The sequence below is a fragment of the Medicago truncatula genome, chromosome 7, assembly GCF_003473485.1.
Source record: "Medicago truncatula cultivar Jemalong A17 chromosome 7, MtrunA17r5.0-ANR, whole genome shotgun sequence".
In the NCBI taxonomy this organism is placed as follows: Eukaryota; Viridiplantae; Streptophyta; class Magnoliopsida; order Fabales; family Fabaceae; genus Medicago; species Medicago truncatula.
Genome location: NC_053048.1, coordinates 33,543,792 through 33,615,880, shown reverse-complemented (window position 1 = coordinate 33,615,880; position 72,089 = coordinate 33,543,792). Strand labels below are relative to the sequence as shown.

The window sequence follows — 72,089 nt, the reverse complement described above, 5'->3', positions numbered from 1 at the left end:
AATGATTCAAGAACATTAAACCCTTCAAGATCAGTGAGAGAAGGAAACACACAAGTCGTCGACCAATTTGAACCAGGCGTTTATGTTACACTAATAGTAAGGCCTGATGGTAAAAGACTATTCAAAAGTGTTAAATTCAGGTATTACAGTCACTTCTTGTTGATCCAACAAATTCGATATTTTCAATATTTGATGTTTTTATGATGCTTTATTTTTTAATGCAGTAAACGAAAGTTTCGTGAACATCAAGCAGAAGAATGGTGGACCTTAAACAAAGATAGGGTGCATGCGAGATATAGTCCACAAGCGACAAATCCTGAAAATGTAGCGTCATCTAGCAGAACGCCACCACCTGCAAATCAAGAAGATGTTGCATCATCTAGCAGTAACCCACCACCTGCAAATCAAGAAGATGTAGCATCATCTAGCAGTAACCCGCCGCCAGCTGAAGAAAACAATGAGGCCACACCTCCCTAAACTTAAATCCCAGTCTTCATAGGCATCATGTAGTTAATTTCATGAAATGATAAGGTATAGAAGCGTCGTTTAATTTACATAGTGTAGTGAAAATTGTATGATCAAGTCAGATCAATTCCATAGTTTTGCAGCATTCTACAATCTATCCAGTGAGGATAGAAATAGTAGTACGAGCGACGTAATACTAGATATAGGAAAATTTGTGTACTTTTTTTTTTTAATCAAAACGATTTGTTGTTTATAACAATGTTGTTCATACACACACATCATTGGTGACTGTATAATAAGCTGTTTAAAAATACATGTAAATGATTATTCGATTGCATGGCTACAATTATCGAATTTTTATTAAAAAAAATATGAATTTGATCTACATATCAAATTTTCTTATCATTGTGGTTATATAGCTATCAACATTATGGTTAGGTCTTTCGCTTAGCAATTAGCAGACACACACAGCCACTGAATGCATAACCAGCAGACTATGTACGACTTTGTTTCTTTATGAAATTGAATTGATACCTATATCGGTTCTACTGGTTCAATGTCTTATCCGATTTTTCAAACGTTAGTTGTAACAAGTGTTCTGTGTAATAACATCGACATATATGTGAAAAATCTCCTTCTACTTAACTTGTCAGTAAATAATCACATTCGTAAACAACCATTTCATAAGCCACTTAGTGTTCCCAGTCCCACAATACCAGAGAAAACTCTGTTGATGTCTTTAACTCATCATCCCACTGCCACCATACCCCCACTTTTGGAACAGTAGCACACTGTCGTAGTGACAACATACTTGCACATGTTGCAAGAAGAAGGTTAACTCCAAAAATCGGTCTTTCTTGCTTGATAGGTTCTTTGACATTGTCATCTGCGTAGTTATAACATGGTATTTTCATCGGTTGGAATGCAACAAATGATAACTATAATGTCGTAGTGACACAAATCTTAATCTCCTATACACTAGTCATTTAAATCTTAAATCATAATTCCTTACCTTTAACAAGTCTTTCAACTTCAAATTTGCTACGATCTTCCATGTTGCAATTAATTGTTGTTAACAATAACAATGATAAAGTGATTCATTTTACCATTTACAAATCCTTTCAATAGGCATAGATATACATTTCTTCATGTAATAGTTTCTTTTAATTTCTCAGGTTTAAGAAAACAGGTGTTATGCGTTTAAAAACTACTTTCTAAATTGTGTATTAGCATTATCTTGGAACTTTTAATTCTTTGTGATTTTTTATATGATTACTTTTCCGGTTTTCAAATGTAATAAAAAATATGTTCAATGTAGTAGAAAAATCATTCAAATAAACCAAACAACCTGCAAGGCATAAATATATGTGTTTGGTAAAATTTTAACTTAGGAAATAGAATTTAACATCCTTCTCATAGTATTTGTCAAAAACAACATTGTTCTCGCATATTTCCTTTGATAACTAGTCATAAAAAAAATATTGATTGGATTAGGTGACAGGAGTGCTAACGACACATTTTTTAACATCACTTTTAAACATGATGCGTAGACTTGCAAGTATGCATGAGAACCACATAACCTCTAACAACATTCAAATTCCTGCGTTAAAAAATAAATAAGAAACACTGTCATCATTCAAATATAGAAATACAAAACAAATCCCTCAACAAAAAAAATACAAAACAAAATTAATATTCTGTGACAAGAAAACATGATTTGTGTGCGCTAGAACTCATCATAAAAAGAATACTATTTCCTATAAAATCATATCTCCACCACCTTCTCTACTTCATATTCATTTCTAAGTTACTCACTTTCTTCCATTATTATTATTGTTTACCCTTTCTTCTTCATTTAGCTTATGATTTTATTTATACCAGCAGAATACCCGTGTATACGCACAAGTGAGCGCATTGTGCTCTTTTTCTTGTGAAAGAAAGTTGCAATTGTGTATAAATTAAAAAATACATATGTATAAATTATAAAATATAAAATAGATCTTCGTAATAGTATATGAGTAAAAATATAGACATGTATTAAAAAACAAAAAAAAAAAAAAGCTCCCTAATTAATATATAAACAGGTTCCCGTATTGATATATTAAAAATATAGACACATCCATATATTACAAAAAAAAAAAAAAAATAGATCCCCTTGCTTATACACTTTCATCATTAATTGTCATTGTTTATACACTTTCATCATTAATAGTCATTGATTGAAAACTAACTACAAAATCTAAATATGAATATGTTTGTGCATTACTATTTTCCAATGGAATTGATAATTGAGAATATGAGTCTCACACTTATAAAATGTATATAAGATGTTATTTATGAATGAATACACATATAATGTTCACGTGGATCAATTGGATATTTTATGAATCAAAACACACACGGATGATTTAAATCTATAAAAGAGTGAGTTGAATCTAAAAGTATAATATTTGAACCAAGAAATAGTACAAACCTTTTTGAAGCACAGAGAATGTGGACAATAATCTTGATCAATCAATGACAATGGGGTATTGCACATTATCCATCACAATATCTTTATATATAAAATTAAAAGCAACCAAAGTTTACTTCAACTGAGACTCCCATGATTTGATTCTAACATCAATACTTGTACCACTAAGGGTGCAATTTTTAACAACTATGTCATCAAGATCTTATTCACTTTCATACTTGCCTAGACTTCCGACATTAATTTCATGACCAAAACCACAAAAACATTTAAAATTCGAACATTCCTAGTACCTGAGAGCATAGTAATGCAATGATCACCAATTTCAATGTTCACATTTGTTATATTTATTCCCATAATCATGATGTGGTGTTACTAATAACTTTTTTAAGCTAAAATATATCGAAAAGAACAAGGATTAAGTTTGTTTTGCTTTTTTCCTTTTTTAGTACAAAGTTTGTTTTGCTTCTAATACTAATAATTTGATTTTAAGGAATTGGTTGTAATATTACTCCAATAATTGGTTGTACATTTTTTCTATTAAAGAGCGTGTGTGCTTGCAAGTGTAAAGGTGCGTGCATGCATGACTTATACTACGAATGGTTAAATCACTTAGAAGAATCTAGATAATTTTCATCACAATGAATCATAATTTGTTAGTTGTTAGAGTGTATAGAATATGTCAATTTCTATTAGGCTAAACTTATATAAATATAATTAGTGAATGAAAAAATTCCTTAAAAAATATTAAGGAAATATTTTTTTGAGAAATTAAAATTGAGGACTAATTGATGCACAACCGCCAACTGTTGTCCCATTCGACTGAAGAGAAGAAAAATTGTTACATCCAAAAGCTAGAAATTTATTCAAATCATGGGAATATATGAAAGGACTGTCTCTAAGATTTATCGTGAGATGTTTATTATTCTTGTTGTTCTTACTTCTTCTTTTTTTACATTTGGAACAGTGAACTAGGTTCATAATCTCAATCATGCCCAAGTAATCATTAAAATGCTTTACCTCAAGATTTAAAGACTTTAAATAAGGTTTAGGAATATTAGAAGATTTTTTGTCAAATTTACACTCTATTTCGAACCACATGCCTGCATAACAATGTGGTTCTTCCATTCCAAATGGAAAAGGAATTGATATGACTCCACAATTTGACTTGCAGCCGTATTGTGCTATGATTTTATGTTCTTGTGCATATGGTAGTGGAAGAGTCATGAGGGATGTTAAGATTAAAATGATGATATGAAACATTGTGAATTGTTGGATTATAGATTTGAACTAATTTAATTGTGGATCTTAGTGTGGTATGGTTTTGGTGCTTAGTGTAGGTTTTGCTTTTAATTTTTTTGATCAAGCCCTTCTATATAATTTTTGAAAAATTGAGCTTTCATTTTCAAATGATATGAAACCTTGCTTATACGCTTTCATCATTAATAGTCATTGATTGAAAGCTAACTAAAAAATCTAAATATGAAAATGTTTGTGTATTACTATTTCTCAATGGAATTGATAATTGAGAATATGAGTCTCTCACACTTATAGAATGTATATAAGATTTTATTTATGAATGAATACACATAATGATCATGTGGATCAAATGGATATTTTATGAATCAAAACACATATAGAGGATTTAAATCTATAAAAGAGTTAGTTGAATCTAAAAGTATAATATTTGAACCAAGAAAGAGTACAAACCTTTTTGGAGCACAGAGAATTAGGACAATAATCTTGATCAATCAATGACAATGGGATATTGCACATTATCCACCACAATATCTTTATATACAAAATTAAAAGCAACCAAAGTTTACTTCAATTGAGACTTCCATGATTTGATTCTAACATCAATACTTGTACCACTAAAGGTACAATTTGTAACAATTATGTCATCAAGATCTTGTTCACTTTCATACTTACCAAGACTTCCGACACTAATTTCATGACAAAAACCACAAAAAACATTTGAAATTCGAACATTCGTAGTACTTGAGAGCATAGTAATGCCCGGTTTCAATACTCACATTTGTTATATTTATTCTCACTGATATGAAACCCTTATATATAATTTTTGAAAAATTGAGCTTTCATTTTCAAATGATATGAAACCTTGCTTATACGCTTTCATCATTAATAGTCATTGATTGAAAGCTAACTAAAAAATCTAAATATGAATATGTTTGTGTATTACTATTTCCCAATGGAATTGATAATTGAGAATATGAGTCTCTCACACTTATAGAATGTATATAAGATTTTATTTATGAATGAATACACATAATGATCACGTGGATCAAATGGATATTTTATGAATCAAAACGCATATAGAGGATTTAAATCTATAAAAGAGTTAGTTGAATCTAAAAGTATAATATTTGAACCAAGAAAGAGTACAAACCTTTTTGGAGCACAGGGAATTAGGACAATAATCTTGATCAATCAATGACAATGGGATATTGCACATTATCCACCACAATATCTTTATATACAAAATTAAAAGCAACCAAAGTTTACTTCAATTGAGACTTTCATGATTTGATTCTAACATCAATACTTGTACCACTAAAGGTACAATTTGTAACAATTATGTCATCAAGATCTTGTTCACTTTCATACTTACCAAGACTTCCGACACTAATTTCATGACCAAAACCACAAAAAATATTTGAAATTCGAACATTCGTAGTACTTGAGAGCATAGTAATGCCCGGTTTCAATACTCACATTTGTTATATTTATTCTCACTGAACCCCCTCCCCATTTTGATACCATCTATGTTGGGGCTATCACTAGGGGATATTATTTTTCGTCTTCTAAGTGTTGTATTTTCGCATATAAACAACACAATATATGACTTTGTTTGTTATTGATAGAATGAATGTGATGGACGTAATCATTGGTGATGAAGTCAAATTTCATTGTTTGTCCAAACATGTCCACAAAATATAAAATGTTAATTAAAACATGTGAAACAAATATTCTCTTGCTAAAAAAATGTAACATATTTTTTTTAATTATAGTAATTTATAAGAATAAAAAAGATAGAATTTTAAAAAAAAAAATGCAACATTAAGTATATTGGAATAGAGTTATTAATAAAAACTTTACCTTTTTATTCCTTAACAAAATAATGGTCTTAAAAAAACCATAATCATGATGTGGTGTTACTAATAACTTTTTTAAGATAAAATATATCAAAAAGAACAAGCATTAAGTTTGTTTTGCTTTTTTCTTTTTTTAGTACAAAGTTTGTTTTGCTTGTAATACTAATGATTTGATTTTAAGGAATTTATTGCTTGTAATATTATTCCAATAATTGGTTCTACATTTTTTCTATTAAAGAGCGTGCGTGCGTGTGCGAGTGTAAAAGTGCGTGCATGCATGACTTATATTACAAATAAGTAGTTCACTTATAAGAGTCTAGATAATTTTCATCATGATGAATCATAATTTGTTAGTAGTTAGAGTGTATAGAATATGTCAATTTCTATTAGGCTAAACTTATATAAATATAATTAGTGAATGAAATAATACATAAAAAATATTAAGGAAGTATTTTTTTGAGAAATGAAAATTGAGGACTAACTGATGCATAACCGCCAACTGTTGTCCCATTTGACTGAAGAGAAGAAAAATTGTTACATCCAACAATTAGAAATTTATTGAAATCATGGGAATATATGAAAGGACTGTCTCTAAGATTTATCATGAGATGTTTATTATTCTTGTTGTTCTTACTTTTTTTTTTTTTTTTACATTTGGAACAGGTGAATTGGGTTCAAAATCTCAATCATGCCTAAGTAATCGTTAAAATGTTTTACCTCAAGATTTAAAGACTTCAAATAAGGTTTAAAAATATCAAAAGTTTTTTTTGTCAAATTTACACTCTATTTACGCTCTAATAATTGGATTGGGAATTCATAATCGAACTTTTTTTTTTAAAAAACTATTTCATCCATCATTCAATAATATTATATGTGCGTATATTAATGTTTTGAAAAACAGAATATCAATAGTTAAATTACATATCTTTATTAAAAAAAAAAAAAAAAAAAGTTAGATTACATATCTAGAAGTTTTGACTATATATGAGACTTTGTGTTCCTTAAAAAAAAATGAAACTTTGTGTGTTTGGTCAATAATATATTATAAGAGGACTGCTAATCATCACGAAGCGCTTGCAAAATGGTAGTCAACCGATCAAAATCCTCTCCGACCACAAATCACGGGAGCTATGAAGATGGATGGGCCCAACTACAGTACTAGTTATGCTATCGTGATACTTTCGGGACAACGGGTTCGATACATGCAGCATTTTTCATATTATAACAAGGCTGATGTTAACAGGTGTTTAAAGGAGATGCATGTACAGTGTAAACCATGTTTATGTTTAAATAGTTGTCCAATCAAAATCTATATTTTGCCATTTCATATTAAATTTACACACCAGACCGCTTGACCACAGAAGTTCACTAATCTCCCTTCTCTGTTGATTGCTTCTTCTCTGTGAGTTTTCTTTCAACGCAATCTATTTATGTGTAAGAAACCATTGATGCAACCTTTTTGAATGTATGAACTTGCTGCTTTGAATATATTTAATTTGTATACACTGACGATGTAAATATTGTTGCGCATGCATTCAATCAAATCACGTCATATATATATTTTTTGAGATATTTTACAAGCTAACATAACAAATTGGCACAATCGTGTAACGTGATTGGATGCATGTGTAAAAAAGTTTTCTAGATTTAACAATAACCCAGTTACTTGTTTAAGCTTTCTAGAACCATGGCAATGCACAAGACAAGAGCCTTATACTACCATGCCCGATGGTGGTGGAAACATGTATGAGGTCTCTTGCATCTTTGGCATTACATAGAAATTTCAATGTAAAAAGTAAATTATTGTTGAAAGAACTCTAATATTACACTTGTTTGGATACTCAAGGAATTTGGATTTGATCTCCCATGGAACTAATGCTTATATAGTTTTGATTTTGCAATTTATAACGTTGTGTAGAATGTACGGGATGAGTTCTTGCATCTTGATTAGTTTTACAATTTATAACCTAACGTTGTGTTCTTCTCTTGTTCCGTAATTCCCGCCTCGTTGCTTCCTCGATTAGAACATAAACTCCTATTAAAACAACCTCCTCGACCAAAAGGAGACCGGCTTTCACCATTTCTCTAAGTATCATGGCCTTGGGAACAACTTCATTTTGGTGAGTCCACATTCCTCTCTGATTCCTCCCATAAAATAACACTCCCTTTTAAGTTTTTATGATATTTTCTCTTATGAATAGATCGATAATAGAGACTCTTCTGAGCCAAAGATTAGTTCCGAGAAAGTTGTGCAACTCTGTGATCGTAACTTCAGTGTTGGTGCAGATGAAGTTATATTTGTCTTGCCTGGTATCAATGGCACTGACTATACAATGAGGATTTTCAACTCTGATGGTAGTGAGCCTGAGGTGATTAATTCTTCTTAAAATTGTATGTGTTCAGGTACGTATCGTGATTTGTTCTTGGTCTTCATTAACTGACAAGTTTGCTTTGTTTCTTACATTCATGCATGTGGCAATGGAGTGCGATGCTTTGCTAAATTTGTTTCTCAGCTTGAGAGTTTATAGGGGAGGCATAGGTATGTTCATTTCCATAAACTCTTACCATCTTAATTTTCATGTCTTGTTGCTTGCGGTGTTGTGTTTTTAGGGCAAGTTTTTTCCGAAGCATTTAATTTTCACTGATAAAAGTTTTGTATTTTGATGATAACAGTAATGCAGTCATTATAGATACTCTTGAAATTTCGTCTTACATTGTATTTTCATACTTTGTAGTTTCACCATCAGCATGGTGTTTCCTTTGTGCCTTTTTATCTGTTGTAAAGTCCTGAAGTGGTTTAATGTCGAGAAGAAATAATTTGTTCTACTTCTTTAGCTTGATGGATGATAATACAAATTGATTCAGATAAATTATCTCCAAATAAGGATCATGCCGCTGTTAAATCAGAGATAGATGTTGATGGAGTTATCTGGAATGTGACTTGTGTTAGCATGGGAAATCCACACTGTATAACCTTCAACAGAAAAGAAAGCCAGGTCATTATTCTAGTCATACAGTAACTATTTCACAGTTTACGGTTCCCTTGTACATATTATACAATTTACGCTGGGTTTATTTAAAGGAATGAACCGCTGTGTAGGAGCAGGAAGAAAAGACACTGAGCGATAAGATGATACTACACACATGCATTGTCACGCACATTTGAAACCGCCTTTGAAATTTTGTTATTTATTGTTTTACTGGTATATTTTAAATCACATTCAAATGTCAAGTTTTATCTTCGTACTTACTAGATCTTTGCGTTTTTTCTGCTTTTGCTACATGTCATATTTGTTTTGATCTTTATTGCCACAGAATTTGCTTGTTGATGAATTAAAGCTAGCAGAAATTGGCCCAAAATTTGAACATTATGAGATGTTCCCAGCACGGACTAACAGTCAGATTAGTCAATTTTTTATGATCGCAATATGGCTATCAACTTTATTATGATATTTATCCCATATACCTACTTCCTCAAATTTTCATTTCACCTACAAGGGTTTTTAATTTATTTTTTTGCTTCTTTGATCTTCTGAGAAATATGTTATTTCCGCGCATTCTGTCAAGATAGTAATTATAATCCTTTTGGGACTAGGTCAGACGGTATGTTCAGAGCTTTGGTAGGGGTGCTTATGTCTTTCCCTTGTTCAGAAGCATACAATTTCAATCAATTTTTCCTCTAGGTTTGATGTGTTATTCATTCCCCCTGGATACTGTCTACCAGATTTACAACCCCTACTATTCTAATTCCTTGAACTAGAGCCAAATGGCCTAACTGATATGTGCGCGGATCATCACTGTGATCCTGTTAAAATTCCTCACTCTTATTGTGTCTTGTGATTTAATGTGCAGAGTTTGTGCAAGTTCTTTCTAATTCTCACCTGAAGATGCGTGTTTGGGAGCATGGAGCAGGTTAGAACATCAATTTTTCGGGCTGTGTCTGATTGGTATTGTTAGCGTGGTTAGGGAAAGTATTAAGGTGTCGCAGAACTATTGTATTATGGATCTTTGCCCCTTTGAAATACTGTCTCTAAACTAGAGAGCAACTTTACTCGGCTCCACATTTCTTAAAAACCACACGTGTTTTCGGAAGTGCACTTCTAGGCGGATAAAAAAAACCATGTTTTTTTTGTCTGGAAGGACATATGTAGACGACATAAAAACTCAGTTCTTTTCGGACATGTAACTCTGAGATGATTATTGAATGTCATAAAGATTTGATACCATGATTATTGTGGACTTGTTTCATGTTGAGGGAAACTTGTCTATGGAGTAACAAAGTAGTACCTTGTTGATGGTCACCTTGAGTGATTAATGTTGCATAATCATGCAGTGAAAGTGAATGGTTCAAATTGTATTTATATTGTGTATGCATTCAGACACCCTCTAAGAGTTTGCTCTCAAGAGTGTCCCACACTTCTGAGATTTTGGAGTTTTTGGTAGTGTGTCCTTTAGATCCAATACACCAATTAGGGTGGCCTATTTTCCCTTTAGGACGTGGACATTGAACGTTCTCAAGAATGGCGAAGATAACGTATTATATTCTTTCATTTTGAGTTAGATATGAATTCACATAATAAAGTAGTTGATTATGCCATTACATTTGTAATATTTTTGTGATGGTGAAATTGTGTCACCTATAGGCTATAGCATCATAGTTAAAACACGTTAGGTAAAAAACAAACGTATAACTTGTTGGTAATAATGAAATTATGTCACCTAAGACATCAAAATTTACAAATACGCTTGTTGATTTCAAAACAAATAAAATCAATTCGCTTATCATGTTTATCTAAAAAAGACATATGGTTACTAACAATTATAAGATTAGTGGAGTTATTCCTTTCTTGGTAAGATGTATTTTCAAGAGCTTCTTCAACGAGATTGATATATTCAAGTTATTCACACTTGACGTGAAGGCAACGGATTGAGGACCGACTATCAAACTTTAGCCTCTCCTTGGATTCAAGGAATTTGCTAGTTTTGGGAACTATTAATTTAGAGACTCGTATTCTATGATATTTTTAGAGCTTGTATGTCTAAGAATATACGTTTAACTTCTCCGTTTTTTCTTTGTTTTCCTTTTTTGGGCCTATGGCCCTCTTTTGTATAATAAAAAATAAAAATAGTTTCAAAAGTCAAAATTATTTATAGGCTAAAATATGGTTTTGGTCCCTGCAAATATGCCTCGTTTTGGTTTTAGTCCCTGCAAAAAAAATTTGTTGTTTTTGGTCCCTGCAAAATATTTTGTTTTTGGAAATAGTCCCTGCAAAATATTTTGCAGGGACTATTTCCAAAAACAAAATATTTTGCAGGGACCTTTTTCAAAATCAAAAGATTTTGCAGGGACTATTTCTCTAATAAATGGTTAAGTCATCATGTGACACGTGTGCAAATTATCACAAAAGTGGAGCCAGGGACCAAAACCAAAATGAGACATATTTGCAGGGACCAAAAACAACAAAATTTTTTTGCAGGGACTAAAACCAAAACGAGACATATTTGCAGAGATCAAAACCATATTTTAGCCTTATTTATATGTTATATGAAAGTCTATGCCCAGCAATTTTCAAAAATAACTAGAATTAGTTTTTTTTTTTTAATAAGCTAAATTAGTACCACTCTTAGACCACAACAAGTCATGAAAGTGTGTCACCTAAAGCATCAAAATTTACATAGGAACTTGTTAATTCTAAAATAAAATATTTGTCAAAGAAAAAATTCCAAAATAAAGTAATTCACGTATACTAGTAGTATAAAACAAGTATATATGAAACTCTAAGATGATTTGGAGAAACTCCCTGGCTAACGGTTAAAACATGTCAACAAAACATTGTGCATTGCTTTTTGCAAATTAAATGCTTAATCATTAACAACTTTTGTCTTTGCTATATGCAAAAGTGATTAAGACCCTTTGTGTGGTGTAGTCATCATTCATCATCAAGCATATGTCATTGCCCCATATACATGCTCTCTCATTGGTTTGCCTGCTATTTCGTTTAATTTAGTGCTTCAAATTCCAGAATTATTCTCATCACACTTGGACAATAACGATTAGATAAGTAGCATTTCACTTTCATCTTAGAATCAAATTTATTAATCATGTTCCAACCAATTGGGACTTCTTTTCAAACACGTTTATGCTAAGTTTTTTTTTATTAAAGTGTTCTAATCTTGTTATTTTATGTGTGTCCTTTCTAAAAGCATGATAGTCTTGTTTACTAAATTGAATCATGAGAGTAATTTTCCTATTTTCATTTCTTAACATAAAATGAGTGTTTTTTTTTCCTTCAAGAAAAATATAGTAATTAAGATATATGTATTTTTGTTAAGATAATAAGTTGAGTTAATAGTGTTTTACCCCTGTAATATAGATCATTTTCGAATTTGTCCCTGTAAATATTTTTTTTGGATTCGGTCCTTGTAAAAAAAAAAAATTGTTTCAAATTACCCCTTAGGCCATCTGACTGTACAAAATCGATGATATGGCAGGGAGTGGACCAAAATTTGCTCAAATTATCAGGGGTAGACCAAAATTTGCTTAAATTACAGGGGGTAAATTGAAATTTTCTCAAATTATAAGGGGCAAAATTTATCATGAAGGTCCAAAACAAAAATATTTACAAGGACGAAAACCAAAAAAAATATAATTTACAGGATGGAAAACCGACAATTGACTATATTACATGGGTAAACACTATTACCCCTAATAAGTATGATTCGGAGGAATTTACACATTAATTTACCAAAGTCTAGTCTACATGTTTTTTCCAATATAATATCATATGATTAATGTCCTATGAAATGTATCAATCTATGTGTGAAACAATATGTTTGGACATGTAAAAGATTATCCACAAAATTTAATTGCTAAGAGTAGTGGAAGGAAAGATTCAATAAAGCATAATTGGTTTGTAAGATTCCACCAAAAAGTGCTTTCATCACCATGCCATGCTCAAGTCAACAATTGCTTTTAGTCTTCTACCACACTAAGAACTTAGTGTTTAAATTGCAAATGCTGCTTGTAGAAAGTGTGTTGGAAAGGCATGGTCTAATGTAAAAATAATAATATGATATCAAAATTTGAACTAAGTGAGTGGATTGCTTTTTAAGAGTGCAAGAAATGAACCATTTGTGGATATTGTAATTGGAACAAAATATTTTTTTAGAAATCAACCCACAAAAAGTTTCTTTCTAAGAAAATGCTTAGTGTTTGTGTGCGTCACATAAGATATATTTATAGGATTTCATAGAAACTGTACAAATGACATTTTGCAAAACTCCATAGAAACTTCCTCATATTAACAAAAAAAATTGTCAATTATATGGCATTGTTCAAAAGACACTTTGCAAAGCTACATAGAAACTTCTATAATAATTTAAACAATTTTTTTGGTTGTCTCCATGTTGCTTTTCAATTCAATTTTTATTACAATTATAATGTACTTTCTCTATCAAACAAAGTTTCCTTCAATAAATAGTAAATGTTTTGTTTGAATTAGATAGTTGTACACATGATTTAAACATGTGTTACAATGCATGTGTGTCATTGCCAAAGTGGCACTAATTTCCTTAAACATAACTATGTTGTTGGGGGTCCAAACTCAACTATGCAGACATAAATAGCTAAGGATGCTAGCTGTAATCCTCAACATAAGATAAAGAAAGCATGCATGATAGCATAGCTGCTGTCAAGAATGGAACTAGAAATACTTTGCATTATCTTTAGTGGATTTATTCTTCCATAAATGTCTATTATTTGATACCTTTTAATTTGGACAAGTGAAGAGCCAAAAAACTTCGTTGTAAAGATCACATAAATTCAATTTAATTTTTTATTATATAAATACTGAATTTTGCAACAAAAAAATACATGCAATATGAACGAATATACATGCATGATTTTATAACAAAATGTCAATATATTTTTAAAATTTATAAACTCAAATTCTCACACTTCCAAAAAATTACACCAATATCGGAGATGAGCTAATAACTAATAAGTGAGGAAGAAGTTGATAGTTTTTTTTTTTAAAATAAGCAAGAACTTGAAAGTTACAAGCTTGTTATATATACTTTTTGACAACATCATTTCGTGTTTTAGGAGAATCTCGTGTTCTGAAACTTCTATGGAGAACCACAAGGACGGGGTAGAGTCAATGTAAAGGTGTGCACCCATTGTGAAAAGATAAGGCTTGCAATGGAAACTTGTTACAAAATGCACGAATATCATCCTAACTGAAGATGTGAACGAGGAGATTCCTATGTCATTTACACATGTTGAATCAGAAAATCAACTAATCCGCTTACACGTGAACAAAGTGAAGGGAATCACATTCAAAAATCATATTAAACATAGTGGACAAATAATTGAAATGTTTTCTTTCAATGAATCCTTATGAATGGTCATGATCAGGGATCGAACGATTACCTCTTGAAGCGCATAACCTTTGTAGTCGAACTCATTGAGCGATCACGAGAACTACATGATCGACAACACATCTACTCAATCCCCACAAACAAAACATTGTGTCTATAGTGCTAGCCGCTAAACGATCCAAAATTGAGTTTTGAAAATTTGATCATTGGACAAATTGAGATCCCAAATTTTCCGACAAATTTCTACCAAATTGAATAATGTAAGTCAAAATGATCCCTCTGTTTAGTAGCTATATTAGAGGTATTACGATTTCACGTTGAATGACATACTAGCTTGTATAGGTATGGCAGCAAAACCCGTATCCACGGTTACCTGCATGAACCCATCTCGATTTGACGGGGTTTGAGGTATGAGTTTTGGTTTTCTCTAATTTCAAAACACGGGTACGGTACAGGTAACAATGATATAGGTATTTATCCTGAATGTAGAAAACTACTTTATTACTCATTGATATTTTCAATTTATAAAAAGTGTCATTGATATTTAAAGGAGCAAGCAAATCATTTGGTCAAGGAAATGTTAAAGCGAACATATTACTGGATAATGCATTACAACATTGCCCTCAGTGATGGAAAAAACTTTTTTTTTAATTAAAAAAATTGATTCACTACGAGGATGGGAATGTGGCAGGGATACCCAAACCCGTCGACTGGGATGAGTATGTTAACGTATAAGTATATCATCAGTGGCGGAGCCAGAAAAAAATGTCAGGGTGGGCCACTAAAATTAACTATTGAAAAGTTGTTTAAAGTCTCGCAAATTAGACCTTTAATTGAATTATTTAAATTTTTCGGGTGGACCACTACACCAATTTGCGGGAATTTGGATCAATCGAAATCTAAAACTGACATAAAATTGTATAAAACCTCGCAAATTAGACCTATAATTGAATTATTTAAATTTTCGGGTGGGCCACTACACCACTTTGCAGGAATTTGGATCAACCAAAACATAAAACCGACACAAAATTGTATAAAATCTCGCAAAATAGACCTATAATCATTGATTTTTTAATTTTTCCGGGTGGGCCGTGGCCCACCCCAGCCCATGAAGGGCTCCGCCACTGTATATCATAGTCGATGATGAGAACATGGAAGATAAAATCCGTCCCCACCTCGCCCCATTGCTATCCGTAAACTTCTACACGTTGATAACATGTCATATGGAGCAAAGTTTGCATGCATATTATAAATTTCTGGGAGCATTTTGTCTTTGAGTTAGAAATTTTCTAGAGCATTTAACTTTAAATAATTTAAATCAAGGGGTATTTTATCTCTCTTTATTTATCTTCTTTTCTAAATTCCTAAATCCGAAAAACCCACAGATCTAAAAATTGTGTGATACCTAAATATATTCTTTCCTTCGATCTATCCTTGTTTAAGAAGCATTAGTGACAATGAGGGTCAAAGCAGGAACTATTATTTGCTCGATCGTTACTGCGGAGGAAGATATCCCAACAGGAACAGTTATTATGGAAGGCGATGAAAAATTTGCTCTATATTGTATCATCTTGCTTTCAATTTGAGGGAAAAATATACTATTAAATTTAGGATCCCAATTTCAAGACTCATTCTCATAATTTACTTGTTAGAGAATAATTATTTTAAATTAAGGATTTAATCTGAATGTTGTTCTTAGCTCAGTTGATATAGACAATGCATAATATATACAAGAATCGGGATTCAAATCCCGACAAAAAAAAAAAAAGTTTTGATGACAAGGTAAAAAGAAATTTGATAAGGATTAGAATCTCAATTGAATGTATAATATATTTGAAGATTTACCTTTGAATTGAATTGCTATAAAAACTTTGATTTCAATTTGACGTGTTAGGATTTATTTTTTCGGTGTCTTGTTAACGAGTGCTCCGACACTTTTTAAGCATTCTAAATCAAGTAATTATTATTTATAAATATCAAAAGTTTCAATTTCCAATGCATTTTATTATACAAACTTTCACAAAAAATTATTATTTAAAGTCTTTAACCAATACCCCAGACACTAATTAACATTTTTTTTTTTTTTTATTACAAAAACCAAAGTATAGAGTCCATTAAAATCACATACGCAATGAAACAATTTTTTTAAGATTTTGGCTTAATTCCACTTTTGGACCCTTATCTTTTCAAAAGTTGCGGTTATGACCCTCTAACTAATTTAAATACAAAACAGTCCCCTATGTTTTGATTCTTTGGCAATTTTGGACCCAGTCCAATAGTGAGGTGCCACGTGGCCCCCTAAATAATACACGTGGCACCTCACTAATGGACTGGGGGTTCAAAACTGCCAAAAAATCAAAACATAGGGGGCTGTTTTGTATTTAAATTAGTTAGGGGGCTGTAACCGCAACTTTTGGAAATATAGGGGTTCAAAAGTGCAATTAATCCTAAGATTTTCAACACAACCATATATAACATTCAAACTCAAAACCTCTCTAACTTAAAATAGACACTTCCAATTCCTATCTTCTTGAGCTTATCTTAACCGGTGGAGACAATGAATACTTTATGTAAGGTCTGAAGTTCAAACTCCAACCACCACAAAAAAGAGACACTTCTAATTTCTATCAAATCACTCTTTAGATATGACATTTGAATCAAATAATACACTACTAATAAAAAAATTAAAGTATATACATGAAACTTGTTTCTTTGTTTTTGAAATAATCACATGCTTAAATCAATAAAAATACTTTTAATCAAATCAAAATCAAATCAACACTTTCTTTTTTGTTTATTCAAGAATCAACACTTTCTTCTAAAACATTGAAGTGAATGAATATTTTATAAAATTCTTTAAAATACATATTATCATTTAAAGAAAAAGTTACATTATTTTTATTATTATTATTTGTTGGGAAATGTTAACTAATGTTCTTGGGGTACTGGTTAAGGACCTTAAATAGTAATTTTTTATAAAAGTTTGTGTAATCAGTATAATGAAAATTCAAAACTTTTAAATTTTAAAAGAATAATTACTTTATTTAGCATGCTTAAATAGTGCTCCGGGACACTCGTTAACAATACCTTTATTTTTTAGTCCGAGTTCTATTATTTGTAGACATTTTGCCGTGGTGTATGTTATTAACTCGGGTAACGTGATTTTGTTCACAAATTCATCTCTACGTTTTACCGATCTTGATATATTCTATCAATTTGAATGAGTGAATATCATTTTGTTTATGTAAAAAAAACATTAGTCGGAGTTTGAATTCAGTTCTAGATATACACAATGTTAAATTTCTTGACAAAGAGTTTTGTTTTGTAATCGTATTTGATTGATAAATCAGTGTCTGCAGTTGCGTGAGAGATACTCGATACCAAAAATTTAATAAACATTATTGTTGTTTATATTTTCCTTTTATAATAATTATTCGGTTCTACAAAATCGCATTTTCGTGACACTGCTTTTCCGTTTCCCATTCACAAGAGAGAAAAAAAAAACACTCTCTGGCGCCGCCACCGTAACCGTCACCACCACCATCACCACCACCGTAGCCGTAATCACTATCACCGTTATCACCATCCTATTTCGATATTCACCTCAAAACACCACCTAGGGTTTCGAAAAACCATCACCAATCTCATGATTGATTCCTAAGGGTTTCCGATTTGAATGGCATTGGGAGATTTAATGGCATCGCGATTTTCCCAATCAACTGTTCTTATAGTTCCTAATCATCACCGCGACGATTCCACCTCCACAACCGCTTTTTCCGCCTCCGCATCTTCAGCTTCCGCCGCCGCCTTAAATGATGATGGCTCCGATTTCAATAGTTCTGTTCCGAACCGGCGTGATTCGGAATTCGGAGCTGCGAGTAGTAGTAGCGCAGGTGTTTATGGTAATGCTGCTACTACGATGGTGTATTTGCCGCAGACGAGTTTCTTCAATGAGCTTCGTCATGATGCGTTTGAGCTTGAGCTGCCTACTGGTCCATCGGATAGTGGTTTGGTCTCGAAATGGAGGCCGAAGGATAGGGTATGCTTTTCTCTTGAGTTTGATTTTGAATTTTGTGTTTGTGAAAATGCGGCAATGGGTTTGTTTTATGTGGTGAATTTGTGATTCTAGATTTGATTGTTGTGTGAGTAGAAATTTGTGTTAGGAAATTTGAATTTTGTAGGAAAAAAAGGATTTTTAGGGTTATTGTTTGCCTTTGTGGAATAGAAATAGTGTTAAGCTTGAAGTTTCTATCAAACAAGGGTTTGGTTATATGACATTGACACGTAGACACTGATAATTATTTGAAAAATTGACTTAATTGAATGTAATCATGTGTCATAGTGTTGTGTCGGTGTCGGACATGTGACAAGCTTTTGATCACAAGTGTTAGTGCTACATAGGTTTCGATCCGTTAATTGAAAAGGAATAAAGTGCCGGGTGGTAATGATTAATGAGAAAATTAAGAGAGCGAGTTTTGTGGTAGACATGATTTTGAACTTTTGCTGGATGAATTTTATTTGATAAAGGAGGACTTTTACGAATTGTTATCAACTTTTCACTTTACTGATCTCTAGAGGGCGCTTTACATTTTTGACGAACGATATTTCTATCAGTCCAAGAAATAATAATGTTAATGACACTATGACAATAACACTAAACATGATAATTGATACGTGCATTGGTGCATGGTGGTTAAAATCCTGATTTGAATCCTATTTTTGTGGAATTCGATGGAATCCCGATTTGAATCGTAAAATCTTATGATTTTGCGATTATGATTTCACTCGGCGATTAAGAGTACATAAATCTTGTGATTTAGCGACTATGCTTGCATCCTTTTCAACAAAAATCTTGTGATTTAAGGTTTTCTTTCTTACTTATGCAATTTTACATGCATATTTATGAATTTATATGCATATATTTGAGTTATGTGAATTTTGTATAGTCTTACGATTACACGATTTATGATTTTACTTTCCCTTTCCGATTGTGCATAAAAGCCCGGTTTTAACTACCTGGCACCACTTCTATTTAAGTTTGGTATCTTTATATATTGGCTAAAAACTGAGCTGAAAATGGGTAAACTATGCTTGAATTGCTTTACTGAAGTAGTGATTTCTGAAACGAGGCAGGGAAAATGTTCTTTACATTTGCTTCTTTAGAATGCTAGTGCTTTTATAAATCTCAGTAAGTAGCTTCCCCTAGGAGGTAGTATGTCACATGAATGGGAAGGTGCCAGTTTCTTACGTTGGCAATAGGGTAAGTTGCTTACAATGGGAGGGAAAAGTAGATGACTGCAGGAAAAATGTCTATGTTTTTTGCAAGTTGCTTTACTTTAAGATTCTATTAATATTAACTACGGTAAAAAATTGAAATATGCAAGCCACCTTCCACCAAATCTGATTGGTTTATTATCTCTTCTGTTCTTCAATATTTACCAATTTTACTCGAGTTTTTTGCAAAAATAAATTGAGGCTTCTTCAACATAAATATCTGATCAAGTCCAACATGTGCTTGGTCCGAGTGGTAAGAGATTCAGACACATTAAGTGTGCAGAGCTTAGAACCCAGACTTTTGTGTATGCAGAAAACCTGGTTAGGAGCTATGTTGTTAATCTCGGATAGCGGATCACCAGACCCGAAAACCGCTATAGCTGTATAGAAGCTACTTTAAAGACTACAAACCAGTATACACACTAAATAACTATAGATTCTGCAATCCTTGTTATGTTCTTACGTATTACGATGTTGCTACCCCAATTCAATCCTAGGTAATTATTTTGGTAGGATCTTAAGGTTCCTATTACAATCTTACGTATTACGATCTTGCTACCCGTTCTCGATTGTAGGCAAGATCTCGATCTTGACAACATTTGGTACATTGGCAAATTCACACTCACACTGATATTTTCTGTTTTCTGAAATGTATTCCTGATTATCCTTATGAAGACTTGTGAAGAAAGAGAAACTTTATTTTGGATAAAATGTGCCAATTTCTTGCTATATTCATGATAACATAACAAATCTGTATTGTGTCAAAACACTAGTGGTTTTTATAGTGACAGTGTCTTGCATGCTTTTTTTCTGTCCTATAGAAAAAGGTAGCATAAACGGCTTATTTTACGGTTACCTATTTTGGGGGCAGGGGAGCTCAAATCACATAAATTCTCTCTATTATAATTTATTTAATATTCTGCTGTGGCGAGGGAATTTTTTGAAGTCTAGCTTTATTTTATGAAGACATACCAGCCTTTTATTGCAGCTTCTAAAATGTTATAATCAATGTTTCTGATAGAATCATATATGTTTTAGACGCATTCTTTGATTAACCCATAATTTTGTTGTGCAGATGAAGACAGGATGTGTAGCTCTAGTATTATGTTTAAATATTAATGTCGATCCACCAGATGTAATAAAGATATCTCCTTGTGCCAGAATGGAGTGCTGGATAGGTCTCTTGTTACCTTTCCGATCTCGTTTGTTTTTGATTTTTTTTTCCATGGTTTGTACTATAAGTTCATATTTTTGGCATTTCTTCATGTTCAGTTAATGTTTGGATTTTGGAATTAGCTTTTGATTCCTAATAATAGTGTATTCATATTTTTGTGCATAAATAACTACTTGAATTTACATGTTCCAAATGCTGATAAATCCAAATCAATTGTAAATGAATTTTCTGGCAGTAAAGGCATATAACTGCACACTGTTTTACCTTTACTTCTGATACTCTGATTTAAGCTTTTACATATCTTTATCTAATTTTATTCACTCTGCTTGTTGACTCCAAAACTTAACTGTTTTGAATAGGTGCAGCTTTTTATTGAGAAATGTAAATAAAATGAAGTCAACACAAACAACATTTTGATGCCTTGCTTTTCTAATGCTGCAGATCCTTTTTCTATGGCACCACAGAAGGCATTAGAGTTGATTGGGAAATCTTTGACCAGTCAGTATGAAAGATGGCAACCAAAGGTCAGAATGTTTAGCTTGCTAACCTCATCTGAATATAAGCTTATTAAATTGTTTTTAGCTGACCTTGTTGCAATGTTTACAGGCACGCTATAAGTGTCAACTTGATCCAACACTGGATGAGGTGAAAAAGCTTTGTACTACATGTCGTAGATATGCAAAGTCGGAAAGAGTTTTGTTCCATTACAATGGGCATGGTGTGCCAAAGCCAACTCATAATGGGGAACTTTGGGTCTTCAATAAGGTCAATTTTCTTCCTTATCTCTCAAACCAACTAGTTATCCAATAAATAAATTGTCACCCTTGTTCTTGGTGAAAATGTTTGACCAGTGGACTGGGGTATTCATATTGGAGCTTCTTATTTATTACATATACAGAGTTCCCATTGTCTCCAAAATAAATTAGTGATATAAAATATGAAACTGGGAGGATTGAAAAAATGAATTAGTGATATAAAAGATGAAAATGAGAGGATTGAAAAAATGATGTTCAATCTTTGGAAAGAAGAAAATTAGAGTGACAAGTATGGGATGGAAACGGGCGAGAAAGCAATTTTGTCCATGAAAAAAATGAATATATTTTGTTTTAATTAGTGTACTTGTTATGCCTTTTATTTTTCTAAGATATTCCGTCACTAAGCATAATCGAGGTAGATAATCAGGAAAAGGAGGACTGGGAATAACTGGAAATTATAACTACTTCAATAAAGCTAAACTTCATCTGAATATCTATTTATCAGAGAATCCGGAATAATTTAACTCTAACTACTGAACCATTGATTTCAAATCCGTAAAATGCCCAGTTACTATATCATAATAATGAAAAGAACTTTGTCATATTCTTATTGAGTTGAGTTATTTTGAAACTCAAGTTTGATATCAAGTTTCGAAACCAATTTGGATGGTTAACGTAGTTCAAATATTTGGTTAATTACAGTCAGTAAATGATTAATGAATACACAAGGTGTTGCTACCTGTGTTGTCAATTCTGAGTAACTGAAAATAACGGTTTTCTCAAATTCCGCTACGCAATAGTGATATAGTGCTGCTATAGCTGCTATTTAACGACACAGGTCACAACTCATTAACCATCTTGTGAACACAATTAACCCTGATTTTGAACATCATTAACCATAATTTTTCAGTTTATACATGAACACAAATTGTGGTTAATGAATATCATGTATATTTGAACACCTGAAAATAATTTATTTTTGAACACAATTTAGATGGTTAATAGGATATATGTATATGTTATATTTGTACTCTTAAAAATTATGGTTATAAATTATAATGGCGTTCAAAATTGTGGTTAATTTTGTGCAGCGGATGGTTAATAAGTTGTGACGCCTTAAAATGTTCATTAACCATCCGCTGAACGTTATTAACCACATTTGCACGGCGTTGACCATCCAATTTGATGTTGAAATTCAATTTCAAATCTGTGTGTCAAAGCACGGCGTTGACCATTCAATTTCAAATCTGTGTGTCAAAATATCATCTCTCATTCTCATTTTTCTTGATATTATGCTCAGAGCTATACACAGTATATCCCCTTACCACTCAATGATCTTGATTCCTGGCTTAAGACCCCATCAATTTATGTTTTTGATTGCTCTGCGGCTGGTAAAGTTGTGAATGCCTTCATTCAGGTATTCATTCAAAATCATTTTTATTGAATGCTATATAAGAAAACTTCAAATATATCGGTTCTGATTTTTTAATTTTTTTTTTCTTATTTGGACTGCGAATTTTTGTTGCTGGACTTGTTATTGATAAGCTTCATGAATGGAATGCTTCTAACTCCGATGGGTCACCAAGGGATTGCATTATGCTTGCAGCATGTGAAGCGCACGAGACTTTGCCCCAGAGTGTAGAATTCCCAGCTGATGTATTTACAGCTTGTCTTACAACACCTATAAAGATGGCATTGCGATGGTGAATATTCTCCCATTAATTCTTGCCTAGTATCACCTATAGAATGTTTCACATAATAAACTTTCAGGAAGGTTTAGTTAGTTTATCTTTCTTTTTTGGGGGGTAAAATGATGCTTCATGCATGGAATTTCAAATACGGCATGCTTTTCTAATGTTAGTGGTATTAGTTTACCCAAACTATGGTCTTTGTTTTTGCCCATAGTGATTCCTTACTAACCTCTGACTGCTTTTATCTAGTGGCATTTCATGATGACGGATTGTATACATAATTATTGTTTTAGGGTATATTTTATTATGTAATTTGTTCATTGAGGGTATTTTTGTTGTCCTGATCTATTATTTTTTGCGTTAACTTATTTTAGCTGGATTTATGTTAGTGATGATAGAAAATGCTACTGTGATAATGATAATTTTAAAAGTAGGATTTATGTTTGAATATGCTTTTTTTCGTTACTAACCTTGGTATGGAAGTTATGCATCAACATAATGTCACAATTTCTCTCTAGACTTGGCTAATAATTGACATTTTCTAAATCATGAACTTTTGAATAGTGTAAGTGTTTATTTCATTAGTAAATGTTCAATGAGTTTTATGTATTTTGTCTCTAGGTTTTCTACTCGTTCGTTACTTCGCGACTCGTTTGATTATTTACTTATAGACAAGATCCCTGGTCGTCCAAATGACCGAAAGACTCTTCTTGGTGAATTGAATTGGATCTTTACAGCAGTAACTGATACAATTGCATGGAATGTTCTTCCTCATGGTAGGTCTCAACTCTCCCCATTCTTCCTAATGACTTCCTAAATTTCCATGGTTTATTTTCAACCCAGGTATTTTGCAACAACCAATTTTAGTTGGTCTCTTTTAGCGTATATTGACATTGACTGTCCTGCAGATCTTTTTCAGAGACTGTTCAGACAGGATTTGCTTGTTGCAAGTTTGTTTCGAAATTTTCTACTTGCGGAGCGAATTATGCGATCGGCAAATTGTACTCCCGTTTCTCACCCTATGCTACCACCAACCCATCAGCATCATATGTGGTATTGTTGGTGATTACTGTTATGATATTGCTATGCGCCAATAAACTTTATCATCAGAATATGTTTTCAATCCATGCTGCAGGGATGCGTGGGATATGGCTGCCGAGCTCTGCCTTTCTCAACTTCCTTCATTAGTTGAGGATCCTAATGCAGAATTTCAGGTAATTTGATGTTTCTTTTATACCTCTGATGTAAAGTTTCCTTGGCTCTGGTATTCTGCTTTTACTAGGAACAGTAGCATACGTATATATTGTTTATAAGTTTTGATCTTACCTGATGAAGTATATGGCTGTTCTCTTTCAGCCTAGTACATTTTTTACTGAGCAGTTAACAGCATTTGAAGTTTGGCTCGACCATGGTTCTGAGCATAAGAAACCACCCGAACAGTTGCCTATAGTTCTTCAGGTACATCACGTCTTAGTCTTGGTTACCTTTGGAACCATTGTGTTGGTTTCTAATACCATTGTTATGTTGGTTACTGTTCCTTAATTAAGTTTTTGCTATTTGAATTATGCTCTTGTTAGTGAAAAATTTTCAATTTGGCTGATCATTATCATCCTTCTGAAAGAAATTTGAAAAAAATGTGTATTTATTGCAAGCATCATCTCTTAGCCATATGTCTAGATTCCGAAGTAGTAATGCCGAGGGGTAATTTCTGGGTTCTTTATTCAGCCAATGGAGATGTTATTGGGAATTTTTGAAGCCAAGGTTCTGCCTCTCAAATTGTTTTGCAATCATTTGTCTCAATTATTTTATTACTGGGGTTTTGTTGCAAGTTTTTGACCCAGGAATTATTTCGCTATTCTGTTTTAGCTTCCATAGTTATACTTGTATGATGACTGAAGCTTCCGTAGTTATACTAATACTTGTATGATGACTGATTGTGTTGCTTTTTCTACAAATTTTCTTTCTGAAGCAAAATCTTTTTTTTATCCTGACTCAATCTTTTTGGTTTATCATACTAACTTTGTTTTTCCCTTTTCGCAATATTTACATTTTGAAGCCATGGGGAAATTGTTTGGCATTTTATACATATCTTTGTATACATTCAGAAGTAGTTCTGTTCCTATTTCAGGTTTTACTTAGTCAATGCCATCGATTTCGTGCCTTGGTACTCCTAGGAAGATTTCTTGATATGGGCCCATGGGCTGTGGATCTGGTAATTTCTATCACAATTCGTCAAATTTTTGTGCAGTTTTTATCTATTTTCAGTAAGACTGTTGTATTATATGATAATTGGATACGAGTTTCTTGTATGTAGGCATTATCTGTTGGAATCTTCCCTTATGTTCTGAAGCTGTTGCAAACAACCACACCAGAACTAAGACAGATTCTTGTATTCATATGGACAAAGATCCTTGCACTTGACAAGGTACTTTTGGAGAATAATTTCTCTTAAATAGAATGTCAATTCTCAATTCCTTAATTTGTTGCAGAACATGTGCTTGCTGTGCATGTATACACATGATTCAGTGCTTAGCTGACATTTCAGCAGACATGAGTTTTATTTAATACATAAGCCATGTTGAAATTTCTGCTTTGATTGATAATGCTTTTTGTACTGTAGTCATTATTAAAGTACATGAACATGTTATTTTTCCCGTCGGATTTGGTTCAGGACAAGGTGAGAAAAGTAAAAGATAGGGAATATAAAAAGAGGGAAATAAACATCACTGGACAATATGAAGTTGCTCAATTGTTCATTTCCCTATTAAAAAATCTGTTTAGGCAGACTGGATATTCCTTTTCTTTTATGAGAAACTATTACTTGGCAGCTGATCATTTTATTGATTGAATGCCTGAAGAGGAATGCTAGCAACACACATTTTAATACACACTTTTCATCAAACTCTCTTTAATTGGTTAAAATTCACATGGGTCCCACCAAATCATGTGGGTCCTATATAAATATGGTGAATCCCATGTGAATTTTAACCAATCAAGGAGAGTGTGTTAAAATGTGTGTTGATAACATTTCTCATGCCTGAAAGTACAATGGAGTCCAAATGAAAAAAATCATCATAAGTGCCTGATATACAATAGTGTCAATGAAGGAATAGAGTGTATTAGAAAACTTATATTTTGTCTACTGTATCATGCATTGATGATTTTCCATTGCTGGGTTGCAGTCATGTCAGGTTGATCTAGTGAAGGACGGAGGTCATATCTATTTTATGAAGTTTCTTGATAGCTCGGAAGCGTACCCAGAGCAACGTGCAATGGCTGCTTTTGTTTTGGCTGTGATTGTGGATGGTCATAGAAGAGGCCAAGAAGCTTGTATTGAAGCTGGTTTGAGCCATGTCTGCTTAAAGCACCTTGAGAGTTCATCTCCTAATGATTCACAAACGGAGCCCCTTTTCCTTCAATGGCTTTGCCTGTGTCTGGGGAAATTGTGGGAAGAGTTTCCAGAGGGGAAAATAATCGGTTTGCAGGGACATGCAACTTCTATACTTGCTCCTCTACTGTCTGAACCCCAGCCAGAGGTTTACTACCCTAATATTGGCTATGTTTATATTTTCTAGATGATTAATGTTTTGGTATATTAAATAAATAGCTAAGCCGTGTAATTTTTTATTCTCAGGTCAGAGCATCTGCTGTTTTTGCACTGGGTACCCTTGTTGATGTGGGATTTGATTCGTGTAGAAGTGTTGGAGATGAAGAATGTGATGATGATGACAAGTTTAGGGCTGAAGTTAGTATAGTTAGGAGTCTGTTGAGTGTTGCTTCAGATGGGAGTCCATTGGTGAGGGCGGAGGTAGCAGTGGGTAGGTGATGAAACATCGCAGTGTTTATTTATTATTTATTTATTTTCAATGTTTTATGTGAAGATTTCATGTTCTTATGATTAGAGGGAAAATACTGATGCTGTTTGTTTATTGGTTGTTTATTTTAGTAGAATGATCCTGAGAAATTCTTAATTATCTGCAAATAGTTCCTAATAGCTAGTTATATCAGAACTTAGAAAAAGGATTGAACTACTTCAAATAAATTAATTTTTGTAAATGAATTAGCAAAAATTCCATTTCAATGAGGAAAAATGGTTTTATGTGTGTGTGTGTTATTGTTTTCTCTAAAAAAAATTGCACACTAATAGATTCAACAAAAAAAGACAGCCAGTTTTTTTGTTTGGTGGTTGGCATGTACTTCTTTCTAGATAACTTAATTTTGTCTTTATAGTATTAAGTGTGGGCTGGATCTTTAAGATATTTTACTGAAATGGATTTCTTTCTTCTGTCAGCGCTAGCACGCTTTGCTTTTGGCCACAACAAGCACCTGAAATCTATTGCTGCTGCATATTGGAAACCTCAGACTAATTCTTTGATAAATTCCTTACCATCATTGACTAATATTAAAGATACGGGTGGTGGATATTCTAAACAGAACCAACATATGGCTCATGGGAGTATTGTTTCACCTCAAATTGGTCCTCTAAGGGTTGGGAGTGACAATTCTAAAGTAATTCGTGATGGGCGGGTCTCTTCAAGCAGTCCTCTCGCTAGTTCTGGAATAATGCACGGGTCCCCATTGTCTGACAATTCCTCTCATCATTCTGATTCAGGAATACTGAATGATGGTTTCAGCAATGGAGTGGTTAACAGCTTTGGGCCAAAGCCTTTGGACAATGCATTATATTCACAATGTGTACTTGCTATGTGTACTTTGGCAAAAGATCCATCTCCGCGAGTTGGGAACCTTGGTCGTCGGGTACTGTCCATAATAGGCATTGAACAAGTGGTTGCAAAACCATTGAAGCCTTCTGGTGTTCGGACTAGTAGTGTAGTTCCCGTTTCTGCTAGTCTTGCTCGCTCGTCTTCTTGGTTTGATATGAATGGTGGTAAGTCTCACTTTTATTTGATTTAATTGTTAACCTTTCCAATGCTGTTTGGTGACATTTATCACTCTGCATCATTTTTTTATGGCATGAATTCCTGCTGCTATTGTCTTTATGTTTATAATTGCATGCTGCTCTGGTAGGACACTTGCCTCTAACCTTCAGAACTCCTCCAGTCAGTCCTCCTCGTCCAAGTTACATAGCTGGAATGCGGAGAGTATGTTCATTGGAGTTTAGGCCTCACCTGATGACTTCTCCAGACACTGGACTAGCTGACCCACTTTTAGGATCGGGGACTTTCGATCGCAGTTTACTTCCTCAATCAAGTATATATAATTGGAGTTGTGGGCACTTCTCCAAATCACTTTTAACTGCTGCAGATGATAGCGAAGAAGTTTTAGCTAGAAGGGAGGAGAGGGAAAAATTTGCATTGGAGCACATAGTGAAATGCCAGCACTCTGGTTTGTATTTCACCTTTTTTTTTTTTAATTCAATTAAGCAAACAAATTCCTTACAGTTGTCCAGCTGAGAATTTTGTCATTTTATTCTGTCAGCTGTTAGTAGGTTAACAAATCCAATTGCTAAATGGGACATAAAGGGCACACAAACATTGTTGCTACAACCTTTCTCTCCTATAGTGGTTGCTGCTGACGAGAATGAACGTATCAGGTATGCAAAGTTTGTCAATACCATTGTTATTTTAGTGGATACTGTTAAGTAAGGAACATAAGGAAGTTTGTTCTAAAATGTTAAAAGAATAAACTTGAAGGGCTATAAATTTCCAATATTTGTTCAATTTTAGTGTTAGTAGAACACATGAAGATTCTCAGATATAGAGGCCTAGGAAACTAAACTGCTAGCATTCTTAATTTTATAGAGGCTTAGGAAACCAAACAACTGGAATTATTAATTTTATAGGCAGTAGGAATCATGTGTTTGGACTAGGTTAGAATACTTTTCTGGTTTTGATGAATTATTACTGTTAGTCTTTGTATTGCATCATATTTGATTCTGCTGTTGACTATGTACTTTGGTGTTTTGCACAGGGTATGGAACCACGAAGAGGCAACACTACTTAATAGTTTTGATAATCACGATTTTCCTGACAAAGGAATTTCTAAGCTCTGCCTGGTGAATGAGCTTGATGATAGCTTGCTTCTTGCTGCTTCATGTAATCTCATCTACTGTTTATATTATTGTATTCTTCCATGTTAAAATTGTCAGAATATTAAATTTTGGGGAATCTTATGCAGCTGATGGAAACGTTCGGGTTTGGAAAGACTATTCCCTGAGGGGGAAACAGAAGCTTGTCACTGCATTCTCTTCAATTCATGGGCATAAACCTGGTGTGAGGAGTCCGAATGCAGTTGTTGATTGGCAGCAGCAATGCGGCTATCTGGTATATGGCTCTTCTTTGAATATGTTTGGAATAGGGGATGTTTCCCTTTTCCCTACCGATGTTCTAAAATAGAACTCTGATTCTTCCCTCATGCTTTGATGTTAATGATATTTTATGGTGTTGTTTCATGTTACTCCAATGCATTTACCAGTATGCGTCGGGGGAGACGTCATTAATAATGATGTGGGATCTTGATAAAGAGCAGCTTGTTAATACTATACCTTCATCATCAGAGTGCAGTGTCTCTGCGTTGGTAAGCCTGCTCTATGCTCAAATTATTATCGTATTTTAGCTTAGCAGAGTTCATTCTTAACAGACAAATACGAAGCTGTATTCTGATCACATTTCAGCAGCTTAGCTACATATTTTCTTAGAGCTCTTAACGGGCAAATCTATTGTTTCTTGTTACCGTTAAGTTTCATGATAATAATACCAAAATTATGTACATGTACTGTCACTTGGAGACCTCCTTCTCCCCCTCTCATTTACTACGGCTTCTTGGAATTAGTGTTTGCACTTGAACTAGAAGCCTTAAAAGTTACGGCTTTGTTGATCTACTGTTCACCTTCTCTAAAGTTTAATTCTTTGGCTATCCCTAATGTCATACTTTGCCCTTGCGGTTTTTGGTTCTTGTGAGTGAAAGTTACCCAACTGACCCTCAATTCATATTATAGTAAGCCTTTAAGATTGGGGATTTGGCGTTATGGTTTATGATTTTCTTCAAAGAAGAAACTCATTTGCTAGTTGAATACCCAGAAAACTTTGGGTTGATCGCTTGTGCTCTAGCACTTGTTACAACATATTTGATTGGATTTTCTTTCAGTATCATTTAATTTAATAGTGACCCGAGCCTTTCGATTTATGTATTGTATTGTCTTTGTATTTTAGGCTGCTTCTCAAGTTCACGGGGGACAGTTCGCAGCTGGTTTTGTAGATGGTTCTGTAAGACTCTACGATGCCAGAACACCTGAAATGTAAGCACCTCGGTTGAAATTCTTCTATCATGATGAAAACTCATGGTTACGTTCTCCTTAATTAATGAGATTGATTTGAGCAACATTGTTATTCATTAGCTCGGACATGTTCATGTTCTTATGCATCTGACATGGTTTCCTGCACATCTCCAAGTCTAAGTTCAAACTTGAACCATATTGATCAATTTAGTATCTTAAGTGTTATCTAAAGTCTTGAACTTTTTAATATTCAGTTTTAAATTTTCCATGCTTCTTAACGTGTCACTGTAATGACTAATGATTATCGACAATGATGTTTCTTAGGCTTGTATGTGGATTACGGCCACACACACAGAGAGTAGAAAAAGTTATGGGAATTGGCTTTCAACCTGGGTTAGACCCTGGAAAGGTAAAGAAAGTGTCTCGCTAGATTTGTAATATTTTTATATCTGTGGACCATAGCAGAAATTCAGTGAGTAATGAATTTTATTTGACGTGGATGATAATTTTATGCATTTTCCTTCAGTTGGTTAGTGCTTCTCAGGCCGGGGATATCCAATTCCTTGATATAAGAAATCATAGCAGCGCCTATCTCACTATTGAAGCTCACCGGGGCTCACTCACAGCTTTAGCAGTACATAGACATGCTCCAATTATTGCCAGTGGTTCTGCCAAACAACTCATTAAGGTTTTCAGCCTTGAGGGTGATCAACTGGGCACCATTCGTTACTATCCTACTCTAATGGCCCAGAAAATTGGTTCCGTGAGCTGCTTAAGTTTCCACCCATATCAATTACTACTTGCTGCTGGTGCTGCAGATGCATGTGTGTGCATCTATGCCGATGACAACACTCAAGCAAAATGAATCCACATTTTTTCCCTTGAAGATTTCATCGATGTTCTCCAGCTGAGAAGAGTGCATAAAACATCTCAAGAGTGCCATACATATTTATCGCAGTTGTATAATTCTGTGATGATGCTTTAGTTCCTCTCTGCTGTGAATACATCTGAAAATATTGGTAGGGGTAAATTTTCTGGAAATGTTTGCAAGATATTCATTAGCCTCCATGTCTGAGGGTTGCAATTGACTGGAAGAAAGAAGCATAGTGGAGGCTCCGACAAATAAGGTCATCTTCGTATATGTGTGTAAATATCAATTTATCCATAATTATTTTTCATTACTGTTTGTGTGCTATTTACCCTTTCTTTATTTGTAAATTATTTGTCTGAACATAATCTAGTTTGCTGACAGATATTGATGATTGACTCCTGTAAACGGGGATCTTTCATTTATGATGTAGTTTCTGTTGACTTTGGGTACCTTTGCTTTGACCAACATGTAATTAAATTAAAGTTTGTTCAAGTGTGCAATTTCTTCTCAGATTTAAAAAAAAAAAAAATCCAAAAATTATACCAAGCAGTTAAAGGCTGTAGTGGATCTCAGCCATAGATTTGAGATCTGATGGTTCAGATTTAAACACAGTTTTACAGTCTAAAGTAATCTCAGCCACCCATTTAAAATCGGACGGCCCAGATCAGTTGCAGCACCCTGCTGTAACTGGGAAATCCAATTCCAATAATCAATAGGGTATTACTATTTGTTACGTTATGATTAATTAATTCACTAAAATCTGCGGGAATAAATACGTCGCCATACGCCTCTTACTTCAAACCATAAAAGACAATGAGTTTCTATGTAGATCTTTCAAAAGCCTTCTCAGTGACTTACAAAGCTCTGCTGAGTAAGGACAATATGAAATCCAATTAAAATTATCATATAATCGTTTTTGTTCAATATGAGATCTCAAGGAAATGTCATGATTGATGATTACTCAGGGACACTAAAATCCCTGTGATATAACACACCCATTCACTTTTATTAAGTCTTGATCCCTTGTTTTAAAACTGATTTGTTTTTTCTTCCCGAAATTTAACTGCTCGTGTTCTGGTTTCAATTTTGGGTGCATGGTCGTATTCCTTTATTGCTTGACCTTAGTTATATTTGTGAAGAATCAGTTATGCATCACCTTTAAGAAAAATTTGAACGTCTTGTAATTTTTAAGTACATCCATCTTTGCAACTCAAACCATTCCAACATTAACATATTTGGAATCACATCTTTACATAACCTATAATATATGGTGACATTTAGTACACACAAGATACAAATTTGTGCACCATACACAAATTACAATAGTAAGGACAGCTGTCGGTTCTAGACCTGCTGTTTAAAAAAAAATTATAAAGCTGTGAAATTTTTTATTGGCAAATAATAGATGGTCTTTTATCCTAACTCACCTCCCATATCTGATGAAAGAGAAATACAAACCAGCTTTCTTCTTTGAAAAAAATTACAATTGTAAATCTGGAAAACAACATCCCAACCTCAAACTAATTAACTATCATGCTCAAACCCACATAAAATTACTTCATTGTTTAACTAATTTTTAAAAAAGAATCTGGAAAAGAACAATGAAGTAATTTGAGGTTAGCATAAAAAGAAAAGACATTATTGTTGGTATTTTACAGTCCAAACACAATCATTCATTATTGCCGTTTTACTCTCTTCTCCATAATTATACACCTTTTTGTACTAGATTCCGTCGTTTGTTTGATTTAGCATCTAATAAATTGAGCACTGTGGCTAATATGGTTGTCTTTGGTGGGGAGGGTGACGGAGAGATGTGGGGCTGGAGGCGTCCGTTGAGGGCGTGGGAGGAGGAGCTGTTAGAGGAGTGTAGGCTTTTAATTAATGGTGTCATTTTGCAGCATAATATCTCCGACAGGTGGCAATGGGACTCGGATTATGGTGGCGGTTATAGTGTGGGAGGCGCCTATCATCATCTTACAACTCAAGCTGAACCTCCAGACGTTCCTTTGGGAGACCTTATATGGCATAAGCAGGTGCCGCTCAAGGTTTCCATTTTTGCTTGGCGATTATTGCGTGATAGGTTGCCGACTAAGAATCATCTTTTTAGGCGTGGCATAATCAACAGCGAGGCTTGTATGTGTGTCACAGGGTGCGGTATGGAAGAGACTACATCTCATCTTTTTATTCATTGCACCACTTTTGGTTCTTTGTGGCATCTTATCAGGTCTTTGATCGGAATGTCAGGTGCTGACCCTTTTAATATTAATGACCATTTCATTCAGTTTATTCACTCTACAGGTCACTCAAAGGCTCGTCAGTCATTTCTTCAACTTATTTGGTTACTTTGTGTTTGGGTGGTTTGGAACGAACGTAATAATAGGCTTTTTAATAATATCCAAACCACAGTTGACAATCTAGCAGATAAAGTTCGATTTCATTCTTTATGGTGGCTTCAAGCTAACAACGCAAATTTCATGTATGGTACCCAACGATGGTGGTCGGACCCTTTATTTTGTTTGGGTTTAGATCGACCATTGTTTTGACTCTATTTTGTATGTTTGACTGTTTTTAGGGGTGACACTTTTAGTACATCTTGTACTTAGGTGTTCACTGCCGCTGTTAATATATTCCATTTTTATGTCTTCAAAAAAAAATGATGTTCAGGTCTGGGTTACTCACCATTTTTGTTGCTGATGTTCATTTGTTTTAGTTAAATGATGACTAGTGTCGGCCATCAAAAAGCTCATTAACTAGTTTAATTATAAACAATTCATAGGTGGGGTCACTGTTTTTGTTGTAAATGAATTAACAAAAAGTTGATAACAGGTAATCGGTAATTGATCTTAACCGTCCAAATATAATAATAATATATCTATGGCTAGTATTAATTTAGAAAGCAAGTTGTGCATGATGCACAAATTTATAATTTGTGCATTGTAAATGCCACCATAATATATAACAATGTTTTGGTTAAAAGTGTTTTTCCCTTCGCCTGATGGACGAATTCTGGTTTTAGCCTAAATACTACTTTTTTGTGGGTAGCCTCTCTAATATTTATTTTTGTGATTCCACCATTGTAACATAAAATTATGTTCTTTTAATCTCTCTTGACATCTAACTATGCATAACAGATGGTATGGTACGTTGAGTTGTTACTTTCATTTCTCTTGGATTAATTTTTGTTTCCACTTGGCTTTTCTTTTAACTAAAAACTAATTTAAAATAAAAAAAAAATCATTAAAAACTCAAGCTACAAAGGTTTAATATATTAAAACTCATAACTTTTAACTAAAACTCAGATTAAAAAGAACAAATAAAAAATTGTGTTCTTCATTTCATCACGAGAGGAATCTATATTACAAGAATGAAATCTCCACAAACAAAAAAAAATAAAAATACAGGGGCTACCATGACTCTCTCATATGATAAGGGGCAAAAACATCTTTAACCCCCAATATTCATAAGTTAATTCTACAGGAATTTTTTCAGCACAGCTTGTGTCTCTATCCTTCCTTGTGGAGGTTGCTTTCAGTTTCCACCCTCATCGGGTTTATTTCTTTCTTCCCTCAATCTCTACTCTTTACCTCACACTTGTAATCATACCCAATAATTTCACTATCATGTTGCCCTCACTTATGTATTAAGAGCAATACATAAGTGAGTTAGACACCACACCTTCAACCAAAAGTTTAATGCATTGGATTTATGTGTCTTCTCATTTATATGTTGTTCAACCTTAACTCTTCTATTGAATGTGGCACTTTAACCCACATTTGACACATCACAACACATCTCTCTCAATTGTGAGACTCTGCGTCCATGATACAATACCAGAAATCTCTCTCACTTTCTCAAAAGTCAACCTGAACTTCGATACCACTATTGAGGCACGAGGGGGAGCTTCACTAGGTTAGATAACACATTGGGTTAAGAGCAACCACACAAATAAGTTGGAGACCACATTCCATTCAAAACCTTAAGTTATTAGGTTTATGAGTCCTCTCACTTATATGTTGTCCAACCTCAACTCTTCCATCCAAAGGGGAACTTTAACTCACATTTGACATATCACAACATAACATTTTAGAATTGTTGTTTCATGACATTAGGTTGTTTTGAGTCTATTATTAATAATGTGCTTGCTGGAAAGCCTAAATTTACTTGGCTGTTTGAAGTTGCAGTTGCATGGCAATGCTAATGTGGGACGCCGCCAACGTTAACCTCCTCTTAACCTTCAAAATAGCTTCCAAAGTATGTGATGGAATTGGTCACTTTTGAGATTACTTATAGTCAATCTGAGTCACTACAAGTTAAAGAAATTATCCGTAACTAGACTGCAAATTCTCATTTCTCTTTGGTCACTGACCATACGTGAAAGAAATTGATTTGATTGATAAGAATGAGGTTTTGGCTTGGTAAAACATATTGGCTTATATCAAGGTCAAGTTCTTGTATAACTTACTCAGTTGTATCTTTAAGTTTTTTTAGGCGTATTTGCTTGTTGTAGATGAGGAATGACCCAATACAGATTGTCTAATCTGTCTTTATCAACCATCACATCTTGATGAAGTTTGGTCGTGTGCATAAGTGAGACGAGTCTTTTATCATGCACAAGTTAGTTTTTATTATTAGATTAATAAATCTTACCATTAAACTAAATGATATAAGATGTTACTTATTAATCCAACGGTGAAAAAGACATTTTTTCATGATGCAAGACCATTTTACTTGTGCATGTTAAACAAAATCAAATTTATTTACCATAAAAAAGTCGTATTTTGAATACATCAAGTACCAAAGAAAAGTCTTCCTGAAATCAAAACTAAAATTGATTGTTTTAAATGCGATAACATTTTATTTTGGAAAATCAACTCAAAAATAACAATCCAACATGCGTTGATTAAGAAAATACGAAAATCCAAATCAGATTCACGTGCAATCAAATGAAACACTGTTTATCTTATCTCAGTAAACCATGATGATCAAACACATTGATATCACCAAAACAAAAAATTATACATATGAAAAAATTCAACTTCACGTGTCTGTGCATAGAATTGCCTAATATTAAAAGGCAAATGTTAACTGTGCCTTTAAATGCACATCCCTCAACGGCACATGTTAAGGAGCTTTATGCATTCAGCTTTTAAAGTCAAAATATGTTTTCCGAACGCAAAGTTGCTCATTTTTAGTTCCTTAACATGTGTCCTTAGGACACAAGTTAGCAAAACCCATATTAAAAATATGTTACGTTTATCATATCAAATCTACAAAAGACATGCAAATGCAACACAACACTCTAAACTACAAACTGAAGAAATCAATGACAGAAAAAGCTGCAAACAAGAACCATTGCCAAAAAATAAAATCTTATATCAAAGAATGTTCCATGTCTGTCATATCTGAGGTTAGGTAGCACTCAAAACTAATGGACTTCCATCAATCTAAAAAACTTAACATAATCTGCAAATGCGGAGAAGCTAACGATACTGATGATATACAGCACATCACCTTTTTTTTTTTACATAGATGAATAGGAAATTAAAATTTCACTTGCGCCCTCCACCGACCATACCAGGTCCCATTGTCCCTGACACGTTGGATGACGTGCCACTTACCCTTCCATCAGTGTTTCCAAATACATTCAAATCTTCAAATAACTTGTAAGATGGAACAAAGGGTCTTTGGCCAGAATTTCCTCCCCTAGGATCAACTCCTGGTGAAGAGAATGACTGATTATGTTGCGAGGGTCTAACCCCTAGTGCAGGAGGATAAGATGCTGTTGCTGTGTTGCCTTGAGAAGTCGAAATCGCATTCTGGGAATGGCTCTGATAGTTGGCATATCCGGGTGTAGCAGCCCATGGCGGGGGAGGATATCTAGCAGGGTATTGAACATGTTGGTTCTGCAATTGTGGCTGCTGTTGATATTGCTGAGACTGCAATTGCATCGGTCGTTGAGGTTGAGGTTGATGCTGACGCGGATTCTGAGACTGTGTTTGCAACTGTGGTTGTGGCTGTAAATGGGGATGATGTTGAGGCTGAGACTGTAAGTGTGGCTGGGGCTGATATTGTTCATTATGTGGGTGCACTTGATGAGGGCTGTATGGAAGGTGTTGATTCTGCGACTGCAGTAGTTCTGATTGGGCCTGTTGATGACGCAGCGCTTGTTCAGATTCATGATGTGCATGCAATTGTTGAGGTGAGGGAGGGGTGGTAGGTTGGGGTTGATACATGTGTTGTTGAGGTGAAGGAGGGGTGGTAGGTTGGGGTTGATACATGTGTTGTTGAGGCTGCTGGGTTTGAAACTCTGACTTAGATTGAGGTTGAGCCCAAGGGGCTACATAACTGTTGTATGGCGAATTTCCAGGATATGCTTGGGGAGCATAAGAATAACTTTCTGTGCTGGATGGAGTAGGTATCTGATGATGCATGCCGCCTTGGCTAGAGGCTGATGATGGTGCATATGTTGTTGTTGGTGGAGAAGATGGTGTCAGTGACAAAGTGATACTCAGTAAGTCAATGATGTCCTGATCTTTTGAAGTAGTACTAATAGGTGCTGGTGGGTCAGGAAGCGCTAATGCATTGGATGCGGATGGGACAGCAGTTGAGGGCTCTGGCACATATGGAGTTGTGCTGCTAGTGTTCATTGAGCCTGAATTTTCAGTGGATCCAATGGTAGCATCTTTTGAAGTCACTGATTGTGTCTTAGTATGCCTGCATTAGTGAAGAATTCAAACAAATTAATTGATTATTACAACATGTTGCATATACCAATTTACAGAAAAAATTTGATGATAAAAAAAAAATATAAAGGCTTATAATATAGAGCTGTGCTTAACAGGATAGAATGAAATGGAATGTAGTGTAAAATTAAAAAACAAAAGAAACACATCATGCAATGATTCTTATTTCAGCTGACCGAAACCCGAACATAATTCACCTGACCATATAGATCCACACATGAACATACCAACATGCACGTTGGGGAAGTAAGAGCGATGTCAGATAGTGCTTCGACATGGCGGAGTTTGAAGAAATTGCTATAGTTCAACAATACGCTATTTAGTACAAAGTGTAGTCAAATAGCGGCTATAGTGGCGGGCTCTATAACACAGTACAGTAGCAAAATTGAACAGGCTACTATTTTCCGCAATTGACGGTGGGAACACATACTAAACTGTTTATGTTTTTGTATGTTTGTCATGTTACACTTCATAATTTCATATGAAAGATGCTATAGAATAAGAATAGTTTCCATTAGTTCTAAGATACCTTCGAGCTAGCTGTGCAAATTCATCTTCTTCCTCTTCATCATTCTCGCCCTTTGGCTCGGAATAAACTTCGGCAGGAGGGCTAGCTTTAGGTGTTGAAACAGACTCAGCAGGGCTGGAGCTCTTTACTTCGTTTTGATTGAAACTGGATTGAACTTCAGATGACATGGTACTGGAACTTGCACCTTGTATCTGAAAAGAAGACCCAGAAGCAATTGCATCGTGCCTTGCAAGCAAACTTTGAATATTATCGTTCAGTTCAAGGCCCCTCCCAAGAAGTTCCTCATCCCTACAATATAACCAAGATGATGAAAAAAAAAACTATTCCATTAATCCTATGATTATATTTGGGTGTGCGACACATGCTATAACCAGTTCAACGGAACTAACCCAGTTGTTGTCAGCATCTGCATCAATTTTTTCTGGTTGGAGCGGCAACGGTCAACAAGATCAACAATTACTTCATCTTTTACAGCCTAGAGAGCATCAAAAGAAAACACTTAACCATTTTACTTAGTTGCAAAGAGGATTTAGAAAGGCCAGGCAACACTGTTTAGTTTAACATACCACACGGTCATTAGGATTTACAGCTTGTAGCATGTCACTCAAAAGGTCCAACACATGCCGCATGGATTCCAAGCTTGACATACTAAGGATTTCAAGGGAAAAATTAGCCAAAAGACGAAGTTGGGTGCACATAGAAGTTCAGTAATACAAAAGAAAGCAGCAGAAGCATAGATGAGCAGACAAAAAAAATTAGAGTTCACCTCAAACTTTCTATCTCTGTTGCCATTGTTTCATCGAGTGTTTTTGAAGAACTGCTTGGCATCCCATATCCAGTTTGTCTCAAAGATGGATGAGTAGGAGGTGGAGTAAATATCGGAGCTGCATCTGGTGAACGCTTTGGAAAAGAAACTCCAGATCGCTGCCATGTAAAAAATCCAACACAATAATTTGAAAATATGATCCAACGGATTGAATTATGACTCGTGTGTAATCATGGTTAACAGATATTAATGCAATTTCAATCCCATCAATTGACGTGATTTTGTAAAAAAAGTGACAATGGTTGGGTTTAACATGGGGATGGTTCTGCACACTGAGGTTCAGAGGGAAACCTTAGGGCCTTTGAAAAACATTTTCTTTGCCACATTGCCACCGTGTTTTTACTTAATTTTATTTTGTTATTTTTCATGTTTTGTAAAGGAAACAGTACAAAACTTTGAAAAAAGAAAACAAAGTGAAAACAAGTAGGCATTTTTGTAATTGAATATAAAATGTTTTTTAAAACAAAACAAATCTTTACAAATTCGTCCAATCTAGCTATTTGTTCTGAAAGAATTGCAAAGTAACAATTCAGGTTTGTACAGAAAACATCTATACAAACTATTGAGGTGCCAAATTAAGTTATAAAATACAGATTTGGAAAAACATATCATAACAAAATTCGTTTTTCTAGATTTGTAAAAGTGAAATGTCACCCATAAATAAAATAGAACGAATATCATTTTATAGAAAATCCACAGATGTTAAGTGAATACCAATTTTGATAACCTAGCATCCCGCGTAGCGCGTGAAGCTATCAATATAGATTGGATAAACGACAATCAAGAAATATAATTGAGTAGACAGCTGTATAATAACCTTTAATTCATCATATGCCCAATAGTACTGAGGATATTTTCCACCGGCCCCTCCAAATGCCTCTTGCCACGAGTCCAGCAATGCTAAAATTTTATCCCTCACTTGCATGTCTGCCTAAATTATCATTACATGCATTTAAGTTAGATGAGACAACCCACAAGACTATAAAATTTTAAATAGTTCACAATAGTTATCGATCATGTAAAAAGTACCGCTAAATCCAAAAATACATAACGATGAATATGATGGTTGAATCAGTGTTGTCAATTGCGTACAGCGGAAAATAGCAGAGCGTTAAAATTCCACTACTCAATAGGGCTATATAGTGCCACTATAGCCGCTATTTGAACATTTTGTACTAAATAGTGTATTGCGAAACAATGGCGTATTGTCTAAATTCCGCTACGCAATAGCGTTACAGCACCATTATAGCTGCTACCTAACAAAACTGGATGGAATATAGGATCAAATGAGAAATCTCCTCTAGAATGTAGACAGTATAAGATACAGGTCATTAATGATAGTAGGACATCAAACTTGATTTGGATATAAATTGAACAAGGCACGAGGCGCTGCTAAACGACAACAACACCAGATGCCGTATTAATGAAGTAAATTAAGTTACGATGTTTGGATTGAACTTTGGTATTAACCGCCCTAATGGAGACATTTTCCAAAACAGTCCACACTCCACCGCACAACAGTTCCACGGGGAGAAACAAAAATGATTTCCACTATCGGAAAGAGTTGCAAGTGGGTAACACATCGTCAATATGAATCTAGATTATCAGTTTATCACTGTCCTCTTCTCAATGTTTTCTGTATTTCTCTTGTTAAATTTTTTTTACGATTACTAATATAAAAATTATAGATAACAGAATGTTTGTCAAAGATGGAGTGATAGATGAGAGATTCGAAGGTTGAACAAAACTGGACGCTTAGTTATAATTTCGAAGAAAGAAAAAAAAAAAAAAAAAAAAAAACGACTTGACACTAAGTATGAACAATGCAACAACAATTTGCAACGAAAACAGCCAAGCCTTATCCCACTAAGTCGGGTCGGCTACGTGGATCAAACAACACTGTAATGTTTTGAGCATCAAATGTGCAAATTAAAACAGAATGCATCTGAAGTTTACAATCACCACCACAACCTTACCTTCTTCCTGACGATCTTTATCATCTCCTCCAATATATGCCTATCGGTGATTTGAAAGTGCACGTAATCACCACAGTTCTTTACCATTGTCTCCAGAAGCTAATCAACAGACAACAAGAAACCACAGATCATGTTCCAAACAAATGAACAACTCAAGGTAAATATGCAACTGTTAGACTGGACAAAATATTACCGTGAGAGCAAGAATTTGAACTTTAGAGCTCCTATGTTGTAATCTCTTCTTCACAGCTTTTACCACATCTTTAGGCTGCCTGATAAATTAAAGATATCAAATATTCAGTTAAAAAATCACTGTAAATTTCCCAATAACCAATTCATTGAGGTAAAAAAAAAAAAAGGGAAAAGTAGCGAAAAACAAGTTGACAAACTAGTTTGTTCACAAATCCACTAAACTTAGTTTTCATAAGGAAAATTCATACTAGAAATTCTTGTTACACTCTGACACCAACAACTCTGCATGAAAAAGAAAAAAAATATATAAACAGTAATAAAAAAAATAAATTTAACACTTGTTTCTTGGGAAGGTTACAATTGATTAATTCTTCAACAAAACATGATAAAATAATATAATCAACAACACCCAAAATTAAAAAACCTAAACAAAAATTTCAATTTTTTGCCCAAAATTTCATTTTGAAAATAAAAAAACATACATACATCTGCATGAAACATCATATCATATTAAAAAACCTAAACTCAAATATGTGAATGATGATTAAAGTCAAACCCATAAAAATAAAATAAAATAAATAAAACTATACAAAATTGATATGCCATCTTTCCCCTTTGCTTATAGTTAAAGATTGTTACCAATGATTAGAATTGATGGAATCACAAATTTCAATATTCATGGTCCAATCAGGCCCCATAAGAAGATCACTTGTTGCTTTCTCTACTGCAACACTAGCTGAAGATGAAGATGAACCAGCCATCATCTTTTTCCCCCTTTTTCAACCCTAACCCTCTTTCACAACTTTCTTCAAACACCTTCAATTCAATAACCCAAATCCCAAAATACGCAAAAATCGATTACCCAATACTCAAAAACCAAACAAGATTAAAACTTTAACGCAAATTTCTCAATTTAAAACAAAAAAAAAAACTTTGAAAATTATGAAACCCTAGCACAAGAGAAAAATTCATGAATGAAACAATATCAATGATGAATAATCATAATTAGAAAAAGTCTTCGCTTTTTATTTAATTTTTTAATTTAATTTCTTTTTTCGATAAAAAGTGGATTCGGCAAAATTTTATTTTTTTGCGAATAATAAAAAAAATAATTTTCGCGGAAAGTTCGTAATATTCGTTTATTTATTTGGCTGAAAGGAACTAGCGATAATTGGGCGGTGTTTTGAGACGCACGCGCGGGTTTGAGTGTGTGAGTCACGCGCCACGTGGTGGGATTTTAATGAAAGAAAAATTTGAATTTGGTTTTGTTTTTGCCATTCTTCATCATCACTATATTGTGAATAGGATCTTGATGTTGAACTTTTCTTTTACTTAAAAAATCATCTTAAGTGTTGATTTAAACTATGTTAAGGTTAACATCCTAAGTTTAGAATTGGAATAATTTGTTGTCACTTAAATTGTTTTAAAAGAATATATTTATAAAAATTGAAACTTTGTTTCATTTTGTATGGTAGCTTTTTGTACTATGGAAAAGTTGTACCGTTTTTATCAAATTCTCTTGTTTTGACAAAGGATTATTCTCTCCTGTGAAGCTCGATACTTCAAAATGGATGATGTACCGTATCTCATGCGTATCCTGCACCGATACCTGCCCAATACTTCCCGATACGTATTTGGAGAGTATCCAAATATTAAATTTTATTTTTAAAAAAAATAATTATCCGATACTTTCCGAGAATTTTTTTTTATGCCCTAGTTTGTGTCAAAAAATACAAAAATACCCCACTTTTTCAAAAAATTGCACAAATGCCCTATACCTAAAAAAAGTGTACCTTGCAACCCCCACTCGCCCAACACCAGAAACTATAGATTCTCCAAGAACTTGGCTGGGCTTTCACTTCTAGCGTGGAAGAAAGGGCAACGAGTTCTACTGCTTACCCAACTTTGTGACATAGCGATAGCGGATAAAGGAAGTATAAGAGTTCCACCGCCCTTACTTAAGGGTAAGGCAGAAGAGCAGCCTTTAGGCAGACTCTAGTATACCACCAGATGGAATAGCAGCGGCAAAGAGGGCAGAAAGAAGAAGAGCTCAAGGCCGCCACAACATTCGATTCGCTACCTCTCTCTGATTAGCGATAGGGGCTGTCAGCCAACAAAGCGATGGGAGCGAGACGGCCAGAAGCGGAGGATCAATCGACTGGAATAGCCCTTAACTCCTCACGCAACGCGCACTCTAATGATTCATTAAATGGATCACGGAAGAAGACGTATCCGAGATTAATTCTTGTTTCATTATATGAGTGGAAAGACAGGGAGAAAAGCATTGATAGTTTTCCAGTTCCACCGCTTGCCTTAATTTAATATAATAAGCCCGAGGGGACAAGAGAAGAGCAATAAAAGGCCACTTGCGGGGTACCTTTAAATTTTTTTTTAAAAAATTTAACTACCCCGCAAGTCACATTTGCGTGGCATTTTTTTTTTTTTAAATATTTAAATACCTTGCAACCCCCACTTGCGGGGTATATTTAAAATTTTTTAATACCCCGCAAGTCAATATGACTTGATATTTTTGGGTTTTTTTTTTTTAATTTTTAAAATACCACTCTAAACAAAAATATAATAAACAAATAAAATACCACAATATCTACAATTAATATCAAACATGTATTATTTCATCTACTATAAATACTTCGTTTAATTTTTCAATTTATCATACCATTTCAACTTATATTAATAATGTAAATTTTGGCGTTGACAATCAATTATTGTTGATGGGACTGTTTGAAAATCAATTATTGTTCCTTCTCATTTACCAAATTATCATTACAATGACCCAAACCAAGCTACAACATCCAACAACAACTACTTCTCCTATAATGACCCAAACCAAGCTGGACCGTCCAACACCAATTACCCCCCTACAACAACCCACAATACCCAATGTACACCAACCAAAACTACAACCATCCACCAACACCAACAAACCTATTATCTCACTTCTCTCCGGCTTCGTTCAACAACAATGAACAATTTCTGGATATTGGATGGCAAACAAGGGAACACGATGTGTCGTTGTCATTGGGTTATGGTAGTCAAATACAATCAACTACAGATAACAATGACGAAGACCAACATGACCCTCAAGTAAATCGCGGAAGAAATCGTCGAAGACGGGGGTGTGGGACAGCCGGGCATTTATAATAATTATAGATATTGTGGTATTTTTTTGTTTATTTTTTTTGTCCCTATTATTTGTTTATTATTTTTTTTGTTTAGAGGGATATTTAAAAATTTAAAAAAAAAAACCCAAAAATATCAAGCCATTTTGACTTGCGGGGTATTAAATTTTTAAAAAAAAAAAACTTAAATATACCCCGCAAGTGGGGGTTGCAAGGTATTTAAATATTTAAAAAAAATGCCACGCAAATGTGACTTGCGGGATAGTTAAAATTTTAAAAAAAAAATTTAAAGGTACCCCGCAAGTGGGGGTTGCAAGGTACACTTTTTTTTAGGTACCCCGCAAGTGGGAGTAGAGGGGTACCAGAAAGTAGGGCATTTGTGCAATTTTTTGAAAAAGTGGGGCATTTTTGTATTTTTTTGACACAAATTAGGGCAGAAAAAAAAAATTCACTTTCCGATACATCCCGATCCGCACGGATACTTGTGTTTTTTATATTATTTTGATTTCTGTTTTTTTTTTTTTTGTGTAAAAAATAAGAATAAAAATATTATATTACTATAATATATATACATTTCCTTTATCTTTCTTTGGTGCCCGTACGACCCACACCACACCACACAATCAATTGCATCTTTCCCTTTCTCTTAATCGTCAATATTATATTTATATTAATGTGCTACGAGCCTGGTTTCTTGTGTTTGTTAATATACTTGCATATTAAAAAAAATGGTTATAATTATATAGTACATTTAATTATATAATTTTTTTTTATTAATGTATCTCAGTCGCATCGTATCTTGATTTTTGAAATTTTTCCGTATCGGCGTATCGGTGCAGTATCGTATCTCGTATTCAGACTTCACAGATCCTCTCTATTCTTTTCTATATAAGTTAAAAGAAATTAGAAAAGAAAACTAGGATATGGCATCTCATTTGTTTTAGGATGTTGCTTTTTCTCAAAAAGAGAATTTTAAAAGTAAAGAAGAAATCGTGTGATAAAAATATTACTTGAAAATTTTAAAGTTTTAAACTACTTTTATAAAGGTGTGGAATTTAAAGTAAAAGTTTTCAAAAATTTTAATTATGTTTCAATAAAGAGGAAAAAAGAAAAAAAAAAACATAAATTATTGCATATAAATCAGTGATGTTGCTCATGAAATTGGGTCTACCATGCAGAACATACATAGTCATAGTTAGTTCGAATTGATAAGTTGGCTCTCCAAAGGACGATAGAGCAATACTTTAAGTGTACTGATGTGAGTGGTGTATGCAAACACTCTAACGTCTAACTAAGCAAAATCAAATTAAGAGATAAGTTGGATATAGAGATAATGAACCTTCCCTATTTATTACTACCTCCGTCCCTAATTATAGGACTCTTTTGAAAAAATAACGGGAATTAAGATAGTGGATATTTGTATTAAATATGTTTGTAATTACTATTGTTTTTACAATTTTATCCTTTAAGAAAGAGGGTTGGTTTATGTTTTCAAGTTTCAACATTCTATTTATTGCTGATTGAAGAAAAAGATGTATAATAAATAAGGGCATGTATGGAAAGAAATAATTAATGTAGTTGAAAATAAAAAAGGACAAAAAAAATTCTCAAAAGAATCTTATAATTAATGTACCTCTTGATTGTTATTGCTATCTTATTAATTTCAATCATTCTAATTGTTAGAAATCCACAAACTATTCCAATAATTGGTCAGAATTTCTTTGAATATGTCATTTGTCTCAAGAATTGAATATAGTGGGATTGAGGAGCTTCAAAGGAGTTGAGTCTTTAATGGTCAAAATCGTAATGGTGATAACATATTCTTGACCTCCCCCTTTGTTTAAGTCACTATCCATGCTAGTCGGTGTTGACATGTCGAAGAATCGTACACTCCTTGTATCTTTTGTATTAGTTACTTTTGTTATCCACGATATTGAACCCTAGTCTCCTTTCTCATTTTTTTTGCGTACATTTGCTTCTCTTTCTCAATGTAATTTTGTTTGATTTGTTTTTCAATGATTGATTTTATTGATTGCAAGTTAGTAATTCACTATGGTGGTTTATTTTCTCATTTGTTAGTTATACTATTCGCTTTTCTTTGTCATATTATCCTTTTATTTATTTATTTATATTTTATTATGTTTGTGTGATATGGCTAGCAATTGTACGAAATAACATTATTATTGGGAAGATGCTTCAATACTTGAACAAAGAGGTTGTTGATGAAGATTACACTTAGAACTCTAAAGTATGTGTATCCAAACTAATTTTTAGGCTCGATTCATCCCCACCGACTTATGGATATTGGATATAAATGGTATGAACAGCGAATTTCCTCCAGATTACTTTGAAGACCTTGTTGTGATTTACACAAACACAACAATTAATCTTTTGATAATAGTTTATAAAAAAAAAAATTTTGACGCTTCACTCGTGCGTTGGAGAAATTATTAATGATTTGGAGTGATGTAAATGAGGGGGAAATAACTTAGATTAATTGGCAAATTCGTAAGTTTTTATGCTTATAAGATGTCTTAAATTTTCATCCTCCATTACATGGACCTTCTCACGAGCCTTTTGATTTTTGGTATCAACTTATTTTCAACATTCTTCTTCTAAGTGAAGGTGATTACCCAATTGCTTAAGAGACATGTCATCTTTCTTTTGTTTAATGTTCCTTTAAAATATTTCCATGAATTAAGGAGTTTTTCTATTACGGAGGATACACTAACGAATTTGGGAGTTTTTCCATGAGCATTTTGATGGTTGTTGTTATTGTTGTTGTTAATGTGTTCAATTTCATGCATTTTTCCATAACAAATCGATTGTCAGAAACAAGGAAACTTCTTACTTGTAGCATCTTCTTGCATGTATCTTTATTCTTTTTTTCTTTCTTTCTGTAGTTACTTTACATAATGTATTCTTTGATAGATATCAAACAGGGAGTCTCATATACCATTGAAAATATGACTCACACAAATGTAGTCATCATTCTTCTTCATCTTTCTTTGTGGTGTTTGGAATATAAACAACTATCAAAGTTGTAAGAAATAATTCCATCTTTTCTACGGGAAGATAAAGCAGCATCCACCAAATTTCTCCAATATCATTTCTTTGAGTGGTTGATGTTGTATCAAAAGTAAGTATTTTTGTATCATATCCACAAGGACTAGTGCGATATTTAATTCATTCAACAATTGATATGATTTTAAGTGAGATAATTGTAAGGTGTTTGATTTCATAAACTACAAAATTATAACAGTGTAAATGATACGGAAATCAAGAGAGATATGTGTATATTGGGGTTAAACTTCATCAACTTATTTCACATGTACTCCTGATTTGTTATATAGATTCTAAACAATGTTATGAGTTCAACGAACATCATCTATGTCTAAACAAACATCATCTATGTCTAAACAATGTTATTTCATCTATGTCTAAACAATGTTATGAGTTCAATCATATTGGTCGATTGTCGATCTCTCAACCTATTAACCAACACAATATCCTTAACAATCAATAATTTTAGTGATTGATAAACCTAAATCTATCTTTAGAGTTCAGTATTTACCAGGTGCTTATCCTAAATCTAGATTCAAAAGGTATTTCTCAATAACAATTCAAATTCATAAATTGAATTAATGAAAGCAAGGATAACATAAATATTCATGAATAACTAGAATAATATATAATGTCATAATCAAAAGAAATACATACTAGCAAAGTTGGTTACATTTAACCCCAACAAAAGAGAATGAGAAATGATAACTGAACACATTTTTGGAGACACAATGCAGACATCACCGTATAATTATACTGTATTTTTGTTTTTTTACACTGTTACTATATATTATGTTTTCCTTTCTTTCTTTTTTTGTTTTCCTTTTCATTTCCCTGCAAGTCGTGTCTGCTTATCATTTTCCACCACCACCGTTCTGCAACTCGGTGGTCTCTCTTTTGTTATCACTTCACTCGTCGCAACTAAACTCGTCGTCGCTAATAATCGGACACAACTCATATCAACAAAAATGAAAAAGAACAGATCTGGTGGTGAGAATGTTGCCGGTGGGGAAGATCCAGAACGGAAGATGATGAGTCTCAGAACAGTGGTTGAACGAATCTCCGACGACGTGAGGAAGAAAAGGATTCCGTCGGCGACATAAGATCCAGATCTGAGATAGAAGAGAGAGAGAGAGAGAGAGAGAGAGAGAGAGAGAGAGAGAGAGAGAGAGATATCATGATTAGTGTTGGACGGAGGTAAGAAGGATGGTGGAGGACGAGAGAGAGAGAGAGAGAGCCGGGGGGGGTTGATGGTGGTCTGTGAGAGGATGGTGGTAGCGAAAGACTTTGCACACGCAGAGAAGAGAAGAGAGGTAGAAGAGGGGTATGATGCATTTACAACAATGCCCTTGTTTTAATGTTGAAAAGTCTAAATTGTCCATGGTGTCTGTATTGTGTCAAAAAAAGTGTGTCTAGTTATCATTTCTCAAAGAGAATTTAACTACTCATTGTCATGGTAGCTTTACAAAGATGAGAAGAAACCCTTATTTTCCAAGCGAAATTGGTTCAAAAAGCTCAGTTTTCTTCTCTTAAACCCTAAGTAATCATTTGCTATAAATAAAGACTCTTGCGCTATTATAACGGTTCAAGGCAAGGGTCAAGCATCAGAGCTTCAAGGCAGGATTTCTTCATTCTCTTGTTATGTTTTTATATTGTTTTGTTATGATATTTGTTGCCATGAGCAACTAAACCTCTTGATTAAGGTTCCAAGATGAACCCCTTCTTATTTGTTGGATTTTATTAATAAAGTTTTTCATTCAGTTTATGCTTTTATTGTGCTCGATTTAAATTAGTCCATGCTTGTTCATTAATACTTTTTCAACTGAAAACTTCGAATTGTAATCTTGAAAATTGATCCGTAGATTAAAAGTAGGCACTGACAATCTGAAATTATATAAGTTTATTGGTTTGTTCTAATTACTTGTTTCTTAAATTGGTTAATGAAATTCAAGTTTGAAAACCTAACCGTTACTACGCTCTTTTAATATAACTCTTTAACATAAAATGACAAATAGCAAAAATATGTTGTGTGAGCCTTGACATCTCAAAACAACGAATGAACCGACCGTCAAAATTAACTGATTCACTAACCAACAACCCCTTGTGATAAATCACAGTAAGCAATTGAGCCATTTCTAGCTAATCTTTTTGAATTCAATCATGAAGGATTGAAATGAATTTAATACCATCCCCAAATTCTTTAACGGATGCAAACTCGTAAGCTTTAAAACGTATACATCACAATAGATCTATAATCAAATCAGAAATCAAATTCATATAAACAAACCATCAATTAGCACCAATAGAACCCTAATTACCCAACAACGAATCAACTATGAAGAGGTGATGCTGAACTGAAAACCAAATAGAGATGAGGCTGACATAAACCAACCTAAACTGAGATTCGAGAAATACAAACCACTTGAAATTTAGCGTTGCATCAACCCAACTAAACCCAATCGTGATCTAGGTTTAGAGCTTAGATTGGGCTATTCAAACAAACAAAAACTGAGAAAAACTATAACCGCTTTGACCCATATATGACAAACCAGAGACGAGGAGAATTCGTCACGGAGGTTTAGGAAAAGCACCAAGTATATTGTGGCGGTTGGGTCGTCGACAATTGCTTTAGCAACTCTAGAAGAGGTGTTAGAGGTGTTGACGCGACAAAGATTCCCTCGGTCACACCACCCGTACATACAACTACATGGAGTCGGCCAAGTTTGGACGTTGAAGTAGAAAAGAGAGGTTGGATTGGCCGAAAAGTAAAGGAGAGGGAGACGAGAGTTTCTCTCTCTAAAATTTTGTTATCTCTGCCATCATATCATAGTATGATAATTTTTGGAAAATTTTGGGGTTTCCACAACCTCTTGTGGTCCATGTAGTGGCTCTGCCATCGACTCATATAAGATAGCAATTATTTACATCTCCATTAAAACTCAACCCATAATTATAATCAATAATACTCAACCCATATCAATTCAAGTGAAAACCATGAATATAATCAAGTGATAATTCTTTACTAGATTTATATTTTTGAATTTTTAAAATATCCAACCAAAAACCACCCAAAATAGGGTCTTAATATTTTGGAGTATTTTATACTCCCTCCGTCCCAAATTGTATGTCGATTTAGGGAAATTTTTTTGTCCCAAATTATATGTCACTTTACAATACCAATACAACATTAATGTTACTTTTCCTATTATAACCTTAGCTATTTATTACTATCACTTCTTTCAATTCTTTCATTTATCTTTCCCATATTATTTATTAAGGATAATTTTATAAAACAACTCATAATACCTCTTTTCCACACAATATTAATTGCATTTCTTAATATGTGTGAAATGCCTAAAACGTCATCCAATTTGGGACGGAGGGAGTATGATATTTACATATGTTAAAATGAAACTTGCTATATTCAATCTATAATCTGCTAACCTCGTAAGTTTTTTAATACATGTAACCCTATTACACACTAATTGAAAATAAAAGAATCATGATTAATGAATACAAAACACTAATCCTCTAGTTACTATTCTTTGCATCATCGTTAATCTCGCCAAGAATCACGATTAATGCCACTATAAAAGCGTAATCAATGTTGGGATAAACGGTAACCATGAAATGGTCTTTACCAATTAAAATGCTCGTCACCGTGTGCTTTTTGTGCATCTGCAATAAGAAACAATAATGCCACAAAAAATTAATTTATGATTAGTATATATAGTCGGATGATAATCCAATCAAAGTACTTAATTAAAATGGAATATACGTTATATAAAATAATGCTTATACCTGTGCAACAATGTTATTAGATTCACCAGCATAAACACTACAAGATCGTTCGAACCAACTCCCTTTAACTTTAAAGTCACAAACATCTTCTTTTGTGTTACCAGCAAGAAACACATCTAATTTGGTCTTAAATTGCATTAGGGAAGATCGTTTCAATGTAAATATTAGATCTTTAGCATTTGTGCTTTGACCTCTATATGCTTCCCACCGATCATGCATAGTCAATATCTGCACAAATAGTATAAAATAAAACTGAAACATTAAACTACATTATTTTTATGGGATTAAACGACACTTTATTGAGTCATTGGGGTATTTAAAGTTTTTTGAATGAATAAATAGATGCCAATGTGGGTGACATTTTTTTTTCTAATCTCGATATCTGATACAAGAGACGATTAGTTTGGAAATCAATTCCACCTTCAATTAACAGATGGCTCAATTGAAGTTAGAGCAAAGTTGTATCGATTGATCCAACATAAAAATTGTTAGCGCTAGAAGTATTTAACTCTGAGACCTAACGAGAACACACTCTAAAGTTTCAATCCTACACCATCACTACAAGAAATAAATCAAATTGGAACAGAAAATTACGTCGCGTCATGCCAATCTATGGGGACATGTGAGTGAGAAGATTGTATTGTAAAATGACTCATTGATGCGTTTAAAGGCTGATTTGAGGTTCCTTACTTTTTTACACTTAAGTTTACATATTTAAATAGATTTTTATTTATAGTTTTCAAATTATATTTTTAAACTTTTTACTATTACTTTTCCAAAAATCACATCAATAAGTTGATAGTGAAATTCTCTAAAGCTCAATGAACCTATCTGACTGGTTATATGAGCTAAATGGATTAGACCAAAAAGACCCCGTTTGTAATTTGACTTGCTCTTTTTTTACAACTCAGTACATACAATTTTTTTTTGACTAATGAATCGACCTATTAGGCTTGATCTATTTTGACATATCTTATTTAATTTATACCGGACAGAGCTTAGACAAACATAGATTTTATAGCTATGTTATTGTATTGAATCAAATTGTAAAGACAAACAAATATGCCAACTTCTTGATCATAGATGTGTGTATTGACTATTTAGTAATCACCATTGAATCTTATATCTTAAGACAATGATGAGTGTATGTATGATCCGAGCAAAAGCTTGTTTACTTGTATTATTATTTTATTTGTAATTAAATAAAAAATTAAATAGAAAGAGAAAGAGAGAATAAAGTTGAACATACCTTGCGACGTAGGGTGATGATGGGGTTACCGGCCGCATCAACCAAGACACGGTGGTCACGTATGGTAAACACAGAACCCTTAACTTTGAAAACTATGTTGCCGTTGACATCAGTAACGGTTAAGTTGTCTGCAATGGTCATCACCTTTTTCACCACCGCGAGTTCCACCGGATATGGAGTACAATATTGAGGGCCTATTATGGTGGTGGGGAGTGGTGGCATCGGTGCAGAGGAAGAAGGTTGTGGTTGATAAGGATAAGCCATGATGATAGTAACGATGATGGTGTTGGTGATATATATGTATATGTATACGTATATATTTTATGTTATGCTAGCTTTTAGTTTTTGTTTGTGATGAGATCAGAATCTTGTTTGTTCTGTTAGGCAAATATATGTGTGAGAATAATGAGAGGGATCGTTTAAACTTTCTTATATAATAATTTGATTGATTTTAAACATATTTATATAAGTAAATTAAATGAGGGAAAAAAGAAAGTATCACGAAGGTTCATGTTAGAAATTAATTTGAGCCGTCTTTTTTGTACGTTTATAGGATTTATTATGTTAAGCAACGTGTAGCGTACAAAACATAGATTGTGGAGTGGAAGCCATGATGATGATGATTAAGAAGAAACAGAAATGGTCAACAAATAATAAATTAAGATGTCATGCAAATTTTTGGTATGGGTTGAATATGATGCAGATTGAATCCTTTTTCCTTGAGTCGGTCTATGGTAGAGTTTTTTTTTTTTTTTTTTTTTTTTGTCTTTAATAATAGAGTTTTGACGTTCCCGTGAGCTTAGTTTAATTAGCTGGCATATTGCATATCTCGGACATCTCACTTCTCCACATTTAATTGTGTGAATTTTAGTCATTAGACTATTGAACAAAAAAAAAGTTTTGGCGGGTAATGTTTTGGAGATGCTTTTTGTTTGTTGTTCATGTGTTTTTTGTTCTATCTTTCTTGATTTCATCATAGCTCTTTCACATGGTGTTGCCAAATAGAGGAGAGGAAGAGCAACTCTATATTGGTGTTCATGATTATTATGGTAAAAGTATAATTTTGTTATTTTAAAATATTGTATGATTATAATTTATCCAAAATTATAAATTTTCCAATATACTATAATGTATAACATATTTGCTTCAATTATGAATTGTGTAAGAAAATATTTTGAATAAGATTTAAATTATGTTGTTTAATAGAGCTAATTTGATTTGAGAATGGTCCTCTCTCTACTTTTCAATCCTTCAAATATCTTTCATCATGCATTTATATCAAATTCTAATAAATAATAAAGGTTCATCTCTAAATACACAATCAAAGGAAAATAAATAATAACATATCAAAATAATGGGATAGGGTTGGAAAACACCCTTCTTGATGCTCTGGTTGCATTCCCTTGCCTATGAACTCTATAGTTGTTAAATAATTATTGGATCATGTTAACCATTGTCCTTTGGGCCCTAGTTAAGCAGTTAAAAATAAAAAGAAAAAATAAAGCCAACATTAAAAACAATACTTTTTTAAGTTTCAAAAAATAAAATACAAAATTTTTGAAAAAACATTTTATTTTATAATTCATTAACCAATGCCCTAAGGGCAATAGTTAACATTTCCCATAATTATTTTAGAAGAAGAAGGCTCTTAATAAATAGACATTTTTCACACTATATTAGCTTTGGGCGTTATTGCGTAGGAGGCAGGGAACAAGATTCCTTATGTTGTCTCCAAGATGCGTAGGGCGTATAGGTTCATGCGGGGGATGCATGGCCTTTTTCCTTGTTTTCTTCATTCTTTGTGTACTTTTCTTCCTATAAATGAGTTCGGGACAAAATTCCCCCAAGTTGTTTTGTCTCCAAATTCTTTGTTCTACTTGATTCTCTAACTTCCTCAGCTTTAATAAGATGTCTTTCTTTGTTGAATTATACAATTTAAACTATAAAAGACTCAAAACATCTATAGAATTGTAACAAAGATTCTATCATAGTGAATTTCTTCACAAGGTGTGGAAAGAATGCATGTACCCTTAGATTAGAAGGGGAACCACTATAATTTTTTCTGTCCCTTTTTCTCTTCTCTACTCCCTTTAATTTTTCCGCATTCGTTCATATCTTTAACACAATTTTTCGGAAGGATATTAAGAACCTAAACTCACGAAAATAATTCTAAAAAGGTCTTAAAACCTAATTCATCCCCTCTTAGGTTGCACTCTGAACTTACAAGGGAAAGCACCAAGCATATTGTGGTGGTTGGGTCGCCGACGGTTTCTTTAGCAACTCCAAAAGGGGTATTAGAGGTGGTGAAGCGACAGAGATTCCTCCGGTCGCACCACCTACATATACAACCACATGGAGTCGGGTGTGTTTGGATGTTGAAGGAGAAAAATAGGTTGAGCGACGATGAGGGTAGGTCGGAAAGTAAAGGAGAGAGTTTTTCTTTCTAAAACTTTAATCTCTATCATTCATATCATAGTATGATTATTTTTGGAAAATTTTGGGCTCCGCCACATGCTCATATAAGATAGTAATTCTTTACTTCTCCATTAAACTCAACCCATAACTATAATCAATATTACTCAAACTATAATCCAATCAAGTGAAAACCATAATTGTAATCAAGTGATAAATCTTTACTAGATTTAATTTTTTTGAATTTTTAAAATATGCAACCAAAAACCACCCATAAAAGGGTCTTGAGAATTGTTGTTGACACATTACATAAGGCTGTGCTACACTAGTAATTTATCGAAATGCCCATCGGCAGTTAACTGCCGAATTATAGAACCGGCTGCAGTTAACTACCGAAGAAAACTTTGGCAGTAAACTACCGAGGAAAACTGAAAACTTCGGTAGTTAACTGTCGAGGAAACCTCAAACCTGTGTTTTTTTTTTGTTGACAAAAACTATAAATTGTCATTAATAATATTTATTGATTTTGAATGTTTCAATCATTATTTTGATACGTTTCAAACAATTGCAGTATTATACTTATGCGTATATATCTTAATAACAATAGCATTTAAATCAGTGTAAAAATTAAGCATTTGAATATTGTTTTGCACATTACTTAAATACAAATAATAATAAAAAAAATCGTTAAAATAATTGTGCACAACAATTTTTTTAAGGTATAATATGTTGTTATATTTTCTACATTAAAATTATTGTGTACAAAGATTTTTTATTTATTTAAGTAATTTGCAAAACAATATTCAAATGCTTAATTTTTACACTTATTGAAATGTTTTTTGAGGACTTAAATGCTATTTATTTTTTTGGTCAAGATTTATATGATATTCTTATTAAGATATATATATATAATACTGCAATTGTTTCAAACATTCAAAAACAATAAATATTATTAATGATAATTTATGGTTTTTGTCAAAAAAAAAAAAAAAAAACAGGTTTGAGGTTTCCTCGGCAGTTAACTGCCGAAGTTTTCAGTTTTCCTCGGTAGTTAACTACAGCCGGTTCCATAATTCGGCAGTTAACTGCTGAGTGGCATTTCAGTAAATTACTAGTGTGACACAGCCAATGCATATGTGTCAACAACAATTCTCAAGGGTCTTAATATTTTGGGAGTAAATAGTCAATTACCCCCTGAAATTGTTAGTTTCGTTAATTACCCCTTGAAATTAACAAAACTTCAATTATCCCCCTAAAATTGCACAACGTTAATCAATTTACCCCCTACGTCAAATTTTTCTGTTAGTCAACATAACGTTTGGCAAATACCCCCTGAAGTTTTGCACTTATGTGCAAAATGCCCCCCTAAATTGGAAAATTTATATTTTGTTTTCTTATCCTTAAAAGTGATTGCATTATCACTGAATTGCGGAGCATATTAGCTATGTTTTGACGATATACAACCATATATTGACAGTATTGTAGAACAAATTGGCAGTATTTGATAAACCCTACAATAATTTTCAAAACTCAAGAATATTTACAAAACAAACATAAAAGTATTTCTTTGTTCCAACATCAGATGTTGTTTTTTTCTTTTTTAAGTTGTCCTTAACCCCATTAGAGATCAAAAGGATGGTGGCTATCATGTTTTTTTATTCTCTTAAAAAAAAATATAATGAAATATACATAATATAAAATTATTACAATTCCTTTGAATCCTAACGGGGGAAGAAGACCATGATTCCTTCAAGATCCTTTATAAAGTGAGAGAAGTAACAAGTTTATGTATTTTTTTCTTGAAAGTGAGAGAAGTGTGTTGGTGGTGTGCACCGCTCACAATATAAAGGAAGTGGAAATTTTTGGTGTGGTTAAAATTAGCAATAGCAAAGCCATATACTGTGACATCTTGGTAATTCTTGGTTATGCCAATCATGTATTATTTATGTGCTTCATTATGTATGACATGTATTAGTTTTTCATCTGACAAGTGTGGCTGTACTTTACTATGTTGACTTTCATATCGTTAGACTCTAATACATGGTTAATGTTTGATCGTTTAAAGGAACATATATTATTGTATACCGTCAAAACTTAGCTAAATGCTCCACAATTCAGTGATAATGCAGTCACTTTTAAGGATAAGAAAAAATATATATAAATTTTCAAGTTCATGGGGCATTTTGCACATAAGTACAAAACTTCAGGGGGGTATTTGCAAAACGTCATGTTAACTAACAGAAAAATTTGACGGAGGGGGTAAATTGATCAACGTTGTGCAATTTCAGAGGGGTAATTGAAGTTTTATTAATTTCAAAGGGGTAATTGACGAAACTTACAATTTCATGAGGTAATTGACAATTTACTCATATTTTGGAGTACATATTTTGTATGATATTTACATGTGTCAAAATGAAACTTGCTATATTCAATCTATAATTTGCTAAACTCTTAATTTTTTTTAATACATGTAAACTTATCACACACTAATTAATAATAAAATAGTATTTAGTGAATACAAAACACTAATCGTTTAGTTACTACCCTTTGTACCATCCTTAATCTCCCCAAGAATCACGATTAACGCCACTATAAAAGCGTAATCAACGTTGGGACACACCTTTACCATGAAATGGTCTTTATCAATTAAAATGTTCGTAACCGTGTTTTTTTTGTGCATCTGCGACAACAAACAATAATGCCACGGAAATTAATTGTGATAAGTATATATAGTCAGGTGATAGTACAATCAAAGTAATTAATTAGAATGGAATATACACTATAAAATAATGCTTATACCTGTGCAACAATGTTATTAGATTCACCAGCATAAACAATGCAAGATCGTTCAGACCAACTACCTTTGACTTTAAAGTCACAAACATCTTCTTTGGTATTACCAGCTAGAAATACATCTAATTTGGTCTTAAACTGGATTAGGGACGATCGTTTCACTGTAAATATCATATTTTTAGCATTTGTGCTTTGACCTCTATACGCTTCCCACCTATCATGCATAGTCAATATCTACACAAATAGTATAACATAAAAATGAAACATTAAATAAAATTATTTTTGCGGGATTAAACGACACTTTATTGGGTAATTGCGGGTATATAAAGTTTACTGAATGAATAAATAAATGTCAATCCGGGTGAGGTTTTTTTTTTTAATCTCGATATCTGGTACGGCTAATTTTCGAAATCAATTCCACCTTCAACTAAGAGACTACTCAATTGAAGTTAGAGCAAAATTCTGTATCAACTGACCAAACATAAAAATTATTAACACTAAAAATGAGACCTAAAGAGAAATACACTCTAAAGTTTTAACCTTACATCACCACTACAAGAAATAAATCAAATTGGGACAGCAAATTACTTTGCACCATGCCAATCTATGGGGACATGTGGGCAAGAATTGTATTATAAAATAACTCATTGATGTGTTTATAGGTTGATTTGGGGTTCTTACTTTTTTACACTTAAGATGTGTAAATCTAGTCATTGTGAAAAGCCTCTACTATTAACAAATTTTACACAAGCATTTAAGACATTTAATGTAAAACAGTCCAATGAGTTAGCCTGTTTTGCTCAAACGGGCCAACTAAAAACCGACGTGATTGTACTTCGTCTCTAATTATAAACTCTTCGATCTTTTGACTAATTTCACACATATTAAAAAATGTGGGCGGTGTAGTTAATATGTTTATTCAATATGTTAATATTACTAAATTATCATTTGTTTATATGTGTATTTAATTTGGTTTTGGTTTAAATAGGTCTTTAGTCCCTACAAGTATAGGCCGTTTTAATTTTCATTCATGAAGTTACTAATCCTTCCATTTTGCCACTGCAAATATTAATCATTTTAATTTCAGTCCTAATTACGTTTTTTATAAGGTGGATGGTGATTAGAAACGTGGCGCTTATGTGGCTATTGGTGATTGGCTTGAGTGTTGCCACGTCATCAAAACAAACATGGATGGAAAATTTTTCCCTTAATGAGAAAACACAAGCGTTAAATGAGTGTTTTGCCCAAATACTTTCAAAGGTTAGATTGAAGAAAATGGAACTGACCCAGTGAAACAACACAGAAAATGGCATAGTGAAGAAAATGGAACATACCCCCGAGAATTTCTTCAAAGGTTGATTCGCGGCAGAGGGGAGACAGAGAGAACAAAGTTGCAGATCGAGTGAGAATAAGAGGGAAAAAGAAGAGGCTTAAATATGATAATCGTCCCTGTAATTTAGTCCAGTTTTGATTTATGACCTGGAAAAAAAAAATTTGATTGAAAAAGGTCCTGGCCCCACTTCATGTCTGACTTGCATGCTATTCGTTGACGTGGCAGTTGCTGACTGTGCAACTTTTGCCACGTGACGCTGACGTGGCAGACCACGTAATTAAAAATAAATAAAAAATTTGAAAATAAATTTAAAAATTATAAAAAAATACGAAAATACTTTTTATAAAAAAAAACTTTGAAAATTAAAATTCTCGAAAACTGAATTTTTTGACAAAAAACTATTAAAATTAAAAATTTTGAAAAAAAATGTGAAAATTAAATTTTCAAAAAATAGATTTTTGTAATTTGAAAATTATATATTAAATTTTTTTCGAAAATAATGACAATTATATTTTCAAAAGTTATAAATTTATAATTTCGATAATAAATTATAAATTTTTTAAAAAAAAGTTCTAATTTCTTGTTCATTTACGAAAATTTTAATTTAAAAAAAAAAACATTTTTTTTCAGAATATAATATTCAAAAAAAATTAATTTTATTTTGAAAATTATACAAAAAGAAAATTCAGAAAATTATTTTAAAATTTATTTTCAGAATTTTTATATTGTTTTTTAAATTTATTTTTAATTGTTTAAATTTTAAAACAATTTTCGGAATTTTAAAAATATTGTTTAAAATTTAATATTATGTGGCACGCCACATGGCAAAAGTTGCACAGTCAGCAACTGCCACGTGGCCAAAACAATGCCAAATCAGATGAATAGTGGGATCAGGGAGCTTTTTCAAACAAAAAAAAAATTACAAGGATGTATTTCAAATTTTTTTTACAGGGAAGAAAATCAAAACTGGACCAAATTACAGGGACAATTATCATATTTAAGCCAAAAGAAGAAGATAAAGACAGGGGCAAACACAATCATTTCAAACGTGGGCTTTTTTATTAAGGGAAAACTTGTCCATCCATGTCTGTTTTGTTGACGAGGCAACGCTCAAGCCAGTCACTAAAGGCCCCATAAGTGCCACATTTCTAATCATCCACCTCACCGAAGAAACATAATTAGGATTGAATTTAAAATGATTAATATTTGCAGTGGTAAAATGGAAGGATTAGTACTTTTAGGGATGAAAATTCAAACGACCTATATTTGTAGAGACCATAAACTTATTTTAGTCTTTGGTTTTTCATATTACAAGATAAGTTGGTGATATTAATTAAGAATATGTTTAGGAAAAGAATAATAAATACATCTAATAATTTGTATAAAAATTTATATTTAAAGACAAATCTTTTTCGAAAGAGTATATATAATTAGGGATAGAGGAAATAATTGATTTCCAAATTATTAAGTACAACTCATCTACTACAAGCTATGCCAATTTTTCCCAAAAAATTATTTGGTTGAAAATTAGATCTTCAACCAAGATGACCTGAATTTGAGACAGACAAACCACAAAATGTAGAGGAGTAAAAAGAAAATCTACTATGAACTATGTGATATAATAGACCAGTCCAACCCATTTCATTTTTATTTTTAATTTATTTGGTTTATTCAGTCATTTGTTTTACCTTTATGCATCAGTTTCCACAAAAAACAATCAAATATCAATTAAACTCAGGTTTTATTCCTCCAATTGAGTCAAATTGATGGTTTAAAAACTTTAAAATTTTAATAGTTTTAACTAAATATATCTTTTTATTAAGTTTGTATATTTAATTAGATTTTATTTATAGTTTTCAAAAAAATTCAACTTTGTACAAAAAAAATTTCTTCCAAAAATCACATCGAGAAGTTGATAGTAGGATACTTCGAAGCCCAATGATCCCATTTGACTGTGAATTAAGCTATAATTTTTAATTTTTGCCTTTCCTAGAATCAATTCTACATTAAATTTTATATTTTGATTATTACAATCTATTATTTTTCTTTATTGTCCTTTATCAATTCTCCTTCTTTTTGCTTTGTAATTAATTTGATGAACCAAATTTAATAAACTTAACGAACCAAATTAGCCCTCGAAAAATGTTTATGGTCATGAGTTACCAAATTTTGAATTTTCCTTTACGGTGTCCCCATTCAGATTTACTGTATTTTTTCTTTTACCTTTCTTTTACGCTATATTTTATCATTTTTGCCAACTAACTGTAATATTATTTAACTTAAATATATTTTATCAAAAAATATAAAATATATGAACAAATATTTTGTAATTTTTTTTTAGTATAATGTCGTATTTATTATATTTTAAATTAATATATAGAAAATTTATTTATTTAAATTAAATAATATATCTACATTTAGTATTGATCTACATATACATTCAACTATGCACATTTACACGAATTTAGCTATGTCCATTTTAGTAATTGTACATTCAAAAGCAATTTTGATAAAAACTATCCAAACAACTTTCAATTTGTTTAATCAATTCTGCAATATTGTATCCAAACATAAATAAATTCTCTCAAAATCAATTATGTCATAATCAATTTTATCATAATCAATTCTGTCAGAATCAATTTTATCCAAAGCTGCAATCAAACACACACTAAGTGTTTGGTTCAGCTTTGAATAGAATTGATTCTGACAAAATTGATTTTGAGAGAATTGGTTTATGTTTGGATACAATAATGCAGAATTGATTAAACAAACTGAATGTTGTTTGGATAGTTTTTATCAAAATTGCTTTTGAATGTATAATTACTAAAATGGACATAGCTAAATTCAAGTAAATGTGCATAGTCGAATGTATATGTACATCAATACTAAATATAGATATATTATTTAATTTAAATAAATTTTCTATATATTAATTTAAAACATAATAAATACAATCATTAAACTAATTTTTTTAGAAAGTATTTGTTCATATATTTTATATTTTTTGATAAAATATATTTAAGTTAAATAATACTAGAGTTAGTTGCCAAAAATGATAAAATATAGCGTAAGAGAAAAGTAAAAGAAAAAGACAGTAAATCTGAATGTGGACACCGTAAAGGAAAATTCAAAATTTGGTAACTCATGACCATAAACATTTTTCGGGGGCTAATTTGGTTCGTTAAGTTTTCTGATTAAATTTGGTTCATCACATTAATTACAAAGCAAAAAGAAGGAGAATTGATAAAGGAAAATAATAGGTTGTAATAAGCAAAATATAAATTTTAATGTAGAATTGATTATAGGAAAGGAAAAAGTTAGGAATTGTACCTTTAAGGAGAATTACTTTTGGAGGATAGAAGTAATTCTTAAAAGCCAAACCAAATACCATTGAAAACTCAATTTTCCACTTTTGAGGTTTGTAGAAGTGATTTTTTATGCTGAAAAGCCAAAACAAATAGGCGGGTTCTACCATTATTAATTATTTTTTACTTTTTTTTTCAAAACTTTATGTTTTTATTTCTCCAAATGAAATAAATGGATAAAGAGATAAATGGAGAGGATCTTAACTACTGAATGGGGGTTGCACTTGAGGAGTTAGAATCCTCTCCATTTATACTTTCATTTGGAGAGATAAAGATACAAAAGTTATTAAAAATAATTAATGATGGTTAAACTCATTTAATGATAGGACCCACTACTAATTTTATATGTCTATCTCTTTCATAATGACAAACTCCTTTTATTTTTAAAAGGCTTAAATAGGTCTTTCGTTCCTGCAAATATATGTCATTTGAATTTTCGTCCATGAAGTTATTAATCCTTTCAATCTGCCCCTGCAAATATTAATCATTTGACTTTTGGTTATAATTATATCTGATTAGTAACTTCAGGGACGAAAATTCAAATGACCTATATTTGCAGGGATGAAATACCTATTTAAGCAAACCACCTCGCCCAATCATCACTTGCCACATGGGCACCACGTCGCTAATGACAACTCACCTCAGCAAAAAAATCTAATTAAGACCAAAAGTCAAATGATTAATCTTTGCAGGGGCAGATTGGAATGATTAGTAACTTCAGGGACGAAAATTCAAATGACCTATATTTACAGGGACGAAAGACATATTTAAGCCTTTTTAAAAATGGAGAGGATCTTAACACACACTTGAGTGTCGTGGCTTTGATGTCATTACTCATTAGTGTCTTTGTTCATATCTTTCTTTTAACCATTCATTCTCTCTCATCTAAATTATTTTAATCATTCATCCATCATTCTCTCTTATTTAAAATAAACTAAAGTCCTCGTGAGCTTACCTCAATTGATATGGACAATGCATAATATATTTAAGAACTAAAGACATCCAAAGACACAAAAGCCAAAACACCCAAGTATTTTCCTGTGACTTGACTAACTTTTTATATAGGGCAAATGGATTAGACAAAAAGACCCCATTTGTATTTTGGCTTGCTTTTTCTTACAACTCAGTAAATACAAAATCATCCTTAAAAAAAAAAGTAAATACAAAATCATGAACTAATCGACTAACCTATTAGGCTCCATCTATTTTGACATATCTTATTCATACTGGACAGAACATAGATTTTATAGCTATGTTATTGTGTTGAATCAAATTGTAAAGTTGCTTGATCATGATTGAATAGTCTCCATTTCCCACGTACGTATCTTGCGTATATTGACTACATCCTCCGATCACTAATATAAGTAAAAATTTGATTTTTAAATTCATTCATTAAATGACATATGTAGTCGATAATAAAGACTACATACGTCATTTAATACGTCATTTAATGAATGAATCTAAAAATTAAATTTTTGCTTATACTAGTGACCGGAGGGTGTATTTAGTAATCACCATTGAATCTTATATCTTAAGACAACGATGTGTGTGTATGTGTACGATCCGGCTTGTTTACTTGTATTATATTTTTATTTGTAATTAAATTAAAAAAAAAGAAATAAAAAGAGAGAATAAAGTTGAACATACCTTACGACGTAGGGTGATGATGGGGTTCCGGGCGGCATCAACCAAGAGACGGTGATCACCTAGGGTAAATACAGTGAAGACAATGTTGTCGTTGACATCAGTAATGGTTAAGTTGTCTGCAATGGTCACAGGGGCCGATCCAGACATTTGATATATGTATGACTACAATTCCAAAGAAACAATAATATGTAAACTAAATTAAAAATAAGAAATAATATTATTTGATGCAATACAATTACAATGAAAATCGTCTCCTATCGATTTGTTGAAAATGAGGTAAAATAATATCATTATGCAAATTAGAAACACTAGAAGTTGAAATCAATATAAATAATCTTTACAAAGTAGTTTGGGAAAACTTTTATCAAAACATAAAGATTACATGTTCATAATCATGATTAGAACATAGTTTTCTCAATTAATTTAGCCACACATAGCCATAACCTACATTCCCTGAATGGTCATCACCTTTTTCACTACGGCCAAATTCACCGGATACGGATCACAATATTGAGGGCATATTATGGTGGTTGGAAGCACCGGCATCGGCGGTGCAGAGGCAGATGGTTGTGGTTGACAAGGATAAGCCATAGGTTGTGGTTGATAAGGATAAGCCGTGATAGGTGCAGAGGCAGAAGGTTGTGGTTGATAAGGATAAGCCATGATGATAATAATGATGACGAGGTTGGTGATATGTATATATATATATATATATATATATATATATATATATATATATATATATATATATATATATATGTATGTATATGTATGTTATGTTATGCTGGCTCTTAGTTTTTGTTTGTGTTGAGATCAGAGTCTTGTTTGTTCTGTTAGGTAATAAATATATGTGTGAGAATAATGGGAGGAATCGTTTAAACTTTCTTATATAATAATTTGATGATAATTTGATTGATTTTAAACATATATATATAAAAGTAAATGATATATCTAGGAACAAAGAAAGTATCATGAAGGTTCATGTTTTTTGTACGTTTATAGGATTTAATGTTAACGCGTAGGATTGTGATAACGATGGTGATTAAGAATAATCTACAGTTCTGACTAAGAAGGAAGAAGACTTAGTCAGTCAAGAAAGAATGAAAGCTAAGCAGGATGCAATAAGTTCAAAAGTTCAGACTATTCTTACTCCTCACCATGAAACTTTAGGACACTCTTTTAATGTCTTATTATTTTTCACAAAGTTTTCATTTATCTTTGTATAATTGACTAAAACTTTGATATTCTGATTTATAAAGTCTCTTGTCTATTCTATTATCTGTTTTTTTTCCTTTTTTCGTTGGGGAGAAAGTTAGAGAAATTATTAATAAGAGAGAGAGTCAGAAATCATATTTTGAAAAGGGGGAGTAGGACAGAAAGCATCTTAGTATATAAAATTGAGTCTGAACGAAGAAATAGCTTTAGTTTTGAAGTACTTAAAGAACGTTTTGAATTTAGAAGTAAAATTTAAAACATTTAGTGTGATTCTGACGAGACTTAGTCTAATTCTGACGAGACTTAGTATTTGAGAGTTTTAAATTTGAACCAAACTGAGTGATCTTGGAAAATTAAAATCCTAAGTCTAAATCTGACGAGATTCAGTACCCAAGAGTTTTAATTAAACCAGACTCTGAATGAGAAATTCAAAATCCCTTTAAGATCTTTTAAACTCTGATATAATTTGTTACAAATTAAAAGCTATGTATGTACTTAGTGTATCCCCTGATGAGCAGTTTATACTATAATATGTTTTGATGTGATTATAAATAAATCTAATTAACATGGATAGAACTTATAGGAAGTTTACAAAACCCACCTTATGGACTATCAAACTCGGGGAGAGGTTACAAACCTCATATTTTGGAACTGTTAAATTCAAGGGGAGCTTACAAACCTCAGACTCTGAAGTCAACTTGTTAATTAGATTAACAACAATTGTTTTTAAATACTTGTGTTTGTCATCATCAAAAAGGGAAAGATTGTTCGAACAAAATTGGTTTGTACAATTCATCTAAGGTTTTGATAATAACAAAGTATTAAAAGAACAATTGGATATGCTAATATATGTTTAAGTGTGTAGTACCATAGATTAAAATTGGGAAATGCTCGTTTGTACAGACTATGGTAGGAGAGCTGAAGAAAGGTCAACCAGAAGTAAACACCTTGGATCAAAAGAAAGGATGTTACTCAGAAGCTGAAGAACCTCATCAGACTCTAAAGATCATCAGACTTGGAAGACCTCTAAACTCAGAAGATCTTGAGGGGCCCAGACTCCATGTAAGACATGGCCTCTTCTATATCTATCTCTATCAAAATCTGATAGTACAATTTATCTTCTTCTCACTATGTGTAGAAACAAACAAAGAACTTCAAGGACAAAGAGAACGAATGGATAATTCCTGATTTTGTAAAGGAATTTCAAATGGCTAACCAACAGAACTATCCATATCAGGCAAAGGGTCAACATTCTTGATTTGAAGTTTTTCAACGACTTTTAATGTGCTGACATTTGTTCTCCAACATCTCTCAAATCTTTACCTATATAAGGAGTTGAAGACTTGAAGAATAACAACAAGACTCTACTATTTTATTGTGTCATTACTCTGTCAAAATCAAATAGCGCAAAAGCACTTAAGAATTTCTTATCAAAGTTTTTACCTTAGAAATTCTAAAGTCTTAAGTCTTAAAAGTCTTTTCTAATTTATTCAGTTTACACTTTTGATTGTATATTAAGTGTAAGAACATATCTTGTTTATTTATAAACACTTAGAAGTCTCTTATCTGCGCGATTGAGCATTGAAAATCTCTTTCAGTTGTGATTGAGCATTGAAAGTCTCTTGTAAGTGTCCTTGAACATTTGGAAGTCTCTTAAAAGTGTCTTTGAGCATTTGCAATCTAATGAAATTATAGTGAAATCCCACTTTTTTATTCATGTACTTGGCTACCGGATGCATTTTCTAATCATTTACGTATTTTATTAGATTATTATTATTAACCTTTTAATTAGAAAAACAAAACACAGTCTCTTTCTTCTGCTTTTGTCAACAACAACAAGAAAATCCTCTTTCTTCTGCAAGTTCTCTCCGTCGTAAAACAATTAACAAACCTTTGAACACTTGCTCTTCCAACACTCTTTTTTTCTTCTTTCCGTTTTATACTTATTTGACAAAGAGATGTGAAATTATAGGAAAATGATTAAAGAAAACATAAGAGTTGTACAAAAATTAACAAAACGGATGCCAAAATTTAAGCCACTGTCATTGATTTGTTTCACAATTCCCTATTCAAAACTATTTTGGAAGATGAAACCAACTCAAAAATCTACAACATTACCGAACTCAATAACTAAGATCGCGATTGAGACGGCGGAGGCTATGATGAGATAGATTGTAGTGTGTAAATAAGACAACAGGAACAACCACCAACCAGAGCTCTCAACAAAGACAATAGAAACAAAAAAGACCACCGTGGGTTGCTTGCGGCTGAGACGACGGCGGATGACCGCGTGATGGGATGGGTTAGATCGGAGATAGCGACAAAGATGACAGATATCACGAAAAGGGATGATAAAGGTTGGGACAAAGAATACAGCCACAAGAGCTACTAAGTTGACAAAACACATGTTTATTATCATTCAAAAAAAAAAAACATGTTTGTTAGAAATTTTTAAATGATGTAGCATTTTTCATATTTGAGTCTAATTTTTTGTAAAATAATTACCTCATAATCTCCGACTCCTTCAACAAATTTTTCCATTTTGTTCGCTTTCATACTATTTTTTTATTCAACCTATATTAATTCCAATTCCTTATTTCTTGATTTTTGGTGAGATTTAACCATGGAAAAACACTTATGTGTTATGCCGAGTTGATAAAATACATACGTATAGACAATTTTAAATCTTATGGTATTTTTTTAACTGATTCTAATTTTTTTTGGTGAATTAATGACCCTTAAATTTTCTACTCCTTCGATAAACCCATAAAATTATTAGCAACTTTTGAAAAATGTGCCTCAACGAGCAATTTCATTCATTAAGATCAATTAAACCAGTAATTTTTTTAGGGGAAAATACACTCACCTCCCCTCAAGTATGGGTAAATAAATCAAACGACCCCTTTAGTTTTGAAAAAACAACAACCTCCCTTTGAGCTGTCACAACGTTAAAAATCTGTTTGACGCATACCTCCTTGTTTTCATATGCTTCTCATCCAGATATTAGGTTCGGCTGTCAGTCACCATTTCTTAATATTTGTTCAAAACACATAAATGTACAATCGACAAAGCACTAGCTTGCTGCAAAATATAATCTCACAACCTTCTTTAGATTACAATTTCACTTTCCAATCCACACATTTATCTATATGGAAAAACATGCACAATGCACAAAAAAATTTCATGAAGTTTTAGGAGTTTGCAATTATTTCGCAAGCTTTACATTTGATTACTACAGAACAAAATTTTATTCTCGTCGATCTTAAATCCTTAAAACCCTTTTCGTTGCTCTTCTATCATTCTAAATTCTAAACTTTCATTGGGTAAACGTCTATAAAAAAATACAAAAAATGAATACTCATTATTTTCTCCACATTTATTTTTTCAAACAATGGTCTAATACTATCCGTTCTCGTGAAATCCCCGGAGAAACCTTGAATATGTGAAAAAATTATCATTATAATTTACTGTCAAAACAGGCATCCTTAACTTGAGAGGGGTAGTCGGTGTCTATTTTTTTTAAGATACAAGGGTGGTTATTGTTTAATTAAAAACTACAGAGGATGTGAGTGCTATTGAGTCAAACCTTGGGGGAGATGTGTCTCTGTTTTTTAGTAAAAAGCAAGATGAGAGATGGTTCGGGTGTAAGGAATATGTCATCTGTCATGATTAATTTAAAGCAAAAAAATTATTTTCTTGTTCATTGCAATTTTCCAAATCTCATGGTTGTCTAGTAGTACAAAGAGAGATTTTGAGTTTGGAATCATGTTAGTATACTTGGTGATAGATAAAATCAACATTCTCTACCTTGTTTTTTCAAAAAAAAAAAAAGTAAAAAAAATTCTCTACCTTGTACAAATTCAACATTCCCTCACTATAAATGGTGTAATTTATTTTTCTTGAGATTGAAAATTAATGGTTAGTAATAAATATTTATTATCATTCATGAAATTCTTAACATGTGTCCTAAGGACACAAGTTAGTATGACCCTAATTTATATTCAATCAATTCACTTGAAAAGAATAACTCAAACAACTTATTTCTAAAAAAAAAAAACTCAAACAACAAATAAGAATATATATATTGGGACTACTAATTTGCACTCATCTAAAAAATATTAAGGAGTAGATTAAAAAGCTACGCCAGTTATATTTGAACAAATAAACCAATTGACACTATTTTAAGTTACATGAAATGAAATAAAAAGGCACTTTTGTCAATTTAACCCTGTCTTTCAAAACAAATCATATAACTTTTTTAATAATATCTTCGGCATATGATTTTTGTTGTAAGTACTTTATGAAATGGAACTTGCTATGTTGAAATCTTTGTTGAGTAATCTCTGTTTTTATCCTCATAATTTAGTAATCTTTGTTTTTATCTAGGTTTGATTGTTGTTAAATTGTCCTAATCTATCATAATAATGTAGAAAATATATTTATTTAAAATAAGAATTTGCAGCAAAAGAGAAAATAATTTTAGTGGTAATAAGGGTGAAATTAATTTAATTTAAAATATATTAATAGATTTTAGTGACAGACAATCCGTAGGTAGAAGTCAAATAATTATTACCTTCGTCACACAGGTTCTCGTCACAGTTCAAACCGTAGGTAGATGTAGAAGAAGACTTATAGTGACAGACATTAGAACATTCAGCGACAGACCAAAAACATCACATAACACCTCATTAAAGTTGACGCTGCCGCCGGCCGTCACTCAAAGTCAAATTCACTTTTACCTACGGATATGTGATTCTAGTGACAAATTTTGTCTCTCATTAAAAGTCAAGTTTCTTGTAGTGTAATGTCACAACCACGTTGGTTTTTTTTGTTTGTTTTGTGAACATCACTATTCCCTTGAGAAGCAAGTAGAGATAGCAGAGATTAAAATAAATTTCAGATTTTACCGTTGGCAGAAGTTGAAAAGGTTGCTAACCAACGAAATATCCTTTAATTTTAAATGATACTGTAATTAGCAAAGGTGAAACGGTATTTAGGCCAGAAAAAAAAAAAAAGCAGTAATTTCGGTACTAGTAAGACCTAATCTCATTCACTCATGTTTTTATGTGTCACAACTAACAAACCCTAACCCTCACTCTCTCGATCATGCAATTTTCACCATCTTTTTCACAACATTATGCCTCGTTCAATTCTCTATCTAATAGGGAGATTTTTTGGTTTTTTAATATAATTTTGCTATTTATTTTCAAACACTTAATTTTCAGAAATTTGATCCGATTATGGTTATCACCACCAAAAAAAATATCCGTTTATGGTTGTGTTAGCATAATTCAGTGTTTGTAGCTAGAAGAGTGACGGTGAATGGTTTTATATGTTTTTCTGCTTTTGAACTGAAATTTAAATTCTTTCATGTCGAGTTGTTCATATAAATTGATTCGCTATTTCAATATTGATGACATATATCAATTTGTTGTTTTCGGTGCAAGGGTTGAAGATTTTAGACGATAATTGTTAAGATGACACATGTATTGTGTATGCACGAATTGCTCCAATCAATTGCTAATTTGTGATGACGATTTTGTTATTATGGGCGAATGGGATTATCTTGATATAAATTTGTAGGCAGATGGTTACAACCAAACTGAATGTTTCAATGGTAATTGTCTGGGCTTCGTGCAAGTCAATCATAACAAAGAATATGCTCTTGGATCTATCATATCACCCACCAATTCCATTGGATTAACATCAAAATTATTTACTATTTTATTAATCAAGCAGGTAAAATTGATTATGAATGTATAAACATATATTATAATATATAGTTACAAACTATTAGATCAACTATACTATATAATTACAAATAGGTAAAATTAAAGATGTTTACGAAAAAATTTGTTTAGTAATATTTTATTCAAGACGTGCATTAATTAACTGTGTTAATAGTTATATGGGGAATTTTTTAAAAAGTAATAATTAAATTAATTGAATAGAATGATAATTAAATAGACGACCTATGTAAAAAAAAATACGAATGACCTTAAATATTATCAACTCATCATGAGTTAATGTTTTTGTTTTTTCAATTAATCTTACTATGTTTAGTCAATATCTTCTCCGAGTAACTTATTCAGTCATCTCTTAATAATTTCTTAAATAATTGTAGGATCCATCTACAGGCCATTGGTGGTTATACGTTCAACGTGAATCAATACGTATTGGATATTGGCCAAAAGAAATATTCACTCATTTAAGAGAAGGAGCATCTAAAATCAGATTTGGAGGTCAAACTTATGCTCCACCCAATAAGGATTGTCCCCCAATGGGTAGTGGGAGATTTCCTAAAGAAAAAATTATAAATTCGGGTTTCATGGCAAAACTTACGATTATTGATTCAAAGTATAATGAACCTGCT

General features: G+C 32.7%; 7 protein-coding genes across 9 annotated transcripts in view; 4 read left to right on the top strand and 3 right to left on the bottom strand.

Annotated features, from left to right (window-relative positions):
• The window catches only part of LOC11432556 (PH, RCC1 and FYVE domains-containing protein 1), a 6,942-nt gene extending 6,162 nt beyond the window's left edge, over nucleotides 1-780 (top strand). Inside the window, exons 9-10 of the mRNA XM_003623510.4 lie at nucleotides 1-140; nucleotides 225-780. The exon at nucleotides 1-140 is cut by the window's left edge and continues 315 nt beyond it. Coding sequence (XP_003623558.2) covers nucleotides 1-140; nucleotides 225-477 — 393 coding nt within the window. The 3' untranslated portion in view covers nucleotides 478-780. The remainder of the gene's footprint in view (nucleotides 141-224) is intronic.
• Nucleotides 781-7,772: 6,992 nt separating this feature from the next.
• On the top strand, nucleotides 7,773-9,968 carry LOC11433124 (diaminopimelate epimerase, chloroplastic). The gene is given in 8 exon segments (XM_024769611.2): nucleotides 7,773-7,802; nucleotides 8,026-8,098; nucleotides 8,101-8,171; nucleotides 8,253-8,422; nucleotides 8,522-8,594; nucleotides 8,787-9,047; nucleotides 9,367-9,457; nucleotides 9,904-9,968. Coding segments are annotated over 8 exon segments (834 nt in total).
• A 7,899-nt stretch (nucleotides 9,969-17,867) lies between these two features.
• On the top strand, nucleotides 17,868-31,924 carry LOC11428688 (regulatory-associated protein of TOR 1). Of its 2 annotated transcripts, none has more exons than XM_013593772.3 (23): nucleotides 17,868-18,469; nucleotides 20,780-20,882; nucleotides 21,320-21,402; nucleotides 21,485-21,643; nucleotides 22,934-23,050; nucleotides 23,179-23,336; nucleotides 23,946-24,100; nucleotides 24,233-24,377; nucleotides 24,460-24,538; nucleotides 24,681-24,782; nucleotides 25,453-25,536; nucleotides 25,639-25,749; nucleotides 26,507-26,860; nucleotides 26,959-27,142; nucleotides 27,616-28,212; nucleotides 28,386-28,670; nucleotides 28,764-28,878; nucleotides 29,256-29,380; nucleotides 29,463-29,608; nucleotides 29,760-29,861; nucleotides 30,497-30,582; nucleotides 30,886-30,970; nucleotides 31,088-31,924. In XM_013593772.3, exons 1-23 carry the CDS (start codon nucleotides 18,107-18,109, stop codon nucleotides 31,424-31,426), a joined length of 4,077 nt encoding a protein of 1,358 aa, XP_013449226.1. In that variant the 5' UTR covers nucleotides 17,868-18,106; the 3' UTR covers nucleotides 31,427-31,924. The 2 variants fall into 2 exon arrangements, with proteins under 2 accessions (XP_013449226.1, XP_003623550.2); XM_003623502.3 differs by having other exon boundaries at nucleotides 18,107-18,469; nucleotides 28,353-28,670.
• Nucleotides 31,925-33,210: 1,286 nt separating this feature from the next.
• LOC112416671 (uncharacterized) lies at nucleotides 33,211-33,975 on the top strand. Its single transcript, XM_024770983.1, has one exon. It carries the CDS (start codon nucleotides 33,211-33,213, stop codon nucleotides 33,973-33,975), a length of 765 nt encoding a protein of 254 aa, XP_024626751.1.
• A 2,809-nt stretch (nucleotides 33,976-36,784) lies between these two features.
• On the bottom strand, nucleotides 36,785-42,786 carry LOC11432555 (TOM1-like protein 6). 2 transcript variants are annotated; one of them, XM_003623501.3, is made up of 9 exons: nucleotides 42,338-42,786; nucleotides 41,700-41,778; nucleotides 41,507-41,605; nucleotides 40,348-40,461; nucleotides 39,471-39,628; nucleotides 39,271-39,352; nucleotides 39,094-39,179; nucleotides 38,705-38,992; nucleotides 36,785-38,146 (listed from the first exon to the last, which is right to left on the bottom strand). In XM_003623501.3, exons 1-9 carry the CDS (start codon nucleotides 42,460-42,462, stop codon nucleotides 36,982-36,984), a joined length of 2,196 nt encoding a protein of 731 aa, XP_003623549.1. In that variant the 5' UTR covers nucleotides 42,463-42,786; the 3' UTR covers nucleotides 36,785-36,981. The 2 variants fall into 2 exon arrangements, with proteins under 2 accessions (XP_003623549.1, XP_039683356.1); XM_039827422.1 differs by lacking the exon at nucleotides 42,338-42,786 and adding an exon at nucleotides 41,947-41,969.
• An 8,501-nt stretch (nucleotides 42,787-51,287) lies between these two features.
• On the bottom strand, nucleotides 51,288-53,464 carry LOC11432065 (protein LURP-one-related 10). Its single transcript, XM_003623498.4, has 3 exons — nucleotides 52,952-53,464; nucleotides 51,703-51,930; nucleotides 51,288-51,579 (listed from the first exon to the last, which is right to left on the bottom strand). The coding sequence occupies exons 1-3, from the start codon at nucleotides 53,213-53,215 to the stop codon at nucleotides 51,433-51,435; spliced, it is 639 nt and encodes a 212-aa protein (XP_003623546.1). The 5' UTR covers nucleotides 53,216-53,464; the 3' UTR covers nucleotides 51,288-51,432.
• Nucleotides 53,465-57,734: 4,270 nt separating this feature from the next.
• On the bottom strand, nucleotides 57,735-65,212 carry LOC11425930 (protein LURP-one-related 10). Its single transcript, XM_003623496.4, has 4 exons — nucleotides 64,970-65,212; nucleotides 64,502-64,663; nucleotides 58,163-58,390; nucleotides 57,735-58,043 (listed from the first exon to the last, which is right to left on the bottom strand). Exons 1-4 carry the CDS (start codon nucleotides 65,162-65,164, stop codon nucleotides 57,897-57,899), a joined length of 732 nt encoding a protein of 243 aa, XP_003623544.2. The 5' UTR covers nucleotides 65,165-65,212; the 3' UTR covers nucleotides 57,735-57,896.
• Nucleotides 65,213-72,089: the final 6,877 nt, after the last annotated feature.

Coding starts and splice junctions, on each gene's coding strand:
- LOC11432555 (XM_003623501.3), bottom strand. CDS start 42,462: ATGATGGCTGGTTCATCTTCATCTTCAGCTAGTGTTGCAGTAGAGAAA. Junction 41,779..42,337: donor TCCATCAATTCTAATCATTG/GTAACAATCTTT, acceptor TTAATTTATCAG/GCAGCCTAAAGATGTGGTAA. Junction 40,462..41,506: donor TAAAGATCGTCAGGAAGAAG/GTAAGGTTGTGG, acceptor ATGATAATTTAG/GCAGACATGCAAGTGAGGGA.
- LOC112416671 (XM_024770983.1), top strand. CDS start 33,211: ATGGTTGTCTTTGGTGGGGAGGGTGACGGAGAGATGTGGGGCTGGAGG.
- LOC11425930 (XM_003623496.4), bottom strand. CDS start 65,164: ATGGCTTATCCTTATCAACCACAACCTTCTGCCTCTGCACCTATCACG. Junction 64,664..64,969: donor ATTTGGCCGTAGTGAAAAAG/GTGATGACCATT, acceptor TTGGAATTGTAG/TCATACATATATCAAATGTC. Junction 58,391..64,501: donor TCATCACCCTACGTCGTAAG/GTATGTTCAACT, acceptor CTATTTGTGTAG/ATATTGACTATGCATGATAG.
- LOC11432065 (XM_003623498.4), bottom strand. CDS start 53,215: ATGGCTTATCCTTATCAACCACAACCTTCTTCCTCTGCACCGATGCCA. Junction 51,931..52,951: donor TCATCACCCTACGTCGCAAG/GTATGTTCAACT, acceptor CTATTTGTGCAG/ATATTGACTATGCATGATCG. Junction 51,580..51,702: donor CTAATAACATTGTTGCACAG/GTATAAGCATTA, acceptor TTCTTATTGCAG/ATGCACAAAAAGCACACGGT.
- LOC11428688 (XM_003623502.3), top strand. CDS start 18,107: ATGGCATTGGGAGATTTAATGGCATCGCGATTTTCCCAATCAACTGTT. Junction 20,883..21,319: donor CAGAATGGAGTGCTGGATAG/GTCTCTTGTTAC, acceptor CTAATGCTGCAG/ATCCTTTTTCTATGGCACCA. Junction 30,971..31,087: donor CTGGGTTAGACCCTGGAAAG/GTAAAGAAAGTG, acceptor ATTTTCCTTCAG/TTGGTTAGTGCTTCTCAGGC.